The sequence below is a fragment of the Helianthus annuus genome, chromosome 4 (genome assembly GCF_002127325.2).
Source record: "Helianthus annuus cultivar XRQ/B chromosome 4, HanXRQr2.0-SUNRISE, whole genome shotgun sequence".
NCBI lineage: Eukaryota > Viridiplantae > Streptophyta > Magnoliopsida > Asterales > Asteraceae > Helianthus > Helianthus annuus.
Window position 1 is genome coordinate 185,149,049 of NC_035436.2, and position 72,089 is coordinate 185,221,137.

The following is a 72,089-nucleotide window of genomic DNA, read 5'->3' on the forward strand; positions in this document are numbered from 1 at the left end:
AAAGTTGATGAAAAATAAATTCAGAAATTCTTTTGCTCGAAAAGCAAAAAGAAAAAATGATCAATGAAAAAAGCTTTCGAAAATATTCATTTCCAAATTTTAATGTTGGAAATCCATCATTAGGGTGTAAGGGGTGCTCACCTAATAGGTGAGTCCCCTCTCTTACGCCAAACCAATCCTCGTGTGCCATGTCAACTCCCCTCTTAAACTCCCCTAACACCCGAAATTGATGGCGGCACTCCCCTCTTAGGTGAATTGGTTTTTTTTTTTTTAAAAAAAAAGAAAAGCAGCTATTGGACGCCGCCTCTCTCTCTCCTCCCTCTCTCTTCGGTGAGCCGCCACCGGTTTTCTTCCTCTCTCTACATCACCGATTTAACGGCGGTGCTTTTGCCGAGCGGGAAAAGGGGTCCCCGATTGGAAATCGGTGGACACCCCGGACACCCTTAGGAAGCTCTAAAAGTCCAAATGCATTAACATAGTCTTTCGGACCTCCTAAACCACCCACATGACTAGTTTTAAATATTTAAAACTTAGTTTTTGAAAATTACATTTGATCAAAGATAAAAAGACTATTTTATCTTATGAGTAAATGAGCTCTATCACTCAAAATTGGAGCAAATTTTAGATGAACAATTGGAAACCCTTCCAGTTGAACAAATAAATGAACTTGCTCACCTCATTTCATTAGATGACAAAGAATGTGAACAAAAGTTTTCTGAAAACAAAATCCTAAATGAAGGATATTTTTCTAAAAATAAAGAACGGATCTTTGTTTAAAAAATGAAGAACCACGGAACTTTGGTTTAGAGGAAGAGAACTTGAGACTGAAGAAAGTTCTTCTGATATTGAAATGTCTACAAAACATAGAGTAAATAATGCCTCTACTAGCAGTAATAACAGACGTTTCAATAGAAAAAAGAATATGGAATTTTCTATGCCGTATCATAAAGGTATACCTGATTCTAATAGTAATAATAATGGTAGTTCAACTACTATTAATACCATTAAAATTGATTCTATCTTTAACCTCGACAAAAGAAAATAGGTAATTGATAAATGGAACACTGAGATCAGTCTAATTATTCAGACTAATCCAGAAGAGTTCTCTCATGCTAAGGCTTTGTTATTATTAGTTGAACATAAGTCTACAGGAATTGTACTAAACTTCATCAAAGGAACAACTTGGAATGAAGATTTGCATGGTGAGGATCTTTTTGATCAAATAATAAATGCACTATACATGATGTTTTTAGGTCTTGACTTCATGACAGATAAAGACCGAGAAAATCAAAAGTTGCTAGAAAAAGCAAGACAAAATCTTGCCAAAGCACAACTTTGTGATATATGTCTTTTAGACGACTTCACTTGTCTTTATGAAACAAATTTATATAAATTAAGCACAGATGAATTCCATTCTTGGGTTGATGCCTGCTTAATGAAAATTCTCATCGTCGGAGACAAGGCAAAAGAACGATGGAATAAAGAAAAATATCACTTTACAATGCACTCTCTTGGGTTTGCTACAAGAATTGCCAAAGAGGAAAGTGCAGCCTATTGTGATTTTTCTGATAACAAAAACAATTAAAACGTTTTAATAAAAACTGTTGCAAAAAACTCATTGAGTTACCACAATTATCTTTTGGCTGTGAACCAACAAAAGATAGAGGTTATTTCAAAAAGAAATATAAAAATAAATATAAAACAAAAACTAAAAACTAAAAACGTTTTTGAAAAACCAAGAAAAGAGAATTTTCACCGGGAAAATATTTTTCTAAAGAAAAACCTAAGATCTGTCCTCAAGGGAAGAAAAAATGTCGTTGCTGGATATGTTCTGAAGAAGGACATTATGCCAACGAATGTCCCAACAGACAAAAATTTCTAGAAAAATTAAAATTTATCTCGGAAGCTGAAATCGAAGGATATTTTCCTTCTGAAAATTTTTTTGATGGCTATACACAAGTATATACATTAGAAATATTAGACAACTTGTCATCCTCCGATTCTTCAACAAAAGACTCATAATGAATTCTAACCACTCTTTTAATTGGGGGGGGGGATGAGAATCAGAGACAAACTCATTATTTTGAGTTAGCAAATATAACTAATCCAAATTCCATTTATATCAAAGGAAAAATCTTTTTCAAAGGATATAAAACAATTGCTCTACATTGTTATGTAGATACAGGGGCAAGTCTTTGTTTAGCAAGCAAACATGTAATTCCTGATGATCTATGGGAAAACGCTCCCAAAGATATTAAGGCAATTATTGCCAACAAAGAAATAATTAAATTAGATAAGGTATGTAGAAACCTTATAATCTACCTTTCTGGAGAACCATTTACCATTCCTACTATCTATCAACAAGATTCAGGTATGGATTTACTTATTGGAAATAATTTCTGTCAACTATATGGACCTGTCACTCAATGGTTAGACAGAGTATCTTTTCATATTAATCAAGAAATTATTTTGATTAAAAAATTTATAAAGGCTTTTCAAATTGGAAAACCAAATTTTCTTGAATCCATGAAAAAAGATTCAAAGATAAAACAAATTCCTAGAACTAATATAGTCCAAGAGGCTATAAAATCAGAAAGAATATTTTTACTTGAAATACAAAAGTTTCAAAAAATTGAAGAACTACTTGAAAAGGTTTGTTCAGAAAATCCTATTGATCCTGAAAAATCCCAAAAATGGATGAAAGCCACAATAGAACTTATAGATCCTAAAACTGTTATTAGGGCGAAACCTACGAAATACAGTCCACAGGACAGAGAAGAATTTAATAAACAAATTAAGGAATTACTTGATTTAAAATTAATTATTTCAAGTAAATCACCTCACATGTCTCCAGCATTCTTAGTTGAAAATGAAGCTGAGAAAAGAAGAGGAAAAAAGCGTATGGTTGTAAATTACAAGGCAATTAATACAACTACCAAAGGCGACAACCATAATCTTCATTGTATGCAGGAAATATTAACCCTCTTAAGAGGAAAAACCTATTTTTCTAGTTTCGACTGCAAAAATGGTTTTGGCAGGTACTGTTAGATGAAGAATCTCAGTTACTAACCGCATTCACATGTCCAGATGGTCATTATCAATGGAAGGTAGTTCCTTTTGGATTAAAACAAGCACCGAGCATATTTCAAGGACATATGCAAAATGCTTTAAGAGGTTTAGAAAATTACTGTACCGTCTATGTCGACGATCTCAAACTCTGAAGATAAACACTATTTTCATGTTTTATCAGTTTTAAAAAACAATTGAAAAATATGGAATTATTTTATCAAAAAAGAAAGCAAATCTTTCTAAAACAAAGATAAACTTTTTGGGTCTTAAAATAGATCAAGGGACTCGTTGTCCTCAAAAACATATCTTGGAAAATTTACACAAATTCCCAGATACTTTATAAGATAAAAAACATCTTCAAAGATTTTTAGGTATTTTAACCTATGCTGAAAGTTATATTCCTAAACTCGCAGAACTTAGGAAACCTTTATAGGTAAAATTGAAAAAGGATTATGTATGGGAATGGAAACAATCCGATATAGACTATATCAAAAAGATAAAAAAAAAATTTAACTAGTTTTCCAAAACTTTATCTTCCAAAAGAAAATGAATTTTTAATCATAGAAACAGACGCTTCTCATGATTATTGGGGAGGAGTTTTGAAAGCCAGAACAACCGAAAAAGAAGAAACATGTAAGTATACTTCGGGAAGCTTTAAACAAGTCAAAAGAAATTACCACAGTAATGAAAAAGAATTACTCACGGTAAAAAAAACACTATTTCTAAATTTTCCATTTATCTTACTCCTGTAAAATTTCTAGTCAGGACAAATAATAAAAATTTTACTTATTTTCTGAAAACAAAAATTTCTGGAGATAACAAACAAAGCCGTCTTGTCAGATGGCAGATGTGGTTTTCAAGATATTCTTTCGACATTGAGCATCTTGAAGGGGCCAAAAACGTGCTAGCTGATTGCTTTACGCGAGAATTCCAAAATACGTAGGCAATTACGTACTTCAAATGTCTTTTTATGCCTACTTTAAATGTCTTTCCATGCCTATATAAGGACCTACAAATCCTTCAAACTAGAGCATGACCCATTACTTTCACAAAAGCAAGATTTATTCTTTAAAAAAAATATGGAGAATTTAAAGGCTTTACGCCTGAAAGAAAAAATTCTTTTGATAGAATTAAAAGCTATTCAAGATCAAATAGCTCTCTATGACGAAAGTCTATAACCAACTGCTAATTCAGAGCAGGAATCCGCAAGGAAACAATCTGAATCTATTCCCCCTCAAACGACAAAGGGTAAAGAAAAATCAAGTCCGTTTACTCCTGTTGCTTTGGAAAAAAGCAAAAATAGAGTGAATGAAGAACTAAAATCTTCATCTAGCCTAGAAGCAAACGGCTCTGGTAAAAGCATATCAAATCTGTTGATGGCTGACAGTTTACCAAAAACTGAAAAGGTCTCTCTCAGACCAAGTTACTCTCAAGTCACTCAAACACCAAAAAATCTTAAATCAAGATTTTATGTTATCTTTGATGGCGAATACAGAGGAATTTATGAAGACTGGTCTATAGTCAAAAGTCATGTTGACAAAACTGACTATCCCTTCAAAAAATTTGGGTCATTATTACAAGCCCAACAAGAAGCCACCCGATATTCAGCAAACTTCGGGAAAAAAATACCTTTAAAGGTAACCATTTTTTCTGAACCTTTGAAGCCCAAGAAAAAAGAAAGGGTCATTGAATTCAGGAACACTTTCTCAAAACCAACAATAAAATAAGAGAAAGAAGAAAAAGATATTATATCTTTAGACGAATTCAGAACAATTTGGTCAAAGGCTACAGCCCTAAGCCAAAACGATTCCGAGTTCGAACATATTTACACGAAAGATAAGGCTACTAAAAGTCTTATTATCTTTTTTCTAGGTGCAAGCCCAGAACTAGTTTCTCTAGCATTTTCCGTTGGATTAACAAAGTTCATTTACCGTTCTCCTAATTTACTTGAAATAAGTAATATATCTGAAGGAGTGAAGAAAACTATTAAACATTTTTGAAAGAAAATTGCCGCTGCAAGAGATGCAAATATCTTCATCAAGTGTAGTTCTACACTCCGTGACTGGTATCAAGGAAAAACCTTTCCAAGTTACCATCATTTAGAAATTGGTATTGCCAAAACAAGAACAGTCAACCCTTCAAGGGTTATGAAAGTAGATTATGAAGACTGTGAAAAATGGTTAGATATTAGAACAAAAGGATTTATACAAATCCTAAACAACCTACAAAAAATTAAAGCAGGAAGCTTTAATAAAGTAAATTATTGCAGCTCCAACTACATAATTACTAGCTATAGTAGAACTCCGTTACCACTACATGAAAAAGAAGTTCTAGAAATGATGGAGCAATGCATTATTTTCAATAAAATAGAAGCAGGCCCCGCCACTAAAGAACAGCTTTGCCAAAAGTTACAACGCACAATTGAAGAACATCAATGCGAATATTCTACAACATCTTCTTCGGAAGAAAACAAAGCCTCTGCTGAAAAAAGCAACTATTCTTCAGATGAAGACACTCGAACTGGACCCAACACATGGGTTTGTCGATTAAATAAACGTCATCCATGACGATTGATTAAGGGCTATGATGGTCTTTTGTAAAATTCACTTCTACTATATAAAGAAGTTGAATTCTCTAAGTTTAACATCCCTCATCTCTCGTATCCTTTCCTTTCCAACTTTTCATCTGTACTTTAAATGTGTGTAAGCGAGTAAACTCCTTGCTAAAGGAGAGTGTTATGTAAATATCAAGAAGTTCTTCCTTAGGGAAGAACATTTATGAATAAAAATACCAGTTTCCTTTATCAATTATGTTCATCTTTATTCTTTTGCAAAACCTGGAGCCATAAGAGTACCGTTTAGGCATAAGGCCAAAGGGAAGAATTGGTTGGGTTGGTCACTTGGAAAAATCAAATTAAAGATTTACTTAGTCGGATAAGGAAGAAAGGTATATTTTATTCTAACTGTTAAATTACTTCAACATATTTACATTAATCTCTCCTTAAGCATTTTTATAAACATCTGTTTTATAAACATATACAAACAACAATCGATTAACTATTATCGAAATTAAATGATTTACTCAATCAAAAATGGTAGTAACTACAAATGAATGAATTTCGTAAATTCAATATCATGAATTCTATATTAAAAGGATTGATTCCACAATTCAAAACAAACGATTCTAAAATCGTTTGCTTTAGTCAACAGGATACTACACGTCTTGTAAACATTTGGTCTGGTCAACATATGACAATCAAAAAGAATAATGGCTTTAGTAAAAAAAAAATGACACCCATAAACAATACTTGTTTTAGCCAAGGCTCTACGACAAAATTTGTACTCAAATTTAATGATTACAAAGTACTATCAAATGGAAGACATCTTTTGTCTACGACAAATTCTGCAATTAAATTTGATGAATACAAGGAATGAATTCAGTTTACTAGATGAATTCAATTTACAAGAACCATAAATGACTTCCTTGTCATTCTTTGTCATTCAATTGACTAGAATCAATTCAAGTCACCATTTACTAACACATGATCAACATAACTTTTGTCTACGACAAATTTTGTGCACAAATTTAATGATTACAAATAGTAATATATTCAAATTAAATGGCATCTTTGTCATTTAATTTACTAGAACCCATTTGCAAAATGGATTTAGGTCCATTCCGCAAATAACCATTCCGCAAGTGGTATTAGAGCCGGTTGCTCTTTTTTTTTTTAAAAAAATAAGATTGTTCTTATAAAAAGATTCTTAAATTTTAAATTATACTTTTTATTTTGAATCTTACATACTTTTGTTTCAAAAACCGAAACTGTAAAAAACCAAAATTGTAAAAAACCAAAACCAAAGGGTTTTCAAAAACCGAAAACCGATATTTCGATTTTGATTTTGCCAAAAGTGAACCAAACCAAACCGAACACAGGCCTAATGCGGCTACAAACTCGTGTAACAAAAGTATAACCTACGGGAAAGGGTTTATATATTCATCCGCTGGCTTCCTCCATTTCCCTTAAACCCTATAGAAAAAACCGCACTTCGATTTCCTTTGATCATGGGGGTTATAGAAGACTCTGCTATGCCGCACGATAGTCTTCCAAGGTACGGTTATTCTTTTACGATCAATTTGACAATTCTAATCTGATCTATACTTTCATTTTGATTTCAGTACCGCCGGAGTTGACAAGCAATTCCTTGCCGCTCCGGTGAAGTCTGCCGTCGATAAGTTCCAGCTACTTCCTGAATTCCTCAAGGTATCTGCATTTAGGTTTTGATTATTATCCGTTGGTGAAATGATCCGTTTCTGTTAGGTTTTTGAGAGGATTGTGAATCAATTGAGTTTTTCAAATACGTTTCTAGTTAAATTAGGGTTCAATCTATTGCAGAAACTCTCTGTTTTTGTTTATAAACAACATTGCGTTTTGTATAAATTGCGACACCTGACTTAAAAATGTGTATCTTCAGTTGTTTACTAAGTAGTTAATACGGTAAAATATTGGATATCGGTCAAGGAACAATATTTGAGATATCTGTTATCGCGGTGGGATATCAGTGGGATATCGGTAATTTTAATATCATGCTAAATTTATATATATAGCAATTTAACACTAACAATTGTAACAAGTAAGAACTGACTAAGACTTAAAACACTAACATTCAACAGTAAAAACTAACAATTAAGACTTAAAACACTAATATAGCAGCAATAAGAAGAAAAATGAACGGTAGAAATAAGAAGAATGGTACTGATATCGGGAAAATCGGTGATTTATCGGATCAAATATCGGTCCTATATTGGTCAAATATCGGACAATATCGCTGATATTATCGGTACCAATATTCTGACCAATATTTTGTAACGCTATCTCGGCAGGGGACCGATAACCGATTTATCACTGATATATCGTGATATTAACTACATAGGTTGTATATGAGGATAATTTTGAATATCATTCCAGTTGTTGCAGCTCACTTCTAGTAGGTGTCTCTAGAAACGACATGATGAGGATTTTTTAGTGCTTTGAAACTATGTATCAACGCGTAGGTTAATAATTAGGATTGCTATGTTTTCTCACATTTATCCAAGCCTTTGATCTCTATTAATGTTATGATTTTTTGGATGTTGTTACAAATTTATTTGTAAAATATTAGTTTTGCAAATAGTTATGTGCTAATCTTTGGAGTTGCAGGTCAGAGGTTTGGTGAAGCAGCATTTGGACTCTTTTAATTATTTTGTTAGAACTGAAATAAAGAAGATTGTTCATGCAAACAGCCTTGTGACATCTAGACATGATCCTATGGTTTACATCAGGTAAAACTAAATGTCCACTTTTGTAGATTCTGAATGTTTAAATCTCTAATGCTTATGGACTTTGCAAACACATGCCACTTACCAAGTTACCATAGGTGTCAATAGCGAGTGTAGCGATCGCTATAGCGCGCTATGTAGCGTATAGGTCTAGGCTCGCTATTAGGGTTGTAGCAATAGATGGCGATAATAGCGACGGTTTATTTTTTAATATAAATAGCAATTAAATATAGCTATAACATAGCTGGATTTTAGGTTTTTGTTAAATATACATGTAAAGTAGCATATATACCAGGGTATTTTGATATAATATACATATAATTTTGTTTTAAATTTTTTTGTAGTGTGTCACTATTTATAAATTAGCAGCCCGCTATTCATCGCTATTCTCTATGTAGCATAGAGGTATCTTATCACTATATGTCACCATTCACCATTAACAACTATGCAAGTTACCTGCTCGTAAGCTACATTTTTAGTTAATTTGTTAGTAATGTTAATCAATGATATCTTTCCTTAGTTCAGTACTGCACGCACACCACTCTTGATTTGTCTTTGAAGATAAGAATTTTCTTTATCAAGGACTACATGTTAATGTGAACCTTAGTTTTTTCACCAACTTCTTTTACGGTAAGCTGTTAAGTACTTGAATAACAATCTTTTATGTTGAACTTGTTCATGATGACAGATACACGGATGTATGGGTTGGGAGGCCTTCTGAAGTTGTCGATGGAGTGACTGACACACTGACTCCTCAAAAGTGCCGGCTAGGTGACAAAACGTAAGCAAGTTTCCTTTTTCAGTTCATGCATGTGCCAACTTATAGATGTGATAATTGGGTTGACATATTGACTTCTTCCTAAATGGTTAAAAATGTTTCAAGTCACAATGTAAATGGAGTTGACGGTTATGCAACAATACTAGCTTGAATTGAACCTTTTGCTAACTGTTTGTTTTATTTCCCTTCACTATGTGCCACACATTATAGGTATTCTGCTCCAATATTTGTGAATATCGAGTATTGCAATGGTAGCGATTCTCGTATGATGATGAAGGTATGTTTTAAATCTGTGATAATAATTTTAGAAACTTCAGTCTATGAGATATGATGTTAAATATCTTCTATATGATTTCGCAGAAGGAAGTTGTTATCGGAAGGATGCCTATTATGTTAAGGAGCCTTTCTTGTGTCCTTCATGGCAAGGATGAAGACGAATTGGCAAAACTTGGTTTGTATGCTTTATAGAGACTAATTTCCAATTTTCCATTCATATTTCTGTTATCAACTTATCGTAACAGTAATATGTAGACTAATTTCCGTTCATGCTTCTTTTAGGTGAATGCCCACTTGACCCAGGTGGATATTTTGTTGTAAAAGGAAATGAAAAGGTGACCTTCATTTTCATGTTGCTTTTTATTCTTATTTTTTTTTTATTTTATCATTTTAGCAATCTCATATATTATTATATTGCTGTTGCTAATAGTATGTTGTTGGTTTTGGTGATCTGTCCAGGTGATATTAATTCAGGAACAGCTTTCAAAGAACAGGATAATTATAGACTCAGATAAGAAGGGATGGTGAGTATTCTATTATTCTTTTTGTTTTTCCTTGATGTATGCTTGTCTTTTAGTTTATTTTCTTGTTTTGGTTTTATATATTCTGCTTTCTCATTCAGCATCCAGGCATCTGTCATGAGCAGCACAGCTATGACAAAAAGTAAAACGATTATAAAAATGGAGAAAGAGAAAATATATTTGGTTTTGAATGCATTTACTTCCAAGGTATGTGTATTATATTTTTTGTGACCTGTTCCTGCAAAATACTTCTTATGTAATATATTAACATTGTTTATTGTTTATAGGTTCCTATTATGTTGGTGATGAAAGCGATGGGTATGGAAACTGATCAGGAAGTTGTGCAGATGCTTGGTAGAGATCCTCAGTATGCTTCTCTGCTTCTGCCATCTATTGAGGTAAGCTTACAGCCCTAAAGAGTAACGAGTCGACAAAAAGCTAGTAAAAACCTAATTGCCCCACACTGCTAAATTATACTGTTTTTCAAGTTAATTGTACCTTCTCAGTACTGTGATATATTTTCGTGTCAAATACCGGAGTAATCTATGTGCGCATGTAATAAGTCTAAGTCGTCAATTCACGTCTCTTGTGAGAATAGAAGGCAATGGACACTTACTATTTATTACTCCGAATTTCAGGATTGTGCAAGTATTGGAGTATATACGCAACAACAAGCTTTGGATTTTCTTGAAAAGAAGGTAAGACTCATTTGTTAACATGTAGCACTAGCAGAAATGATTAATTTCTCAAGTATTCTATATATATAAATATATATATATATATTATCATTATGTTTAGAGGACTTTATTTCTTATTTTTATCTTATCTTGATTATTTATGTTTTGGATGCAGCGTAAGAAGTCAATGTCGAGGTCTGGTAAGGTATTTTTCATTCTATTTGCTCTTTTGCTGAAGACTTTTAGCTTCTTTCTATTCAAAAGTTAGCATCATAGTAACAGTCAGTCGTTGTGCTTTGTTTAGGATGAGGGAGCTTTGGGTGTTCTTCGGCAAATTTTTATTCCCAATATTCCGGTGAGTTGAATTTGAATCAGTCTTGGATGAATTAATTATATGATATTTAATTTATCTTCACAGCTATATATATCCTCTCTCTAGGTTCAAGAAAACAATTTTTATTTAAAATGCGTATATGTTGTGGTGATGTTGAGACGCATGATGGATGCAATTTTAAATGAAGATGCAATGGATGACAAAGTAAGTCTGAGCCTAAATAACTTTTACCTTACTAATTATCGTTTAAAGATGCTAACCTCGTGTTTATAAGTATACATGCTAGTATGCTACTTGACTGATGGTGAACTTAATGAATTTGCAGGATTATGTAGGCAATAAACGACTGGAGCTTTCAGGGCAATTGTTAGCTCTACTATTTGAGGACTTGTTTAAGTCAATGAATGACACGATAAAGTTGTCTGTTGATAAGATCCTGGCAAAGACCAGTCGTTCTAGCAGGTTTGATATATCACAGGTATGTCAATTGTCAAGCTAATTAATCAGGAACTGCACAATCTTTTGGTGTTTTTATAACTCTTTTATACTCTTTATCAGCATATATTGAAAGATAATATTACTAGTGGCTTGGAGCGTAGCCTCTCTACTGGAAATTGGGATGTTAGTCGATTTAAGATGCACAGGAAAGGCATTACTCAGGTGCGGTATTTTCCTGTTTATAATATGTAGAGTAAAATGGCATTTTCGTCCCTGAGGTTTGGTCAGTTTTGCGACTTTTATCCGGAGGTTTGTTTTTTCGCATTTGGATCCAAAAGGTTCAGAATTTTGCCGTTTTCATCTGGATCGTTCACTCCATCCATTTTAAGTCAGGGGTATTTCCGTCTTTTTTTGTTAACTTAAAGGGCAATTTGGTCTTTTTCTCTTTATGTACGAGCATTTAGCATAATGTACAAGTATTCAAAAAACCGAATTGTTGTTTAAGTTAACAAAAAAGACGAACATACCCCTAACTTCACAAAGAAAATGGATGGAGTTAACGAGCTGGATGAAAATAGCAAAGACTTCAAACCTTTTGGATCCGGATGCGGAAAAACAAACCCTTCGAAGAAAGTCGCAAAACTGACCAAACCTCAGGGACGAAAGTGCCATTTTACTCTAATATATACTATGAAAATTTATTTACATGTTAAAACTAAAAATGCACTTGTTACAGATTGTTACAAGACTGTCTTTCATTGGAGCATTTGGTTCCATGACAAAGATTTCACCGCAATTTGAAAAGTCAAGGAAAGTTAGTGGGCCTAGGGCCTTACAACCTAGCCAAGTAGGCCCAATATCAACCTCAAGCTGCTGTTTTATCTTAGAATCTTCAGTTTGTTCAAATCGTAAACATTTATATTATTGTGTTGAAATTTTTATTTATAGTGGGGCATGCTTTGCCCATGTGACACTCCTGAAGGTGAAGCTTGTGGACTGGTGAAAAATCTGGCTCTGATGACACACGTTACAACTGATGAAGAGGAAGGCCCTATTATTTCTATGGTATTTCTTTGCTTTCATGTTCTGATATATTGATATTTCTTTTTCTATATTGTGAAGATACAGCCTTGATTAGGGCTGCAAACGAAACTGAATGTTCAACGAACGGTTCACAAACCGTTCGGCGTGAAGTTCTTTGTGTTCGTTCGTTTAGTTAAATAAACAAACATGAACAGAAGTCGTGTTCATTTATGTTTGTTTAGGTTCGATAGTTCATTTGGGTTTTAATTTTTTACATTTTATATTAAATACATCAAAATTCCCATTAATAAAATATTTAACAAATATTAGTGTATTGTATTTTAATTAAATCATTTAATAAGTATTAGGTTACTATACTATGGGTGCATCTACACAATACTTGTGATGAAAGACCGATTTTATTCAAAATTTAATACATGCTCCTTTGTGCTGTGTTCATTTGTGCTCATTTATGTTCATGATCGTTCGTTTGTGTTCGTTGCCTAAACTTAACAAACGAACGCGAACACGTTCATTTTCTTAATGAACAACACGGACAAAAAATCCCGTTCGGTAAGTGTTCGTGAACACATAATTTCCTTTAATTTCCTTAAAGCACTAACCTTGATACAACTTGGATATCAATAATATCATGTATTAATACCATGTCTGTAACTCTATATTCTAATTTTTTTTTTTGTCATTAGTGTTACTGTTTGGGAGTAGAGGACTTGTCTCAACTTTCTGGTGAAGAACTTCATTCTCCAAATTCGTTTCTCGTCATATTAAATGGACTTATTTTGGGCAAGCATAGGATGCCACAGGTTCTATTCATAAATTTTGCTAGCTGATATTATTGTTTATTACTTAAGTTATGTCAATGCTTTGAGATTGAAATTTTAAACACTCTTTTGAATGACATTGTAGCTGTTTGCAAATGGAATGAGAAAGCTGCGTAGGGCGGGCAAAGTAGGTGATTTTGTAAGCATATATGTTCATGAGAAACAAGTAAGCTCTTTGGACCTGCAATCATTATTTAGCACGTGTTGCATTGCATGTAAAGATTAGGGTTACATGCTATCATCTTTCCCCAGAAACAAATAGTTAAACGGAAGGTTAATCTTATAAGTTGTCCAACTAATTTGTTTCATGACAAAGATTTGTCATTATTATAGTGAGGTGCGTTTTAAAAGTTAACATCAAAATCTGTCTAGATTCAAAGTGAGCTCAAGTAAAAATATGTTTTGGTCTAATTTTTATTCTCAGGCATCATTACTCACGTGATTTATCCACCTGCATGAGTTGTTACTTGTTACACAAATAATATTCAGTTGCACGAATTTTGTTTCCGGTCTCTATAACTATTGCTAGGCTAATATGATCCATTTTCTTTCATATATCTTAAGGGTGAAACTGGAAACTAAAAGTACCTTGGGGGCTGTCAGTTTGACTATGATTTGTTTACTAATGTATTGATTATTTGTTATTTACATTCTCAAAGGTATTAACAACATTAAAAAACCTATTATTGTTGTTTCTGAAGCTGTCATTCTCATTGTTGGCAGCGTTGCGTTTATATTGCTTCAGATGGTGGTCGTGTTTGCCGGCCACTTGTAATTGCTGACAATGGTGTATCAAGAATTAAGCATCATCACATGAAAGAGTTGAAAGTAAGTTGCTTAAAACACACGTTAACAAATGTAATTTCAATGTATCCACATTCTAAACGCTAATTTAACTCTCTTTTAAAGGATGGAGTTCGCAATTTTGACAGTTTTTTACGAGATGGACTGTTAGAATATCTTGACGTCAATGAAGAGAACAATGCCCTGGTTTGCCAAAATTTTGTTTTAATTGAAAATCAAGACTTGTTTATTGAATTCATAACTTCTTTTCTAACTTAATTGTATGATTGATAGATTGCTCTATATGAAGGAGAGGCTACTAGTGAGACCACTCATATTGAAATAGAACCTTTCACAATCTTAGGTGCTTGTGCTGGACTGATTCCTTTCCCTCACCATAATCAATCCCCAAGAAATACTTATCAGGTTTTTATTTCTTATTTATTATGAATTTTTTAGACCTTTAAAATTCTGATTGCACTAACTTTGATGATCGTGCTTTTCTTTTTTTGCTCTTTAGTGTGCTATGGGAAAGCAAGCAATGGGTAATATTGCATATAACCAAGTATGGCTTTTTCTACGTCTTTTCCCATGCAATTGGTCCATTAATCATCAAATTTTATTTATTACTTGGTTTGTTTACGTAAGTGTTTCTTGAAATGAAGCTATGCCGGATGGATACGTTGATATATCTTTTGGTTTATCCTCAACGGCCATTATTAACAACAAGAACAATTGAGCTGGTCAGTATTATTCTTGCTCACCACACTATTATAGAATTCATTTCTTTTTTACGTGAGTGAAATTAAAAAATAAATTTTAATTAAGTAATAATTTTTTTAGGTTGGTTATGATAAGCTTGGAGCTGGTCAAAATGCAACTGTTGCAGTTATGAGTTACAGTGGTTACGATATTGAGGATGCCATAGTCATGAATAAATCATCACTGGATCGTGGCTTTGGTCGCTGTATCGTAATGAAAAAGTAATTATCAGACAAGGTTTTTCATTTATCTGTTAGGTTTCAGATGTTAAATATATTAGGTTATTGAAGTTGCTTTTTATACGCATGTCTATAAACAGGATGTCAGCTTCGTATCAGAAGTATGACCATGTATGTGACCAGATTGTTTCGCCTCGCAAATCCCACCATGATCCAGAGAAGATTCAGGTTTTTGCATAGTTTAACTATGAGTAAAATGCCATTTTCGTCCCTGAGGTTTGGCCAGTTTTGTGACTTTCGTCCAAAGGTTTGTTATTCCGCATCTGGATCCAAAAGGTTTGAAATCTTGCCATTTTCATCCGGCAACGGTATTTTCGTCTTTTTTGTTAACTGAAAGGGTAATTCGGTCTTTTTCATTTTATGTACGAGCATTTAACATAATGTACAAGTATTCAAAAAAGATGAAAATACCTTTAAGTTAACAAAAAAGACTAAATAACCCTGTCTTAACGGAGTAAAATGGATGGAGTTAACGAGCTAGATGAAAACCGCAAGATTTCAAAACTTTTGGATCCATATGTGAAATAACAAACCTTTGGACGAAAGTCGTAAAACTGGCCAAACCTCGGGGACAAAAATGACATTTTACTCTTTAACTATTCATAAGCATGGTTTGATTTTGGTCATTTGGTGATCATGTGCTCGTTGATTTTTCGGTAGATTTTGGATAATGATGGACTTGCTTCTCCTGGTGAAATAATAAGACATCAAGATATTTATCTCCAGAAAGAGGTCCCTGTGGATCCGAAGGCCAAGTCACATCCATCACAAACGTGAGTTGGCTATAATGTAATTAACTTATTTGTTCTGTTTTGTTCATTATAACTCATTCTGTTATTAATCGTTACGTCCAGTCAATATAGAACAAGTAAACAAACTTACAAAGGTGCAGAAGGGGAGCCTGCTGTTGTGGATAGAGTGGCTTTATGCTCTGATAAGAAACAAAATTTAACTGTGAAATTCATGATTCGCCAGACTCGTAGGCCCGAGGTAAAAGTTTATGATTTTATAATATATTATACCATATATATATATCTTTTTATTAGATTTATAGTTTTTTGTTTCGTTTAGGTTGGTGACAAATTTAGTAGCAGACATGGTCAGAAAGGTGTTTGTGGGACCATTGTCCAACAAGAAGATTTTCCTTTCTCTGAGCGTGGTATATGCCCTGATTTGATTATGAATCCTCATGGATTTCCAAGGTAGGAAAGTTGTTATGTTGATTTTATTAGACTATAGCATTATGGGCCCAAAGGCTTAGTTAGGTTATTATTATGGGCCATCCACTTAAGCATGATGTTTAGTTGCAAAATGCAATTATGGCAAGGATGAGAAAAAAATTGGGACTAAAATATGTGCTTAATAAAATGAGAAAAAATTCAAAAAAAAAAAAAAAATTCCTCCACTTTTTACGTTAAGCCAATTTGTATGTTAAGACGCATTTGTACCGGAACCTAACTCATATAGTCTAATTGATTTAGTTTTTAATTTCTTTCTGTTATGTCAGTTTTTGTTGTTTATTGGATTTGCAGTCGAATGACTGTTGGGAAGATGATAGAGCTTCTTGGAAGTAAGGCTGGTGTTTCATGTGGCAAGTTTCATTATGGCAGTGCATTTGGGGAACCGAGTGGTCATGCAGACAAAGTTGAAGACATAAGGTATAAATGTATAATAGTTCTTCGATATGTATAATTTTATCTCAAAGTTAATATAATTGCTCATATAAGATGGCATTTAATATCTTAAAACAGTGAAACCCTTGTGAAGCATGGCTTTTGCTACAACGGGAAGGATATCCTATATTCAGGTTTTTATCTTCTTTTTGCACATTATCTTTTATCTTGCTTAAATTTAAAAATATCTTATATATCATCATCGTATTTCAGGTATCACTGGTACGCCACTACAAGCATATATATTCATGGGGCCGATATATTACCAGAAACTAAAGCACATGGTAATTGATTAAATCATTTATTACTCTTTTCTCCATTGTATTGGGATCACATAGAAAGATCAAATGTCACAAATTTATATTTATATTGTTTTATAATCATTGGCATCATATATTATAGCTTTGTTATCACCACTTACAAATGACTAATCGAGCTTTTTATACGAATATAAGGTCCTTGATAAGATGCACGCTAGAGGAATGGGCCCTCGCCAACTCATAACTAGACAGCCCACAGAAGGGAGAAGCAGAAATGGAGGTGAGAATTTTGCTGCTACAATATGTTTGACATTACATTTGTTTTTTTTTTTATTTTAAATAACAATTGTGGTTATTATCTAGGTCTGCGAGTGGGTGAAATGGAACGGGATTGTTTAATTGCTTACGGAACAAGTAATCTGATTTATGAGCGTTTAATGATCTCTAGCGATCCTTTTACAGTTCAGGTACATTGCATATCATAATATATAAATTTTCATTTAGAATTTAGAAGATATATAGAACTATAATGATTTTTTGGCCTGCTGATGTCATAATCGTCATGCTATATTCTTGTTAGGTTTGTAGAAAGTGTGGTTTACTAGGATACATAAATTATCAAACGAAAACTAGGACCTGCTCTACATGCAAGAACGGAGATAATATATCAGCCATGAAACTACCATATGCATGCAAGCTTTTATTCCAGGTAAATTCAAAAATCCCTCAACAGAATTCTTTTGATTGTTTCACATTTAGTGGTTCGGTTGTATTGTAATAATTAACTAGGATTGCGATCCGCCGCAATGCGGCGGAGATTCTTTAGTTATAACTAAGTGGATCTAGGACCCGCATGTTATGTTAAACTTGTCAAACGTGGAAAAATAGACGATGTAAAAACGTTCACCCACACACGCACGTTGCGTCGTGTTAACTCACAAAATTTAGAATGAAACGTAAAAATGTTAAACCAAAGACACAGCTGCGATGTGTTAAGTCACAAAATTTAGAACCAAACATAAAGCGAAAAATTTGCGAAAAATGAAAACTATAAATGACCAAAGTTGAAAGTAAAAAAGTTATAAGGATAGATTGCAAAAGATAAAAAGTTTTGGGTTAAAAGTAAAAAACAAATAGTTTTGGGTTAAAAGTAATTTATGAAATATTTTGGGTGAAAAGTAAAAAAAATACTTTTTTGGAAAACCCCCAAAGCCAACGTTACGACAACAATATGCATAACCATTTTTTCTTTGAAAACCCCCAAAGCACACCCCGCGTTGCGGCAGGACATAAAACGGTGTCAAATAGTATTAATGTCACACAACCGTCATCGACCACCAACACTGACTCGACCTAGGATATGCGTGTTGCGACGAACCTGTCAAACATGAAAAATAGAGGTAAAAATGTTGAACCACACATGCACGTTGTGTCGTATTAACTCGAAAAATTTAGAACTATACGTAAAACAAAATTTTGCGAAAAATGAAAAGCATAAGTGAAAAAAGTTGCGAAGCTAAATTGCAAATAATGAAAAGTTTTGGGTTAAAACTAAAAAACAAATTATGTAGGGTTAAAATTGAAAAAGGTAATAACTTTGAGGTTAAAAGTAAAAAAATCAAGTTTTTTTTAAAAAAACTCACAAGGCACAAGTTACAACTAATAATGCACAAAAAACTTGTAAACTTATATATGGAATAATGCTAATAACCGTTTGTTTTCTTGTTGCAGGAACTGCAGTCAATGAATATAGTTCCACGTTTGCAGTTGGCTGATTCTTGATAATCTTTATGGTCGTCACGAGGTAAACCAATAATAAGTGGCTATTTATTATATAAACTTATTGTTAGGTTATTTCTAGAGGTAGAAAACTAGAAATCTTGACCGATTTACTTAAATTAGGTTGAAATTAGGGCTTTATATTGAATCTCCCACTGGTCAAATGGTTAAAAGTTGAAAAATTAGTAATAAATTGCTCTAGTAAAAAGTAACATTTGTTTATAATCTTAATCCATGCATTATTTTTAGTGAAGAATTTGAAAAAAAAGGGTTGTTGGGTCACCCTACCTGACCCATTTAGGCCGGTTACACCACCCACATATTTTAACTCTTTCGTTGGGATGACAGGTGTGAGATGTTAACCGTTCCATCACTTTGTTTGTTAGCCGTGAAGAGAGGATGGCGGCATGCTTTACAACCAGAATGACCAGATTATGTTCACTACCTTGTAATTTAGTTTTTGTTTCCCTCAGGCCAAGTTTTATGGTTTAACACCCATCACCACATCAGCTCTATAGGGCGTGAAATGCCCCCATGGGCGTGAGTGGGGGAGTGAAGGGCTCTGAGTGTGGTCACGAACGTTGGTCTGGTATGTGTGGATATGTCTGGATTTAGTGCAATTGTCAGTCAAAACGCCGCCTCGTGGCCAAGGGCAACTAGCTTCATTTTACACATTTTCGTTTTACAAAATTACTTCTTATTACACATTTTCTTCCATATATATTTTACATCACATTTTCATTTTACAAAATTCCAAATCAAATTTTGATTCCAATTCCATTATGATCCATCCATGGGATAACGCTGCCATAATATTCTAAAAGTCGGATTTATCACAATTGAACTAGCTTTAACTTCTATTAAACTAGTAAATTTCCCCGCGTGATGCGGCGGGTGCAAATGTAAAGTAACTCGAGTTTTAAGCATGGAAACGTATTATATATGGCCCGACTTATTTGTAAAAGAAATTTACATCGAACACCAACCTGAACTTATACCGAGATATACATAAGGATAAGTAAAACATTATGTTTTTTTTAATTAAAAATGATACCGCGCGTTGTGGTGGTGCTGAAACATAAAGTAAGTCGAATTTATAAGGTCTAATGAAAACATATTATATTTGACCCGACTTGTAAAAAAATTATGCCAAAATGTAGATCTACTGAAAATGTACAAAAAAAACATATTATATCTAAGCCTACCTATTTTCAAAGAAACGTAATCAACTTAAATTTATACCGACGCGTATATAAATATATAAGCAAGGTGATTATAAAGTCTTTAGAAAGTTGAAGGGTTATAAGTGTCAGTACTAAATATTAAAGAGTAAAGGATAAAATAAACAAAAATTTACTTACGGACAAAAAAAAAAAAAAAAACCTAACCAATAGCCAGCTGCCATGCAATAGCATGACACTGGTTATTATTCGTAGTTATATAGAATAACTATTTTTTTAAGGTGACTTAAACCCTCTATTGTGTTGAAAATGGCGGGTGTTTTGCATAAGTACTTTACGCAATTGCAAGTTGAACTTAAATGATCTTCGGTCCAAGTTAAAATGAGCTTTAGCCCAAACTTCCTATAGTGAGCTTAATTAGTTGGCTTGTGAGGCTATGTTAATAACAATTTACACATAATATAATATGTAACTGTATAATAATTTTTTTTAATAACAATTATAATTTTGTTACTATTATTTAGAATCACAGTTATTCACGTATATAATTAGTTATGGGTATTTATAAAATAATTAAATAAAACAAATATATAATTACGTACTAAACTAGTAAAAGCTACCCCATTCAGCCTATGAAAAACTAATGATTTGTGCTTGTCTTTTGACGTGTATTGTACACATTCATATATGTAAAGTTTAAGAAACTACAATGCAAAATGTAGCATAGAGGGATTTGGATTTTTTGATACGTTATATGGTTGGTTATTGGCTTATTGCCACATTTCTTAACTTGTGAAAAAAGGTATTTTGAGTAGTTTTAACCGTAAGACAACCAAGCTTAAACAACTAGTTAAATTAAAGTTTTCTAATTTGAGGTTGCCTTGAACATAAAAAGACCTTTTTTTTTATGATTAATTTGTTGGAAACGAAATGTTTCTTTTATCAAGTTGTAAGGCGCCTAGTAATCCAACAACCACTTATTGTAAAAATACTACAGGGAAATACCATAAAAAACCAACATACTTTCTGTTTTTTCTCATAAAAGTCCTTCCACTTTTTTTTGCACATTAAAAACCAACATACATTCTTTTTTGTTTTATAAAAGTCCCAAACAATTTTTTAAAAATCCGCCCAAATGTTAAATTTGAACAAAATTGTGAATTATTATTTTTAACTTATTAATATCATATTAGAAAAAAATTGAGATGAATTAATGTTTTAAATTGGATATATGGTAAACCAAAGTATGTATAATGTTTGTCTTTTCTTTTACATTTTAAATTCAATAATATATTATTCGGAAAACAATATAATAAAATTCATGAGTGTGGATGACATAACTCAAAATACAATAAAATAACAAACATATAAAATGGTATGTATAAATTCAAAATCGGTAAAAGTATAACATAATTTGTCAAATAATGTTTTCTTGATTTCATCCGATTATAATCAAGAGATTTTTTTTTTGTTAAATTTTAACATTTTAAGGGGCGTGTATGATAGAAGAGTAGAAAGTATGTTGTTTTTGTGTATAAAAAATGGTTAGGTGAATTTTACGAGACAAAAAAAAAGTATATTGGTTTTTTATATGTAAAAAAAGTGGATTTGAACTTTTATGAAACAAAAAAAAAGTATGTTTGTTTTTTAATTGCAAAAAAAAAAAAAAAATAGAACTTTATAAAAAAAAGAAGTATGTTAGTTTTTTATGGCATTTACCCAAATACTATAGAAGACTAGTATGAATTTCTCTTGTATTCTCATCCTCTCATATTAAGCACACTTAGAAGTTAAGAATAATATGAAACATGGCACATTCAATTGTTTATGTGATAAATTTCATTCTTGATGTTAGTTTAGAATTATTTAGGTTTCTCGTTTTACCAAACACGAATCACACAATATTCATATTGAAGAGGTGGACTTATGTAGAAGCGTACATGTTCACGGGAACCCACTAATTTTATAAAATTTTAATAGACGATATATTTATTAAAAAAATAACTGAACACATAAATATGTATCAAGTGAACTCATACGCCTCCCATCCAAGACGAATCAGCACCACCCGTATTCGCCCTTCAACTGGATGCCGCAGAAAATAATGAGGTGAGTGAGAGTCAAACCTGGGTCACAAATAACACCAAGTCTTTCTCCAACCACTCCACCACTACCTCATTGACAATATTCCTTAGTGATTGTTATTCGTTATTTGTTCATTACTAATTTTCATTGATTCCTGTTAATTACTAATATATTCTGAAATTTTAAATCTTACCATGCTTTTTAAGCTTCACACATATTGTTTTTGACGTTACTGCATCCGTATAATATTCATATTTACACATATGCTAAGTCAACAAGATTTAACTTCACACAATAACAACATAATGGAGGTCAACTAATTACACAAAAATAATAGTTCTTAGGATAAATGATGTTGAGGAAACATAACCATCGAAACTAAACATATAAGGACTTTTGAACATCTAAGTTGAGAACAAACATACATGGATAGGAAATTTGTCAAAGATTGGTAAATAACTTACATGAGAAACTTTTGTAAAGAACAAAACAATCAAACTTATCTTTAGATATATTCTTATACCATAATTAAGCATCCAAGCTACTTCACATCTTCAATGATTTCCCCTACCTTAATATCTTTTTTTTAACGGCAAGGAATGATGTGCCAACCACCGTGACACCAGACGCTGTGGTCAAGGTCGACTACTCGACTGGTTATTTTGTAAGTTGGGAGCGTTGCCGGCCAACGGCTAATAGTTAGGATTGTTAAAATCCATTATTCCTATTTTTTAGTTATAAGGTTAGTATTATCTTTTTTAAAATAAAAATAATATATATATGTAGTTCATGAAGTTACATATATGTATATCATACGAGGTCTATATATGTAGTTTACAAGCTACATATATGTATCTCGCGAACTACATGTAGTGTTTTTTCTTTGGTTTTAGCAAAGATCAATAACATATAAAAATAATGAAAAGAATTTTTTTTAAAAATCTTGTCTACAAATGTTTTGCTCGAAGTTTTCCAGTATCTTATAAGTTTTCTTATAATCCCTTCTATATATGTGTGTGTATCTATATTTGTGTATACGATAGTGTTGACATTTTCAATACATTTACAAACGAGTGGGTTGATTTCAGTTGTGTGGTTTTTCTCAAGGGCCAAACATGTAAAAAGAAAAATAAAGTAAACATATCAATTGTGTCTCACCCAAATTTATTGTATAAAACCTCTTGATACATTTTATCAAACGAAAATAAGATTGTTATCAAAATAATATAATGCTTGTGCAGTAATTGTTTTGAAATGTTTGTACGGTAATTATTCTACAAATTAACAATTTTGCACAAAAAGCTTTACCAGAAACTAGAATTACTCATTTTGAATAGCAAATTGTACGATTTCTGCTGCTGCTAAAATCCGATTGTGTACTAGTCTCAGGTGAACGCTAACCCTAATTACCAAGTTGGACCGCCAGTGGCTGGATCACTTGGTCCCGTTCCATCTCCAATGGTTCCATCTCCTGTGCAAAATGTGGGACCTACGCCACAGGTAAGGGGATTCATGCCTATGCTTGTGAGTAATACGGGAGTAGCCCAAAGAACTAGTTCGGGTCAAATGCCGTCAACCAGTCCTACACCGCCAGCTGCATCTCCCGCTGCTCCACCAACCGTACACACCGCTGATGTATCCAATGTACTTGGTATATATGTTCATTTGTGTTCGTCTTTGTTCATGAACCTTGTTTGTGTTCGTCTGTATTTATTTGTGTTCATGAACGTTTGTTTGTGTTCTCGCTTGTATACACTATACATTTGTGTTCATGAACGTTCGTTTGTGTTCATGAACGTTCGTTTGTGTTCATGAACGATTGATTGTGTTCATCAACATTCGTTAGTGTTCGGTACCAAAAATTAACGAACGGACACAAACGCATACGGACACTTTCATTTCCTTCATGAACAAACACGAGCAGATAATCTTGTTCGGTAAGTGTTCATGAACACATTATTTCCTTAACCAACGAACACGAACAAGGCCTTGTTTGTGTTCGTTTGCAGCCCTAGCTGTAACATGCGTGTGTGGTTCAACGTTTTTACGTCTATTTTATCCTGATTAACGGCCCCGCCGCAACGCACTGGTCCTAAGACGACTTATTTATTCTTTTCCATATTTTACGCTTCGGTCTAATTTTTGGACGTTAACACACTGCAACGAGCATGCATTGTTCAACGTTTTTACATCTACTTTTCGTTCCGGTTAAGCAGTCTCACTTTAACGAGACATAAATACTAGTTATGTTTCATGTTAATATTTGCTATTTAGTAGTTGAAAAAACATAGAGAAAAAGTGCTAGCGGGCCAACCAACCCCTTTTGTCTCGAACTAAAATGCATCTTGCCACTTGTACAATTACCAAAATGAAAAAAAATCAAGTGAAGCTTGTATGAATTGATGCAGGTTGATCTTACGACAAGTGACTGGGACGAATGCAGCTTCTGGTTAGCAACACTGAAACGAATGATTAAGATTAAACAAACATCAAGATGAATTCTGAGACATGCCTTTTGTTTGTACACAAGTGCATTCCGAGACGCAGTTGGATTGCAAAACAAAAAAACAAGTATAGAAGACAGATGGTTAGGAGGATTTAATGTTTGCTTTTTTACATGGGGAAATGAATATGAATATGTAGATGTATTTACTACAGTAAAAGTGATGATGTCATATGCTTCAAACGTAATATCGAGTCTAATTTGAACTTTTTGTAAAACTAGTAGGTCTTATAAAAGAATTTATAAAACTAGTATTATATTTGTCTCGTATTACATTGTGTGTACGCTGTCCTTAACTGCAGAATTGAGTTTACTTGAATTTGTAGTCCCTTACCACGAATTTCTCCCTTAAATTTACTTTTTTTTTTTAAATTTTTATTGAGCATTCTATTTTGGTTTCTCTGATGGTTTATTCATGAGGTTTGGTCCAGATTGCCCTCGGACTCCCTCTCTTCCAGTTTTTGCCCTCTGAAATCCTGATGTGGGTATTTCATTGCCACATGCCCCAGTCAACTGTTAGTTTGACTATTAATTTTAAGGGTAAGGATGTAATTTCACTTACGAATCTTATTGACCACACATTAATTATCTTTCTTATCTTTTCTCTTTTACTCTTTGACATCGTTAACTAACACACACAAAGTCATCTTCTTCTTCGTCACTGTGTTCACACACATCATCGGATTCAATGGAGTTCAATGTGAAAATGGAAAACGGAAAACGAATCGATCATAGGTACGATTACGAAATCTCTATTTCACTTTCGTTGTACTGAAATCATGCCGTTCACACACAATCTAAGCTTTGTTTCATGGTGGTGGCAGGTGGTGGTGTGGATTGGCGGTGGGTGATCTTAGAAGAAGAAGAAGAAGAAGAAGGAGGAGGAGTTAAGGATTCCAGGGACGTAAAGTGTTGAAAAGATTATACATCAGAACGAAAGGTGTTAAGAGGGAACGAAACCTATTAGTTAAAGCAAACCTCATGGACAAAATTGTAGTCAACTCTTTTTTGTATTTCCATGTAAATTACTTTTATCTCTTCAACAAGCCAAACATTTATAGTAGTCCTTGTCTCATGTTGTTGGTCAAACCCATATATAGATTTGATGAAGATCCTACAATTTTTTTTTTTTTTTAAATAGTTTCACTTTTAGAGCATAAGAAAAGGTAGACAAAATATATTTTAGTGTTGGTACACGATGTTAATAGGTTTTTAAGGTTAGTGTATACACCCATTGTTGGTCCGCATAGACATATATGCTTTGTACCTTTACATTGACCATTTGTTGGTAAGTTGGTAGCAATGCATGCGAGATCTGACATGCTTCAGAAATACTCAGAAGATTTGAAAAAAAGAGAGATTTGATGTTCCAAAAGAAGATCTCAAGGATGGTGGATCATCAATGTTTGGTTTTACCAAACTTAAGTAACTTGTTGTTATTGATGGCAAGTTACTACCTATGAAGACTAACGTTACGGTTTTGCTGTTGAGTTATAGAGTTGACACCGATGACAAGTTACCACTAAAGATCATTATCATTGATAGCGTATACGTAACTTGTCACTAGTGACAAATTACTGCCTATAAAAGAGAATTGATGCTGACAAGAGCAACTTATTACCACTAGCTTATGGCAACTTGTTGATGTAAGTTAATGCTAATGGTAACTTTAACTTACCATTAATATGAAGAAACTTAATGTTGTGGTTGACCAAGTTTCTACCAAAACAATTTATTGTGAAGGTTGACCAAGATAGCTGCTGAAGCAACTTACCATTGAGGGCAACCAAGTTGCTGTTGAAGCAACTTACCACCGAGGGCGACCAAGTGAGGACGCCAAGTTGCTACTTAAGCATCTCACCACTGAAGACATGGTTACTGCTTAATTGCTGATGATGGTGTTCTAACGTGTCAAAGGACAAAACATCATTCCTACATACTATATATATAAGACAAGCTTCACATACCCAATTTGCAACTTTTCTTAACTTTTGTAATTATTCTTGTCTTATCATAACTTTGGTGTGTGTAACTATGTTACTTAGGAGAGCAAAATTAACACAGATTGTTCATAGCGAGAGTAATTCGTAATTTAGGATTACGATTACTCTATATTAATAGCGGTGTTTGATTCTGAAAACTTGCTTATTGTGATCAAACCAATGAATTAGTAAACCCTAGCTTTGATTAACAACCATTCCACTGCAATTTAACAGTTAGTAATATTAGCTTAGTTGATTCTATTATCAAGTTAATAGAATAGATTTATGAAAAGGATTAAAGTAATCCTACAAATCAATCTAGGGTTTTAAATGGTGTAAAAACTTTATAAAATCAAATATTTATGATATGAGATTTTTATAAAGTAGTCCTGAATAGTAAATTAAATATATAAACGTTCTCCTCAATGAGTATCTCTTATTGTAAATTAAATCTTAATTTGATTAGGCTAAAACAACTAGTGTGTCAAATAAATCAATTCACCAAGTTCAACTATTCTGCAAAGCTGTTTTCCTCTTAAACATTTTCAAAGTTGGTCGAACTTTGAACAAAATCATAGCGTCATAGGAAATACAATGGCAATATTAGGCTTGCTTAATATATATTTTTATCTTCTATTTTTATAAACATCACTAAACTATACATCACAGGTGAAGAAATCATAATGAGACAAGCTAAGACAACATGAATGATGTCGCTAACAAAGGGCATGTCTTTGTTGGATTTAAACTTGTTTGGTGTAAAACATATTTGGTACATGAATATTAAAAAAATATTTTAATGTCCCCTCCAAAATTGCTCAAGCTAAGGCCATGAGGTATGGAGCTTGGGTTGGGGCGTGGGTTGGTTGAAAACGCCCAAGCCACCACCCCGGGGGCTTGGGTTGGGCGTGGGTTTTGGGCGTGGCCCCCATTGGCGTGGGATTGAAGCCGGGCGTGGGGCGGGCTAGTAACTGACATGGCAGGCTCTCAATGGCCAAACCAAACTCATGCCCCCAACCCAAACCCCACCATACCCCATGGGCGTGGGTTTGAGTGGTGGGGGGGCTCCCATTCCACGTGTCAACCAATGCCCCAACTCAAGCCCCAACCCAAGCCCCACCATACCCCATGGTCTAAGAGTGGTAGGGGGGCTCAGGCGGAGTGTGAAGGACATGATACTGTAGGACTGGCGGCACTAAGGGTAGTGTGTATGAGCACCCCTCCCACCCTAACACGTTAGGTTAGAGGGTATGGTGATGGTCCTCCCTTGGAGGATGATCCGTCACGTAGGCGCCACATCATAGTCCTCCCAAGGATGGTTCATCCCACAAAACTAGAGGGTATGGAGGATGGTCCTAGATGATCCTACCCCACCACTTTTATATTTTTTATTTTTTTAATCTTCTACTTTTTTTTAACATTTAACAAATAAACTAACAAAATATTTTCATTAATATTAAAAACACATTACATAAACTTAAAAAATAAAAAAAAGATAGACTTAAAAAAACATAAACTTAATAAAAAAAAACATAAACTTAATAAAAAAAAACATAGACTTAAATAATTTGATGCTTCTTCATGATGCCGGTTTGTAGTTTTTTCAACATCGAACGTTTCGGCTCGGGATAGTCATCGACATCCATCGTTATTATTTCTCATTCCTTGAGCCGAATCTTTTCATTCGAAATTCGGATTTTTTCATTGGACAATCGGACCTTTGCGCGTAACTTTTCTTCCGCCACACGAGTCTTTTCTTCGATGGCTCAGTCCTTCGCCTTCGCCTTTTGGGCCGAGACGTCCGTGTACGTTTTAAAGTGTTCCATAAACTCTTCCATCTTTGGGTCCACCTTTTCCTTTTCTTTCCCCTTCGCCCGCTCCTTCTTTGATTTGTCCCAGCCCGGTGGACGCTCCGCTTCATGTACGGCGTATTCCTCTTCGTCAAACTCGGCGTCATCGTTTAAGTTTATGTGACACCTCGCGTCCGATCCACCGGCGCTAAAACTACCCGATTCCGATGTCCTTTGCCGCTTCGCCATCTCCACCTCGTTGGGAATCGGCGCCCATTTTTGGTGCGTTTTCAAAACTTCCCACGCGCGAACGTGTGCAAAGTTGGTATTACTATTGTTCGCCTTATACTTCTCCGGCGCCTGTTTAAACACATCCTCGTCGCTCATGCCGCTACGACGCCCACTTGTATATATTTTATTATATTCATCGCAAAACTTATTGACGAACCCGTTCATTTTTCGCCACTTTGATGACACCGAGTCGATATCTCGATACAGGCCTTGGTCCATTAGCTCAAGGAACTTCGCCAAAACCTTGGTCCAAAACCCGTCACCCGTTTGATTATTACCTATAAAATATGTTAAAAAATATGTTACAAAAAATAAAAAACTAATTCAAAAAAATATAAACTTAAAAAAAAAGTTAGTTTTACGAACCTTTTGTCGGGTGTGTAGACGTGCCTATGTAAGCCTTAGCTAAGGCTTCCTCTTCGATTGGCGTCCACAGTTTCGCCTTTGGTTTTGACGGTTGCTCACCCACCACTTGCTTGCCTTTTATTCGTTTGGCTTTTTCTTTTTGCGGTTGGGTTTCGGGAACAACTTCCACATCGTCGTCGGGTTCGGATTGTTGAACGGGTTGCGTCGGGATCGGTTGGGGTTGAACGGGTGGCGTCGGGTTCGGTTGGAAATTAAAAGCACCCCACATCATCATTTGTTGAAGGGCTTGATTTTGAGATAATTGAGCGAATTGGTTCGGTGAGTGTTGGAATGAGGCAAAGGCATTTGACGAATATTGAGAGAATTGGTTCGGTTCGAGTGTCGGATAATATCCCGGAACCGAGAAAAGGCATTTTCCTATATATATATATATATATATTCCTGTACATTAATCCAGAAGTGTGAGAAGTGTATTATAACACTATATAACACCATATAAACATCGTATAACACCATATAACATTATGTAACACTATATAACAATATATAACACTATACATCTATCATAGACATGCTATCAGACAAAATATAGTGTTATATTTGTTATATAGTATTATATGGTATTATATGGTGTTACATAGTGTTACCGGTGTTTATATGGTGTTATATAGTGTTATATATAGTGTTATAATACACTTCTCACACTTCTGGATTAATGTACAGGATCCTCTCTCTCTCTCTCTATATATATATATATATATATATATATATATATATAGGGGACCGCTAAAATGAAAACCACCTCCAGTTGTAAGAACCATGAGAACTTTTTGATCCGGGGCGAGCTGGACCAATTTTTTTTTCATAAACGTAGATGCGTGTATTATAAACATATTTGTAAAAAAATTCAAAAAAAAAAAAATGTCTTGTGGGTAGTTTTGAGCACCACAAGTTTGTGTTTACGGGTACCGTAAATTTTATTTAAAATTTACGGTTAAAATTTACGGGTACCCGTAAACACAAACTTGTGGTGCTCAAAACTACCCACACGACATTTTTTACAAATGTGTTTATAATACACGCATCTACGTTTATGAAAATTTTTTTTGGTCCAACTCGCCCCGTACGGTGTAGTTCTCATGGTTCTTACAACTGGAGGTGATTTTCATTTTAGTGGTCCCCTATATATATATATATATATATATATATATTTGTTTGTTTGTTTGGCTAAGCTTATTTAACTAAAAAAGTATTTTTTGTGAAAAGGACTTATGATTTTTTGAAAAGTAGTTTTTAAAAAAGTGTTTGGATTAGCTTATATGGTGGGAAAAGTGAATAAGGCAATAGGTTTTGAAAAGTCAAGATATTCTAACTTTTTAAAATGACTTTTTCAACTTAGCCAATGTCACACCCTGCTCGTAGCGGAAGCGCGAGGTGTGATCTGTTGGTTCTCATTGCATAACGATATAAGTAAACATACTAAATGAATAAAACATACTCCATTGCCATTACCATAATTGTTCAAAAGATGCACAACATACATTAAGTTTATAATTTACAAACCATTCAAAGAAAATAAGTTGTTACTATTTGATACATCCAAAACGAAAGTTTTAAACATTAAGGCTTTGTCCACTATGCCACCGCAAAGCGGCAGTATAATAGATAAACCCTTCAAAAGATGGCATGGAGTCTTGATACTTGTTTCTTGAATTAGAATCCCTGACAAGGTCCACTAATTCCCTGAAATATATGTTTAAGTAGAAAAATCAACAAAGGCTGAGCGAGTTCATGCAGTTTAGTTGTGTATGATACACCCGAAAAATGTAGAATGTATTTGTATTTGAATCAAATATAGTATGAAAAGCGTGATCGTGATCATTAATGTTTTGCAAGGACATTAATATGTGTGACGAAATAGGAAGCAAACCAACCCTAGACGATTTTAATTGTATCGACACCATGTCGTGGGGCAAACGCACTCCTAGGTAAATGAATGACCATGAGTGGGGCTCGCCAAAACCCATTAGATCTAACCCTTTGTTCCTTGGTCCAAACTGGATTAATGGTGCTTTAGTTATGGCCCTAATTTCGCACATGATCTAAGGTGTTTCATTCCTTGACTTATCATACTTATTGTACATGTATTTTCCCCGATAGTTGTAAAGCTTGAAAAACATTTAAAATGAAAAGGGGACATGAACTCACAGTATCGCGTCAGTGAGTAGAAGTAAATATGATTTCACGTGCGGTAGTCCTGAACAGTGTTGCGACCTACAATTGTTGTTATATTTGTTAGACACTTCGGTCTTTGTAAATAACTTGAGTACAAGTCTTGTGTCTTAAATATGTGTAAGACTTGTATGTCTTTATTGTTCGTTGAACTTTGTATTAGATGCATTTATTGTTTAACCATTATATATATATTTTTCCAAATATATATATATATATATAAGTAATCGTGTATCTTGTATGTCATATAGTCGGATCTGGTCCTCTTGATTTTGTGTCTAGTATGTATCAATCGTATACTTATATTTCTTTATAATTTATGTCATTGGACTTAGCCAAAAAATTATGATATTGGGCCCAAATAGTGTTGGGCTTAAATAGTGTTGGGCTTTGGCCCATATGTTTGGTATTGGGCTTTGCCCATGAGTTATTGATATTGGGCTTAGCCCATGTATTTAGTTTAAGCCCATTATTAATATAAATTCTTTAAAAAGTATAAGCCCATTTATATAAAAATTATAGCCCATTTGAAAAATATAAGTCTTTCATTTTTATAAAAACATTTTTATAAAAATTTACTAATTATACTTTTTAGGTAATAAAAAGTATAATAGTTTTTATAAGTTTTCAAAATGTCCGAATTTTTTTTAATGGTAACGTAATTTTTGTGTCCGTGTCGAAAGATCGTCTAGATGTCGTATTAAGTCCTCGGATTGGTAATATGTCCATAAGTTCGTCCGTCGTCCGCTTTGACCATAATTTATGTCCGATTGTTCGTATTGTCCGTAACATGTCTTTAAGGCATATTTATATGTAGTTTTGTAAGACTTTAATTATAAAGTCTCTTGAGTTTATTATTACCATTTTAATCAAGTTCCTATCTTTGATATATATATAACTAATACACCAATTATTACATATCACATAACTTGTTAAAATGAACAAATATATATTTTCTCAAAAATATATATTTATCTAATCTTTTCTTTTTATAAAAACCTTTCTTTAAATCTTTGTAAATCTTGTAAAGATTTAACCAAAAATGATAGTTTTTATAACATAATGTTTTTAAGAAAATTTGCCATATAACCTTTGTTTTAATCACTTTGCCTTGTTTAATAAACATATCTTTTTCTTTTCAAATCAGCATCAACAATTTACTCATAACTTTTATAAACAATACACATAAGATTTATAACATAACCTTGTCAAGATGATCTCAAAATCATGTAGGGTTTTGAACTTGATCATAACATATGTTAACTAGTTCAAAAACCAAGTTTACTTCTAGTTTTAACAACTTTTATAAAAATCTCATGTTGTATGTTACTTTTTATAATCTTGAAAAAGTCTTGTTTTTAAATAAAAACCTTAAATAATTTAATTACACCATAATTTTTGATCATCCATTACCTTTTAAGTTTAAAAAAAAACTTTAACATATTCATGTATACTTGTTAGATCATATTGTTAGAACATCATCTAACAAGTTATACATGTCTTAATTATCTCAACAAGATCAAATATGCAAATAACAAATCTTAATCACAACATAAACAAACATATACATATCATGATTTGTATTTTTGCTTCTTTGTATCTTCATATTATTAGGTATGATTATTTTGTTATTTTACTAGTTATAATAATAATCATAACATAAATAAGTAAGAAAAATAAATTTAGAAGCTCACTTCTAGCTCTAGGCTAGGGATGATCTAGATGATGTTAAGAAACAAAGAAGATGAAGATCTTGATGCATGAAGGTTCTTGAATGGATGAAAAAGGTTGCTTTAGCTTGTAAGTGCTTTAGATCTTCTTAGGTTCCATGAAACTCCATATTGATCATCAAAGAAAGTGATTAAATAAGATGGTTTTTTTTTGAAGGTGTTCTTGATGATATGGATGAAGATATGAAGATGTTGAGAGAGTTTGTGTGTGTTTGAAAAGGTGTAATGAAGTGATAATGTGCTAGAATCTTAGAAGGATAAGTGTTATAATCTTACACCTCATAATCCACTTGAGATTTGGAGAAGTATCCAAGAAATAAACTAATAAATAAAATAAAAAAAGAAGAACAATGGGTGTAGGACCCATTGTTGGCGGTCACACATTGGGGGGGGGGGGGTCTTTTGTGGTAAAAAAATGTGATGGTAATTTATTTAAGGTTAAAAAGGTAAAAAGGTTTAAATGTTTAGGTTTTTGTATATTACCAAGTTTCAAGATGTTTCAAGACTTAGAATGATCACAAATAGGATGAAAATGACCAAAAATAAGGTTCACTAGTTCACTACATATGCCAAATTGTAGTTCGGATAGTCTTTTGTCGCTCGTTCCGCAAGAAGATAGTCGAAAGGTTCGCTTATGAAAGTTGTAGGGAAACATTCGGTTATATATTTATATGATGTTCCCTATGCATTTTCATATGGAATTTGAGTTTAAACAACCCATTTTGCACTTTGTAGTAAAAATACTAATGCTGAATTTTTGCGGAAAAACATTGAAATGGTCACTTTTGGTGCTTTTTGGCAGTTTTCGGGCAGTTTTTGTGCTATCGGACATTGGTAATATATTAGACCAAACCCTTGCATTTCCAATTAGGGTTTATTGTATAATTGATGTTGGACTTTCGTCTGAGTCCTAAAAATATCGTTACACTAGTTTCCGCGGAACCTGAGTTGTTGTCAGCACGCTAGTTTACTAGGCACTACTCTAGTTGTTTCGATGCACTGTTTACACTGTTTCAAATGTAACCACTAAAAATGAATCATGTGCATCATAAATGAATATTCCTTAAGTATTCTAAGATGTATATCATGAAATCATGCATTTCGGATATTCTAATCACGTATATGTGTAGTGTAATTCATTGCTTTAAATGTACGTAAATTACCAAAAAGTGGCAGTTGTCACAGCCAAAAAGTTACTTTGAAAAATCCTTTTCCTTTATCCAAACATTATTTTGACTTATTGGCTTTTTGAAAAAAAAAACAATAAGTCAATAAGTTGTTTTAAAAAGCTTAGCCAAACATGCCCTAATAATGGTCGTATTGATGGTATATACGACTCGTACATGACAAATAACAATTCCAAGGCCAGTCAAATAACAACCCGTATTCGCCTCTAAAAATCAAATCAGCTTTCTGTCTTTATAAACGGCGAAGTGACACTAAGGGGCTTTTTGTTTTTTTTCAAGAAGAGCTTTCTCACCTCTTATGTCTGCGCTACGCAGACCTTTGGGTCTGAAGATTATTTTTTTTCTCGAAAACCTTTCATTAGAAAAGGTCTGCGCGTCCTCTCTTGGGACAGATGTGGACTCATGTTTTCAAACCTTTTCTCTTTCTTTCTTTTTGCCCAACGACAAACACAATCACCCCTAAAAAAACCCTAGCTCCTCCCCTGCCACGCCCTGTCGTCGCTGCCCTCTTCTCATTCTTTCTTTTTGCCGCCGAAACCCTGCCGCCGTTGCCCTCCTCCTCCCCTGCCACGCCGCCGCCGCTTATTCAGGTATGTATGTTTATTATGTCTCATCAAAGCATCCAATTATTTTCTCAATCAATTCATTTTATACAAAATCTGCTGTTAATCCGCACTTTTCCGATGATATATTCAATGAATTTTATTTTTTTCATTTTATGTTGTAATTAGGTACAATAAGTTAACCCTTCTTTGCATTTTGCATATTGTTAAATTATTTATGTTTTGAGGGAAATCTGAAAGAAATGGGTATTAATTGGTTTCTTGATTAGGGTTTTAGTGTATGTATATGTGGCCAATTATTCTATTATTTTTTTTTCAAAGTTGTCTATTTTGTTGTGATTTGTTCTATATTTTTGCAGCTTGTTCTATTTGTGGTGTGATCTTCATAAAAATCTGATCTTGTTCAGTGCCAAGATGCTTTATTATATGATCAACATGATGCATCATCTTGTGGTTTTGTGTTTGTTTATTGAACTTAGTTGTTTGTAACAAATAGGGCTATGCTTGGAAATCTTTAAGATACTGATTCAGCGCTAAAACATCAAGTCGTTTTCACATATAAGATTGCTGGTATGAACACTTAGGAAGTTGGGGTTGATTTTAACACTAGATGGAATTTCAACAATTTGTCATGCATTTTGGATACCGATTTAGTGCAGAAAGTATCCGTTTGTAATGTAAGGAGTGTATTAAATTGATGGGGATACTCACAACCTTCCACAATGATCTTATGATTCCCCATTTAGGTAAAATGGTTTCTAGTAGAGTTAAGGATCTAGATTCTGTTGTAAGAAATGTGTGTATTCACCTGGGAGCAATTTGTAATATTGGTGAGATATCTTTTTGAAGCACTTGATGAGCAAAATAAACATGTTCAGTTTGGTTCAACATTGTGTTTATCTCGGGTGATTGATCATACGCGGAACCCACCTTTACCTATACTACAAAAATGCTGAAGATTCCACATTTTATTGCAAAACCAGCCATGACCGAGTTAAATTGTTGGGTTAATCTTGCAATTACTATAAAATTATGCGTTAGAATCTGTTCTACAAGAGGTTAAAGAAGAAATTAGTACTGAAGAAAACATGTATTTTTGAAAGATACAGGATTGTAGAAGCCTTGTTCAACTGTTACATATTCAAGTTCTCAAATCGTGCATCGGCGAAGTGGATGTTGTGTGCAAACTGATGGATGGGTTTAGGAATGTGATTTATATGTGTTTAATGTCTAATCTTATGCATATTTGATTGTTTATATGTGTGGAATTGGATAACTATGAGAAAATGATGTTTTGTAGGTTAACCACAAAGATTGGATGTGTTTTGGGGGATGTTAATGGATTGCAAATAAAGATATTGGAAGATGGCATGATAGAGGGCTGAATTACGAAGACGTGGGCGAAAAAGGCGTAGAAAACAGAGTTGAAATGAGAGAGTTATGAAGAAAACGGTTTTGGGAATAATCTGTCAGATGTAGGCTACGGATCAGACATAGCCTACGGATCAGGCATTACGGGAATTCGCATATGACCCATAAAAACTAGGTTTTTAGGAATCTTTTACACACAATTCGCAGGAGGCAAGGCTAAGGACGAATCTTGGTGACTATGAGCAAGTTTTTACACCATTCCACACCTTCCAATTATTCCTCAATCATCAATCATGCCTTCCAACATCGAATCTGAAGATCAATTCACAACCATGAGTGGCTAATTTCATTGTGATTTCCTCTGGGGCTGGGGTTTTGTAAGTAGATGAACTAATTCAATTTCTTTTTATGTTTGGGATTAGCAATCTAAGCATTCGATGCTTTTTGCTATTTGATTCGTTAAACTGATTGTAACTGGTTGAATTTTATTCAATATCCATTCGTTTATCTTTCAATTCCTGAGATTTCTAGCAATTAGGATATATTAGAAAACGAATAGGGTTTGATATCACTAAATTGATATGTTCATGATAACCTTGCATTGCTAGTGCAATCCGAGTAAATTGTCTTTTCATATCATAGTTAGTTAATCCAATTACATAGGTCATGTCTATATGATTTCTCAAACTGAATTGAATTAGTGAAACTGCTGAAAACCTGAATACCAGAGGAGTCAATTTTCCTCCAACTATTTACAACTCGTAGTTAATTTAGTTTTCAAACAACCGATTTTATATTTCTGCAATTAGTTTCTTCATACTTAATCAACAACACTTTCCACCATACTCTTCTGGTTCGATACCCTACTTACTCTAGCTACCTAGTTTAAGTAGGTTTTTGCATGACCCTTTCAACAGTTATCACAAACAACAAAATATAAGAGAAGCTTCTTGAAATAGAAACCAGACACTCAAATCTCTTGGTTCTGTTGCAGGCAATGTTTTAAAAACCGGTTTTTAAATCAAACCAGATTAGGCGAAACAATGGTTCAACCGGTTGAACCAGGTTATACCGAGCGGTTCAACTGGGTTGACTAGCTAACTCTATAATTTCATAAATTACAACATCAACTCAAAAGTGAATCTAAAAATGCATGATTACATATTAAAAGATGATCCAAAAGTAAATCCATAATAAAAAATAATCCAAAAGATAGTCGAAAATAATTCAGCTTTCCAACAAGCTCTTTTAAATGAATGTATGCGACATGTTTAAGCCATTTGAGTGTTGAATACATCAAATTCACGATCGCATAAAAGATGAAATTCACTCTTATCGCCATACTCATCAACTAGAGGATAACTATTTTCGTTTCATACAATATTAAATAAGAAGTTTTAGGTACGAATAATCATAATATATAAAAATTACGTAAGATAAGTAGCATATATAATAAAAATAAATAATAACCCAAACTAAAATAACCCTGGACCGGTACCGGTATTACGTTTCAAACCGGTATACCGGATTTTACCGCCGATACAAACCTTATGCCGTTTCACTTATTTACCGGGGTGTTTCGTACCGGATTTACATCTAGAAATGGTAATACCGATATAACCGGCTGGTATTTACCGGTTTTTAAAACATTGGTTGCAGGTAATTTATACACAGAAAGGCGATTGCTAGTTTGCCCAACCTGCCCATTTTCACCCGCATATCTTGCCAACACCAGTTTTATAAGCGTGATATTCTTTCAGCTTAGCAAGCAGTGTCTGTATATGACATTTGGCTTTGCATGGTTTGGATGTTTATTAGTTTTTAATAATAAGTCTAGTATCATAACAGTGAGGTACAAATGTTTTTGGATGTTTATTAGTCTTTAATAATAGGTCTAGTATCATGTTTTGGAAGTTAAATAAAATCAATTTATTTATATTTCAGTTTATTTCAGCTGTTTGCAGAAGTTAAAAAACAAAGAGTCTTCTTCTTGCAAGCTGCAAAGGTTTGGTCTACCTCTTCAGCTACAGATGTCTGTAGATATGGCCCGCAGACTGCAGACGTTTTACCTCTGAAAAAACAAACAACACCTAGTACAGTATTTATTACCTTGTTTTGTTTATAAAATACTTACCACGCAGGAGAGATCTGTTGTCCCTGATTCTTACCATGAGAGAGTAAAAGATGATCACGCGGAGGAGGTCGTGTCCGACTTTTGTTCTTATCATAAGGAACCGTTGTTGCTAGACCTAGGTAAACATTTATTTACCTACTTGAATTAGGAGTTAGACTTTGTTAAGTCTGAGTTTACAGTGTCACACCCCGACCCGCAGCGGAATGGTACGAGGCATGATGATTGCCCAAAGTTTATGGCACTATTAAAATTTCATAATTAAACATGTCATGATTAAATGTCACACTTTTCATATAAGTGCAAATATTCAAATAAATACATCAAACTTGTCTTTTTAATTACTAAGGCAAAGCACCTACGTGATCCTGATCCAGTCCAGTCTTCAATCCTCTACACCTATATCATGTGTAAAACAGTATTTTTGGGTTAGCTACAAGAGCTGGTGAGTAAACCTTGGTTAAGTAAAATAGGTTTACCATTTTAAATTTAAGAAATAAAAGTAATATGTTTAACCATTTTAATTTCAAATATTAAATTCAATATTAAGCATGCAATAAATCATGTGAAGTAATGTAACAAGTAATATGAACATAGAATGGTGACTGATTTATGACTAATACCAAGACCGACACAAAAACTAAAACCAACTCCTTGGTCCCACACCCATAGCGGGTGTGACTGTGGCGATACCAACATCCCATAGTTAGGAGGTAAGGTCAGTCCAAGACTAGTGGGGCGATACCTACATCTCCAAGTCATGAGGAAAGGTTAGCCGTGGATCCACTGAATGAATGCCTATTGACTATAATGATCAACACAACAATCAACCTTAAAAAACAACCTCATGGTTTCGAGTTAGTGGTTTCATGCAGGTTTGCTTGGTGCCCAAACATATTTTGTCGCTGACAACTCTTTACGGACCGTAGGAGGTTTCCCTTTGCGGTCCGTAGAGGCCTTAGGCGCACCTGGTTTCTCCGCTCCTTTACGGACCGTATAGACCAAGGTCTACAGTCCGTATACGACGATAAAGATCCATTTTTTATAAGTTTCCACCTTTAGTCCCTCCACATTCATACTTTCAAATGTTTACAAAAATAGTCCCTCTCATCCAACATTTGGCACATTTGAAAGTATGGACACGTGTCAGTACATTACTGGACACAAATTTGCGAGGTGTTACAAAAGTAAAAAAGTGTTGGGGTTAAATTGTAAAAGATGAAAAAACTTTGGGTTAAATGAAAAATAATCAAGGGGTTAAATTGCAAAAGGTGAAAACTTTTGAATTAGAAGTGAAAAATCAAATTAATCAAAGGGGTTAAATTAATAAAGATCGAAACTTTAGACTTAAATTTTCAAGGATTGAAACTTTAAGGTTAGAAATGAAAATTTCATTTTTTTTTGAAAAACTCCCAAAGCCAATAATACAACTACTTTATGCATAAACATGTTGGTTATTTATAGTTTTGTAATTTGTAATAACTATTTGATTATAATAAGTTTTTTTAGAGTAAACTCTACCATGTGAGGTGATGTTACATCTTGTCATATATTATTTCTCAATTAATTAGTTCTGATACACTGCTTTTATGAGTAGAGCTCTTATATCACAAAGTGTTATTTAGGAAAGTATAAGACCAAGAGATGCACCTAAGGGGGTGGTGATCACTCATCACTTACAACATCCAATCAAGTTTCGTCATATCATCAATCATTATTCCATCACTCACAACCTTTTCAAACGGCCATCACATCACGCGTGAGGTTTATCACACAAATTAAGTTTAACGCGTGGAAATTGAGGGGTGGGGGTGGTGTGTTCGTTGTTATCACACATGAAGAAATCCATCACGGAGGAATTCTCCTCCCACCCCGCCTGCCCTAAGGATAACTTTACAGGGCTATAATGGCCATCATTTCCATCCCTCGACAGAATGTGCAACAAGTTCTCGAGGAAGCCCACATTTGAATTTCTTTTTTAAAAGTTGAAAAACATTTTAATTCACCTTATTTATGTCATATTCACCATCTGCATGGTTCGATTGTTCAAATGTATGTTTAGTCGGTAACATTACATTACATGTTTAATCTACTTAACAATTCCTAATACTCGACCACCAGAGAAGTTTTTAACTAGTTTTACAGGTTGATTGCACAAGACTTATATAAGTGGTCTTTGTGTTAGGCAGTGCCTGCTCAAAGAGAATTATTTTGCCACCAATATAATAGGGCCCCCAATTTTAAAGAAAACATAATAATTATATATGGTATTTTTGGTAACTAAGGTATTTAATTGCTAATGCAATTTCTTAGGGCTGCAAACGAACTGAATGAACACAAAAAGACCTTGTTCGTATTTGTTTGTTAAGAAATGTATGTGCTCATAAAGTGTCCATGAACACTTACCGAACGAGATTTTATGTTCGTGTTTGTTTGTTAAGGAAATGAACCTGTTCTTATTCGTTTGTGTTTGTTTGTTATTTTTATGCAACGAACAAAAACGAACGTTTATGAACACAAAAGGGAACAAACGAACACAAACAAACGTTCATGAACATAATATATAATGTGCTGACACTTATTAAATATTTTATTTGTCGGAATTTTGAAGTATTTAAATAAAATATAAATACCAAAAACACTGATAAACGAACACATTACCGAACGTTCAATAACATAAATGAACGAACGCGCCCTCTGTTCCTATTCGTTTATTTAACTAAACGAACAAAATTTCTTGTTTGTATTCGTTTGTTTAATAGACGAACGGACACAAACATATTTCTCACCGAACGGTTCATTAACTGTTCGTCGAACGTTTAGTTCATTTGCGGCCCTACAATTCTAATTTACATTTGAATTTAATCTTACGGGATTTATTATTTGATTCTTACCATTTGTTAGCAATTGATGCACCTTGTTTGTAATTCTTATTTATTGCATTTATGATGCCGATAGGTATTTTTCTGTAATTTTTTTAGTTTTCCTAAGGATCCCTACTTTAGCATTTGTTTTAGGCCTTGGTGTTAGATTGTATTTGTTTTCATCATTATATGCCAGTGGTATCTTTAGAGTTCATAAGGTTTAGATACCATGAGGTCCTGAGTTTGATTCCTACAAAGGGGTTTTTTCTCGATTTATTGGGTTTCATTCTGAATCAGTATATAGACATTATTGTCTGCCTAGTGGAGATAGATATGATCGGGTGAGCCTGCTAATGCCATGATAATACTCCAGTGTTCCGTCAGTTATCCAAATTTGGAGTTCAATTTTTTTTTTCATAGTTACACAATGATTGGGCTAGTCTAAGTGCAATAGCCTGAGTAGGCAAGTTTTTTATTGGGCCGATTGTCATCCCATTTGTCTAGGGCCCAAGATTAGTGGTGTGTAGGTTAGCTTTTATTTGAGGAGTTAAACTTAGTAAAAAGTTAAAAAGGTAAACATAACATCTCCTCCACCACTCGATAGATGGGTTTTAGACAGAAAATCTAATCTAATCTAAATATTAATAAAAGACTCCATGTAATGCCACATGTCACTCTTATCTTCAATCTTATAAATTTTATTTATATTTACTTTAAAATATTTGTTTAATAATTAATGTATTGTTATCACTTATTATAAATTATATATAATATCAATAAATAATTGAATACTTAATTAATATAACTAGAATCCATAACCATGTATGATTTTATATATATTCTTTACTAGAATTACCACCCGCCGCATTGCGGCGGGGATTAGTTAGTTATATATCATCTTAGATGAAAGCAATTGTTTCTCATATGACCACGAGTCTGTGTGTAAAACCATGAAAAAAAATAACTAAGTCGATCTCTGACTCGTGCGTTGCGACAGACCTATTAAACGTGGAAAAATAGGCACGTTGCGACATACCTGTCAAACGGGAAAAAAATAGATGAAAAAACGTTGAACCTCACACGCACGTTGCGGCGTGTTAACTCGGAAAATTTAGAGTGAAATGCTAAACGTAGAACTGTGAAAGATGAAAAGTATAAGGGACCAAAGTTGAAAGTAAAAAAACGTGTTAAGGTTAAATTGCAAAAGATGAAAAGCTTTGGGTTGAAAGTTAAAAAAAAATTAAAAGGTTAAATTGCAAAAGATGAAAAATTTTGAATTAGAAGTGAAAAATCAAACAAATCATAGGGGTTATAATACCAATTTCAATTGCCAAATATTAAAACTTTAGAGTTAAAAAGGAAATCAATTTCAAATTATGAAAAAAAAGAGATAAATAGATTTAGTTATATTGATAGGTATTATTATTATTATTATTATTATTATTTTTATTATTATTATTATTAAATAGAAGAGATAAATAAAAAAAAGATGAGAAATTACGAGAGAACGACAAGTGTCCAAAAAGGATTTTTGTTTATTAGTACAGGAAGATATTTTTATTGCAGCTATTGCAATGCAGAAATACAAATATTTGATAATTCTCTCCTTCAACATCATATTTTTTTATTTATTTAATATATATTTCTTTTAATATTAATAACCAATATATAGATATCACTTATATTTATTTATTATAGAGTAAATTACGTTTTTAGCCTCTGTGGTTAGATCACTTTTACTATATTAGTCCAAAATAAGAATTTTTAAAATATCTGTCCCCATTATAACTAACCATTTTGGCACCTAAGTCTAACCACAGGGGCCAAAAACGTAATTTACTCTTATTTATATTCTTATCTTTATCTAAGATTAATTAATAACTTCACCGCATGACATTTTCTCCTTCAATTTTTAATAATATTATAATATCTAAATCTAATATCTAATAAATTATTAATATCTCTTGAACTAATATGAAAAGAATTAATTCACAAATATTAAACTAATCAAAGATAATAAATAAATTGAAACAATATCGTGTATTACGCAGATAATAAATAAGTATTTAACCATTAATTAGAGTTTACTCTATTAATATATAATAATTTATTCAAGTTTTACAAAAACAATTTTTATAACTTTTTTTTTTTGTAATTTATGGTGTTGTACCTCATGCATAAGTTTTTTTTTTCTTTTTTTTATTTTTTAACCCAAAACTTTTCTTCTTTTACAATTTAGACCATTTGTTTTTTTTACTTTTAATCCAAAGCTTTCCATCTTTTATAATTTAACCCCAACTCTTTTTTATTTTCAGTTTTGGTACACCATACTTTTCATCTTTCCTAAGTTTTTCGTTTCGTTCTAAATATTGTGAGTTAACGCACCGCAATGTGCGTGTGGGTTTCAACATTTTTTTGTATATTTTTTTTCCGTTTGACTAGCCCGTCGCAACACATCTATTTTTCTCCGTTTGACAAGTTCGTCGCAACGCGCGGGTCCTGGATTGACTTAGTTATTTTTTTCTGTGTTTTACGAACGGTTTAATTTCTCTACAACGAGCGTGCGTGATTCAAAGATTTTACGTCTGTTTCCGCGTTATTTTTTTCGTTTTTATTTATTTTGTTTTTACGAGTTTTTCTGGTGTTGGTGGCCACTGATAGTGGTATAGCATTGGTACTACTTGACATAGTTTTACGACAACCGCTGTAACGCAGGGGCTTAATACTTGTAAACAATAAAATAATATAAGGGTAATTTCTTTGGGCTTTTAAATCTTTTTAAATCTACCTTTCTTTTTTAACTTTCAATGCTCTCTGTGAGAGAGATAATCAAGAGGGTCAAACTTTTCCGTTTAAGGAGTCTGGAATACGGTACAGGATCAAACTTATTATTTGGGCTAAGTACTAGTTTCAGGTTTCATATTTTGAGGGATATCTGACGGGTGGTCCGTAGGACAACCCTTAAGTGCCTTAAAAAGATTAAAATCCCATGCTTTACACGTTTAACTGTTTGAACTTGGTAACTACTAGTTGTTTGGACGTGCAGGTGCAAATAGAGCTTAAAAGGGAAGTGATTTGGAGCATCAATGAAAAAATCATTTTTTGGAATTGAAGAATTAAGAGGATAGCATGATAGAGGGCGAAATTACGAGAACGTAGGCGAAAACGGTGAAGAAAACGGAGTTGAAACGAAAAAGTTATGCTGAAAACAAGTTTTCATGCTGAAGCCTGTCGTAAGCTACGGCAAGGGCCGTAGCTTATGGCGCCGACTGGCACTTTTTGTCACCGTATGACAGTTTAAAGCCACCGTAAGCCATTCCAAGCCACCGTAAGCTACGGTGGCCACCGTAGCTTACGACGCTGACCTACGTAAATGTGTAACTTCCACCTTTTAATGCGGATTTATGATGCCCTTTCAAGTCCAATCATTCCCATTCGGTTACATACACTTTGGAGACGAATTTTGGGTGTTCTTGAGAGCTTGAAACAATTTCTAAACATCTTGTTAGTGTTTTTAATTCCTATGAACATTGATATGTATGTGATTATGATTGTCCAAGTCATGAGTGGCTAAACTTATGGTGATCATCTTTAGTTGAAGGTTATGTAAGACTTTGTGCTTGAATTCCTTATTTCTAGAATAACAAACTTTGTCTTTATGATTTATTTGTTATGGTGTGTGCTTAATTGTTTGTAAATTGTTGATTCTTATGTTAATCTAGTTTGAAACCATACGTTCTTGGTGTCGTTGGCAATCGAGATATCATGGGTAGAATTAGGATTGGGTAAGGGTTAATTGGTCATCGGGTAACAACCTCACGTTCTAGGAATCTGAGTACTTAGTTCCCTTTCATCACTGCAATTGATCACACATGAACTATGTCTATGTAGTTCTTTCTAGTGGAATGTTAGCATAAATGTTAAAGCAAACTGGAAACTAAAGATGATTACTTGTCTCTAATTTGCTTACAACCAAAACTTCTCTTTTGCAATTTATTTAGTTAAATTTAGTTCTTAAACCAATTCACTCAAATCAACTCTTGAAATTTATTTTTCTTTCAATTTAGTTTACTTTAGTGAAGTTAGACATACATCGAGATAGCACATATTCCACAAACTCCCTGTGTTCGATACCCACTTACCGCTATCTATTTAGTTGTTATTGGGATTAAATTTGATTGTGACCACGACATCACGTCAATATCCTTGTATATCTTTAGGGATATCCTATATTTTTAAATCTATCTTTAGGGATGCTCTATATTTCAATATATAGGGCATGTTTGGCTAAGCTTTTCAAAACAACTTATTGGTTTATTGACTTATCAAAATGCCAATAAGTTGTTTTTGTGTTTGGCTAAGCCAAAAGTCCTTTTAAAAATGGCTTTTTGCAAAGAAGAAAAAAGAGGTTTCAAGAAGTCACAATATTGTGACTTTTTGGCCAGTTTTTAACTTTTCAAACTACAAATTACCAATATACCCCTTCTTTACCCTCTTATATCTAAAAGAATGTCCGTTTTAGTCATTTTACATCAATAAGCTAGTCCAAACACTTTTTTTTAAAAACTAATTTTCAAAAAGTTCTTTTCCCAAAAGTCATTTTTAACTATAATAAGCTTAGCCAAACATGCACATAAAACAGAAAAAAATACACTGTGACTACGGGGTTGAGGCTTAGTTCCGCCCCTGATATCTCAGTCACTCATCAGCTTCGTCGGACCGCCCCCTCACCGACGGCCGGAGAATCTTTTTAACTCTACCTTTCTTTGAATTTTTTTTAGAAGTGGTGTATTTTGAAAAGATTTTTAGGATAATGGGGAAGTCAAACAAAAAAAAAGGTTTTTGGTGTATCCGCTGTTGCTAAAAGCGGATTAGGAAGGGAAGTAAATTGTGTTGCAGCCTTGCTCAGGTAGGTGTCAGATGTTTTTCTAATCCTGTATTTAGAATAGAGGATTAGGAGGAAACACTTAACCATGGTTCCAGCCTCACCCGAGACCAAACATAACCCACTTAAAAACCTAAACCCAGTTACAAAACTCAACCTAGTTAAGTTTTTAAGTTATACTTCCAGCTAACAACCTTGGATTCCTCCTCTATTATTAAAGAGATTCTGGCACATCACATGCAACCTGAGTAGTCTGCCTTCTTCTGGCCATGAACATGCACCATTCACATCCATTGCAGAACATCACATGCATATGTTGAATGGTTTTAATTGAGTGCTTTAACTTTACAGCTTTTGCAGGTTGTTTGATGGTTGCTAGATGATGTTGGTGGGTTTGATGTTGAACATGGTTATGGAGGGTTGAATATGATATAGGGGGTTCTCATGTTGAACATGGTTATGGAGGGTTTAAGTGGAGGAGGGGTTCTGATGTTGAACATGGTCATGGAGGGTTTAAGTGGAGGATGAAGATGACGATGTTTTAATTTATAAAAAAACTAGGTTAGCTACCCGTGTGAAACACGGGATAAAAAAATGCAATTTTGATCGGTAATAATAAATTTATAAAAAATAACAAAGAATCAGCGATCTTGGGGTGTCTTCTATGTTGTTTCATCAATCAATAGGAGATCGGACATTAAAAAGGTATTCATGGGAAGATTGTGGCGTCTTCAATCTTATCGGGTATTCAATCTTGTGGCGTCTCCATGGGGATTGTGTTTAGGGTTTTCAACACCAAAAATTTTTTTGGTACCAACTTTTTCCATACCGGTACTTTCGGTTCAATACAGTACTGATAAAAAACCAATTTTTACCTTTAAATACTGGTACCATACCGAACATTTTCGGTACCGATACCCAGTTTTGGCAATTTTCAGTACCACACACATACATATGATAATCAGATTGTTTGGAAATCCATTGTTGAAATGATGATTGACAAAACCAGACCGCAACACAACAACTACAACAACAAAAAATACATATAAAGATAAGTACATTAAATATATTTAAAGAAATGGAACAAATCTAATATTATGGAAATCGAACAATCAACATTGGTACCATAATAAATTAGTTGAAGGTAATTATGATAGAATAAATTAGTAACTTAAATGGACCGATCAACTTTCAAATTAATGATTTGAAGGCGACTTTCAAGCAACTGAAATACCAAAAAGCCTTTAAAACCGATATCGAGATCCATCACAAGTCTCTTCTAACCAGTTGTTAAGTTGTAAAATTTCTCATTCACTCAAATTGTAAAACCTAATGATCAAAGATATCAAGGGAGTTAGGAGTAAATCATACATAACAAAATAAGCAACTAAAAAATAAAGATGTGAATAGCAATTGTTATATCAAAAACACAAATGTTAGCGATTAAATTGTTAAAACACAATAGTCAATCAATATCAAAGTTCATAATCTTCAATAGCAAAGCAACGAAAACGACGTAAAATGCGTCGCACATACATTGATGGACATAATCATCAATACCAAACCTAACATTCATTGGATTCAAGCTAAGTTAGCAAAGAAAAACGTAAAAAATAGATCAAAACTTACCAAAAGTTGTTGAATAATCTGCCAAAATATTTTTTTGAATTGAGATTGGAATAGAATATTAGTCATTCAAGAAGAAACTCCATTAGAGTTTGGGAGGAAGAAAAGGATAAGCATCGGAGAAAGTAGGTAGATAATTTAGGAGATTTGGTTATTAAGCATTTAAATGGGTCGGGTACATTAAATGTGTGGATCAATCTAAATGGGTCTGAATATGAGCGGGAAAATGAAATGGGAATGACTCTCAGAACATGACACCTGTCCCACAATGAGTTTTATTTATTATATATAAAAGATATATATATGGCCTAAGCCGTTATTCAGAATAGCCGATTAGGAAAAAACCCAATATCTCCTAATCCTCTATTACAAATAGCGGATCACCTTATAAAAAATTAAAACCCATTTAATAATATTTTGTTAAATAATATTATATTGTTGAAACCCTAACTCTAATTAATTTTTTTAATGTTTCAAACCCTAACTAATTATGATTAGAATATTATCATTAACAATAATAAAATAAAATGATAAATAATAATAAGATGAAAAACGTGAAACATGAAACAAGATACAACGAAAATCACTACTAATATTAAAAACATGAAATAATAGAGGAGGAATCCAAGGTTGTTAGGTAGAAGTATAACTTTGGTTTGAAAAAAAGTTAACTGGGTTAAGTTTTGTAACTGGGTTTAGGTTTTTAACCGGGTTATGTTTAGTCTCGGGGGAGTTTGGAACCATGGTTAATGGTTTCCTCCTAATCCTCTATTGAGAATAGAGGATTAGTAAAAACCTCCTGAGAAAGCTGACACCTCCTGAGCATGGCTGCAGAACGGGCTACTTTTCCTTCCTAATCCGCTATTAGCAACAGGCCAACAGCGGATACACCAAAAACCTTTCTTTTTGTTTGACTTCCCCATTATCCTAAAAATCTATTCAAAATACACCATTTCTAAAAAAAATTCACCTTTCTTTTTTAACTTTCAATGCTCTGTGAGAGATAATCAAGAGGGTCAAACTGTAAAAAGGTTTCCGTTTAAGGACTCCGGTGGCCGGGATGGTCAAGGGACCCACTATAAATTCTCCGATGTACTCATAATTTGATACTTATAACTTGAAAATAATTAATATATCAAGAATATTAAAAAAAAAAAAACAGACATCAAAGACGTTTGTGAACCATTTAGACCCCAGTTAATCACAAAATCATTAATTTAGACAAAGATGAGGATGAAGACACTGAAGATGAAGACGCTGAAGATGAAGATGACGACGACGATAATAAGTAGGTGGTGGCTAGCTAAGCTAGGTGTTTCTGTTTGGTTCCGGTAGCTTAGGTTGGTTAAGAAGAAGCAGTGTGTTCCAAATAAAGGGGAGATATGGGATGCCATTCTCACCCACCTACGTTTAATTAGGTGGTTTCTTCTTACTTTCAGTTTGGGTTTGCTTGCTTGCTTGCTTGCTGTGTGGTTTGCTTGGAACACACACTGCTTCTTCTTAACCAACCTAAGCTACCGGAACCAAACAGAAAAACCTAGCTGGCTAGCTACCACCTACTTATTATCATCTTCGTCGTCGTCATCTTCATCGTCGTCATCTTCAGTGTCTTCGTCCTCAGCGTCATCTTCTTCATCCTCATCTTTGCCTTCAGAGCTAGCATCGTCATCAACATCCTTATCTTCGTCGTCGTCATGCTTGTTCTCCTCGCTCGTGTCTCGGGTGTTGTTGCGTAGTCATGTTCTTTGGCGTCGGGATCATCATCATCTTCATGCCCTTCGTATTCATCATTATTCTCCTCATCAGTTAAATAGTTTTCAGATTCATCATGGTTTTTGTTACTGTTGGTGTATAATGGATATATTTGTGAAAGAGAATATTGGTCTGGTGTGAAGTTTCTAATAAAAAAAAAAGACTTATATATAGGGAGAGTGAGGGACTAAAAAGAAATAAGTTAATTGTTCGTTGCCTCCTTGTGATTTGAGCCATTTTTTAATTTACCTCCCTGTTAAAATTATAATATAAATTGATTCAGTTCTATATTTTTTCAGTATTATTTACTAGGATTTTGACCCGCCGCGCGTTGCGGCGGCATCGAAAGTTAAAGTAACTCATATTTATGCTATATATTTGACCCGACTCTTTACTTAAAAAAATTACATCGCCATCGAATGAAAACGTAGTATATTTGACCCGACTTGCTTTCAAATACAGTTTACGAACGTACACAAAATAAGTTGAACATAGATAAAAAAAAGTATAATAATTTGTCCACGTTGTGGTGTAAAGTCGTAAAAGTCATTTCAACCAAAGGAGGTGTCAACTTATTAAGTAGAAAAGGTTAAGAAGGTCAAAGTTGTCAATTACTGAAAATTAGAAGTGAATGTGTAACTTACTTAAAGATAAGGGTTAATAGTGTTTCATGTCAAAAAATTAAAGATGTAAAGTGAAAAAACTTGAAAGTGTAAGGGCATTTTAAAGATAAGGGTTAATAGTGTTTCATATCAAAAAATTAAAGATGTAAAGTGAAAAAGCTTGAAAGTGTAAGGGCCTTTTTTGTTGGTTCAAAACTTTGAAGAAAAGAAATATGTAAATATGTAATGCAACATTGTGACTACGGATAATTTGTTAAGCAAGCCCAAACAGTTTTATGGGCCTAGCCTAAACTTTTCAAGTTTAATCCAAGACATTGCAACTTTTTGACAAATAGTATTCAGCCTATCAAACTTGTGGTTAAAAGAGAAAGGTCTCCACCGACCTTTCTCTTTAATAGTATATAAATTTACTAATTCATGTTTGTTATATTGTGTGGGAGGATATAATACTGGGCTAAGTGGACAAAAGGGCTAGGATGCTAGGCTTGTTCAAGTGGAAGATGGGCTTATGTAGAAGTTCTGCAATTGAAGTTTAGATTATAAAAAAGAATATGTTGCTCATTTGTAGTTAGTTCAGTTAATAATTGTTTAGTATTTTATCTCTAAAATTTCTAGGGTTTGATCTCACACGTTATTCGTGAGATCCCGATCCTGGAGTTGAGTGATAATCATCGTTTTGATGATTGTCCAGTCTTGTAAGATCTAGTTTGTTGTCATCTAGATTCGGTAGATTTTAGTATTTCTTTCAAACTTCGTTGTGTTTGAAAGATTTTGAAGAGTCTTGTTCTTGTTAAAGTTGTATTTCTGTATAAATTTCAATTTGTAACATGGTGTCAGAGTCGTGTTCGCTTCCGCATATATCAGTGATCGGAGAATTAGGGTTTCCAAGAAATTTAGGGATCTGGTGATTTGTGGTCTGTTAGTTGAAACTTGTAAAAAATATATAAGGGTTCCAACTTCTTGGAAGGTGTATTGAAGATTACTGGCAAGATCTCTGGTTATAGGGGCTGGTGCTGCACAAATTTGGGGGAGAAAAGTACTCCACAAGAAGCTGCTATTAACCGAAGAAAACCCTTGCTGTTTACGTTTTTTTTTTTGCAAATCGGTACTATCTTTCTTTTTGTTTACGTTTATTGTTCTTGCTTTGCATTAGGCATCTTGACCGGGTTAGGTGGACCGATATTGCAGATTTGGGATACGGGAAGGGTTCATCCTGTTGCATAGTCTGTGGCATATTTTTTTGCTTTAATTCCTGCTACGTGTTGTTGATTGATTCTTGCCTATTATTTTTCCTGTTCTCGTTAAGTGTGTATAAATGGGTGATACTGGTGATCCTAGTGAAACTTTAGTTAGCAAACTTGATGCTAGCGACCCTCTGTACTTGCATACTAGTGATTCTAGTAGTCTAACCATTGTTAGTATTAAACTAAAAGGGACCGAAAACTATACAATCTGGTCTAATGCAATGCAACTTGCATTAATGGCTAAAAATAAACCAGGGTTTGTTGATAAAACTTGTGTTAAGAAAGAAGTTAAGCAAGTCTTAGCTAATTAATGGGAAAGGTGTAACTCTGTAGTTTTGACTTGGATTCTAAATTCAATTTCTGAGGATTTATATGTTGGGCAAGTATATTCTAAGTTAGCCTCTGAAGTGTGGGGGGATTTAAAGGAAACATATGATAAAATTGATGGGTCTGTCATATTTGGACTATACCAAAAAATTAATTCTGTATCTCAAAGTGGTTCTAGCGTGTCTGAGTATTATAACAAACTTAATGCAATGTGGAAACAATTTGATGCTATGGTACAACTTCCCTCTTGTACTTGTAATGCATCAACAAAATTCAATGATTTTAATCATTTGATTAAACTGATGCAATATCTAATGGGATTGGACGAGATTTATCAACATGTGAGAACTAGTCTTTTAACTAAAGATCCTTTACCCACTGTTAAAACTGCATTTTCTATAATCTCTATGGAAGAGTCTCACAGGGGATCAAATATTGTGTCTAAAACACCTAATGTTGGTTTTATAACTAAAGGTAATCAAATGATGAATGATAATAAAAGAAGGTTTAACAAAAGTCAAAATTCTAATGTCAGGTCTACACATTGCAATAAGTTGGGACATGCTGTTGAAAAATGTTTTGAGTTATAGGATATCCTCCTACTTTTAGACCTAGGCCTAGTCAAAATAATGTTCAATGAAATAGGTCTAATTTATCTAATAATTCTGATGCGTCTGTCCAACAATTTGGTTCTTCTTTAAACTCTTTAACTGCTGATCAATTTAATAAGTTGCTAGGATTGTTGAATGATAGAAGAAGTGAGGATGCTCCTAAGTCTAATGTAGGAGGTAATGCATTCTCTTTTTGTGGTTGGTATAACAATGTGTAGTGCTTTAACTCTAACTTGTTATATGGGTTTGAAAGTGGGTGGATAATTAACTCAGGAGCTAATCAACACATGGTTATGTTAGATAAAAATATGTTTAATACAATGGATGTTAGTGAGTTCAATATAAAACGTAAAACACCCTAATGGCACAGATGCTAAAGTCACAAAGATTGGGTGTCTTAAAATAACAAAGAATGTTATATTAAAAGACGTGTTTGTGGTTCCTGAGTATTGTGTGAATTAGATTTCTGTATACAAGCTTACAAAAGATAAATTATTAAGAGGGTGTTTGGGATTACGTTTTGAAGAGATTATTTGATTATTGCGTTTGTAATACATAAATAATTTAAAAAAAGTGTTTGGATGAAAAAGTGCTTATCTGCCTCCAAAACGCAGTTTTGGAGAAGCATGTACCTACATGCTTTTTCAAAACGCAGTTTTGAAAACGCGAAATCTATTTTGAAAACATAACACCAAACACCCCCTAAGAGTAGTATTTGATGAAACGCAATGTTATATTCAGGATTTGTTGTCGAGGAGAACCTTGGTGACTCGTAAACATACCGATGGGTTATATTTTTATGGTAATTTGTATAATTTAGTTGTGTGTTGTCTAAACAAAACTGAAAATGTAAAGCTGTGGCACGTTAGGTTTGGTCATCCATCTCATCAAGTTTTAAAAGTATTGAAATTAGATACTAGTCATTTGGAAAATGAACCCTGTGAGGTTTGTCATAAGGCTAAACAACACAGAGTTCCTTTTCCTTTGAGTGAACATAAGTCTAAACATTTCGGAGACTTAGTTCACTTAGATATATGGGTCCATAAAAAGTGACAAGTATAGAAGGGTATAAGTATTTTCTAACAATTGTAGATGACTGTACTAGAGCTAACTGTGTTTATTTAATGAAGTCTAAAAAAGTGAAGTTTTTGAAAATGTTGTTAGTTTTGTAAATCTGATTGAAACACAGTTTAAAACTAAAGTTAAAATGTTTCGTAGTGACAATGGAACTGGGTTTGCTAACTCAAATATGATAAAATTCATGAATTATCTAGGTATTATACATCAAACGTCATGTTCTTACTCACCACAACAAAATGGTGGTAGAACGAAAACATAGGCACTTACTAAATATTGCTAGAGCTTTACTTTTTCAAGCTAATGTACCTTTAAGTTTTTGGTCTGAATGTGTGTTAACTGTTTCATATTTGATTAACAGGACACCTTCCTCTATTCTAGATGGTAAATCTCCCTATGTGCTTTTATTTGGTTTTGAACCTTCTTTAGGTCACTTAAGAGTCTTTGGGTGTTTATGTTTTTGCACAGTGTTAATAAACAACGATAAACTTGAGGAACGAGCAGAAAATGTGTTTTCATGGGTTATTCTAATGTGAAAAAAGGTTATAAAGTATGGAGCCTTGATGAAAAGAGATTTCTGTTTTCTAGAGATGTGAGTTTTTATGAATCATTTTTTCATATAAACAAAATGCTTTTGACAAAACTGCTGAGTTTCAAGGTTTTAATGATGTTAACATTTTAATTTTTTTTGACATGTATCATTCGTTAAGTGACCAAACACCCAATGATGAAAAAAGGGGTAAGAGATAGTTCTAGTGCCAGTGATAGTCAAAAACCAGGTACATCACATAGGACTGTAGAGACTGTTGATGCACAACAGTCTACAACTAGTTTAGACAGGGCAGAGCAACAACATCATACAGTTTTTGGTGATCAACATGTGAGGGTTGATAGTCCTGGTACTGGACATGATGAAACTGTCCTATCTGTGGGTGTCTCTTCTAATGAACAAAGTGTTGGAAAGTCCTCTAGGATCACTAGTGTACCAAAGAAATTTGGGGACTACGTAGTAGAAGGAAAGGTCAAGTATGGTTATGAAAAAAAATAGTAAACTATATAAATTTACATGTTGATAGTTTGTGCTTTGCTGCTAATGTGAATAAAATAGTTGGGCCTAGATCTTATAATGAAGCTGTGAATGATACTAACTGGATTAATTCCATGAATGAAGAATTTGAGGCATTGTATAGAAACAATACTTGGGAAATTGTTGAATTACCAAGAGATAGAAAACCCATAGGATGTAAATGGATTTATAAAGTTAAGTACAAAGCAAATGGTGATATTGAAAGATATAAGGCCAGGTTACTGGCTAAGGGGTTTAATCAAAGAGAAGGTTTGGACTTTGATGCAACATTTTCGCCTGTCGCAAAAATGATAACGGTTAGATGTGTCATTAGTTTAGCTGTTCAAATCAACTGGATATTATACCAGTTGGATGTGAACAATGCCTTCCTGTATGGTGATCTACAGGAAGATGTCTATATGATAATGCCTGAAGGGTTAAATAAAAATAATTCTGGTCTTGTGTGTAAATTGAATAAGTCTTTATACGGATTAAAACAAACCCCCAGGATGTGGAACAAAAAACTAGTAGATGTGGTGAGTAAGATTGGTCTTTGTCAATCCAAATGTGATCACTCATTATTTGTGAAGCATGTTGGTACAAGTTTAGTTGTCCTGCTTGCTTATGTAAATGATATAATTCTAACTGGTAATGATGAGACTGAGATATCAAACATTAAAGATTTTCTTAAGTCTGAGTTTTTAACAAAGGATCTAGAAAAGTTAAAGTATTTCCTAGGTATTGAGGTTATTTATAATGACAAAGGTGTTTGCTTAACTCAATGAAAGTATTGCATGGATCTGCTAAATGAGTATGGGTTAAGTGGATGCAAACCAGTGAGTTGTCCTATGGAACAACATCTTATTGTGTCAAAAGTGTGTGTTGATAATGAGGTCGTATTGTCTAATATTATTGAATGCCAGAAGTTGATAGGTAAGTTAATTTACCTGTCTCACACTTGAGCAGATATTGCATATAGTGTTCACTATTTAAGTCAGTACATGCATAGACCTTTAAGGGGTAATATGAAGCTGGCGTTAAAGGTATTAAGATACCTAAAGAAAGCTCCTGGTTTAGGAGTTCAGTTGAAGCAGAGTGATCAGTTTCAACTATGTGCATATGTTGATTCTGATTGGGCAAAGAGTCATGGAGGTAGAAGGTTTGTTACATGATACTGTGTGTTTTTGGGAGAAACTCCTATATCCTGGAAAAGTAAAAAACAATCCGTTGTTGCTTGATCATCTGCAGAAGCAGACTACAGGTCCATGTGTGATGGTGCTTGTGAAATACTGTGGTTAATAAATGTGTTAAGGGAATTGCAAGTAAACTTTCAATTGCCGGTAGTCTTACAGTATGACAATACTGCAGCTATGTCAATTGCTGCAAATCCGGCATTTCATGATAAGACCAAACACTTTGAGGTGGATTTATTCTTTCTAAGGGAAAAAATTGCAGTTGGAGTGATAAAAAATGTTGGTGTGGAATCAACTGACCAGATTGCATACATATTCACAAAAGGGCTACTTCCAAGCCAACATGAAAAATTACGTAAGAGGTTAGGTCTTGTTAATCCGTTTCAAATATAAAACTGAGGGGTGATGTTGAAATTATAATATAAATTGATTCAGTTTTTTATTTTCAGTATTTATTTACTAATCCATGTTTGTTATATTGTGCGGGAGGATATGATACTGGGCTTGTTAATGGGCTAAGTGGACAAAAAGGCTAGGATGCTGGGCTTGTTCAAGTGGACTAGAAGATGGGCTTATGTAGAAGTTCTACAGTTGAAGTTCAGATTATATAAAAGAATATGTCGCTTATTTGTAGTTAGTTCAGTCAGTAATTGTTCAGTATTCTCTCTCTAAAATTTCTAGGGTTTGATCTCACACGTTATTCGTGAGATCTTGGAGTTGAGTGATAATCATCGTTTTGATGATTGTCCAGTCATGTAAGATCTAGTTTGTTGTCATCTAGATTCGGTAGATTTTAGTATTTCTTTCAAAGTTCGTTGTGTTTGAAAGATTTTGAAGAGTCTTGTTCTTGTTAAAGTTGTATTTCCGTATAAATTTCAATTTGTAACACTCCCACATAGAAACAATTTTTGTGTTGCACACACGTACCGACCATTTTTTGCAGTTTGCCTCCCCATCGTTATATAACTGAATAGTCTGTTACCTGAGTTAAACGGAGCAAGGGCACTATGCTCATCAATTCACCATCATTTTATAACCACAAAACCCCGTCCTCCCTCAATAAACCCACCTTCACTCAGTCTCCCCAAGCCACTTCTTCCTCTTCGGGTATGTTTGGCAAAACTAGTTGGTAGCTGGAAGCTGGTGGCTGGAAGTTAGTAGCTGATAGCTGGAAGCTGGTAGCTGTAGCTTTTTAGATATTAAGGTGTTTGGCAGATTAACTGGAGCTTTTAATAAAATGTATAAAATGACCAAAATGGGCATAAATAAAAAAAAACATAATACCACTCATAATCACACACACACACACACACACACACACATATATATATATATATATATAAGGTATTTCTCAAATGAGTAAAACATGATCATTTTCAATTAAATAGAACATAGTTATTGACAAACAGTCATAACATAATACAATATTATTAAATCATTAATGTCGTGCATTCCATATCAAAGTAACAATTTCGTTGCGAACATGTCTAGCAGTCTAGCTAAAATTAAATGGATAAATAGCTTAACATACAGTCATGTCACTAAAACATCAAGGTAAAAAACAAAAAATCAATCCAAAAGCAATAAAGTTCAAACAAATAGAAACAATAATGTCTTCGTAACATGTCCTCAAAGAAAACTTTAGTTGGTGAGCCTTTGCTTTCGTTGCAGCCACGCTAACCTACCATGATCATGTGGCATATTTATAAACATTTCTCTTTTCACGGGATCTTCAAATAAATCCATTGCAAATAACCACAACTCCTCATCTTCTCTCATTAATCCTGCATCTAGCATCCGGCTAAGCAAACCCATAGCAGCTTCAATACTAAACTTAGTACTTTGACTGAGTTTGGAAGAATCTGATTCTAATATTTCTAAAGCACGTTGTTGATTCAGGCTACTTTGAGTTAAATGTTCTTTAAGTATTGAAGCTCCCAATGATTCTCTCCCTTTACGTTTCACCTTAACTGGTTTAGGCTTAGTGTTTACTTTAGTAGACTTTTCAAAATTTTTTGCAACCTCACTTGGGCTTAATGTTGATGCATCATGTTGACTTACTTCATTCAAAAAGTCACCAAAGAAATTGTTACCTCCCTCAACATTGTCATCCTCAAGGTTCTCAACATGCACCTCACTGAATGTAGTTGGATCCATAGAGGGTGCCACACAATTTTCCCCACTAGCAACTACATCTCCAAATAATTGATCCCACTCTTCTTGTAGTTGTATAGATGGTTGGTTATTTTGAATTGCTAGAACTTTCGGGTTTTCCTACACAACATAATGGTGAATCTTTAGTTATCATTATGACTGAAATATTATACGGTATTTAAATTTTTGAATGAGTTATATTATGTCACCTGAATTTTTCTTTTCCACCATTCATCAGAACAATTTAAGTTGCTTGATACTTTCATTCCAACCTAGACCAGTCTCTCCATTCTTAAGTGACTTCCAAAGGTTGTACTCTTTTCTCATACTGTCATACTTGTTCTTCATAGCTTTGTCACTGGCGAAATTATGATTTATAACTTTTTCAAACTCTGGCTGAAGAGTGACCCATTTGAATGGGGAAGTTCGACCATGCTTCATGATATATTTGTTTAGAAATCGACATAATTCTAAAACCATTTCTTTTGACCAAATTTCTCTTCTCCCCTTCTCTTTTTTAGAATCCATCTAGCAACCATGCATACATACATATGTTAACAAACCTATGATTCTGATATCAGTTACAACAATGCTACATCAAGATCAAATACATCTATGTAGATGCTGTTGAGATATTAAAAGTTTAACCGAAAGTAAACATAATAGAATTATGCAAGGATCAAATACTATTAAGTTATACATTTAGGAAACTGATGAGTAGGTAGGCATATACCTTCAACATGATACATTCAAAATACCGATATTGATATTTCACCAAGAACAAAATTTTGCATCATATAATCCTTACCAGGTTACCACAATTTCTGTATACTGGAAATATAACTTTAAGTACATGAAAAACTTTAAGCAATCATGAAATTCCATACAAATGTAAATGTTTTATTTTTCTTTTCTTTTGCACAGATATCTGTTGCAACACCCACTTTTCACGTAATATAACATCGTCAATTAATGTAAGCGAACCAATTAACGTGACACCTAGGGGTGCAATCGAGCCGAGCCGAGCCCGAGCTCGACCAGGCTCGAGCTCGAGCTCGGCTCGAAGGTAATTCTTCAAGCTCGAGCTCGGCTCGTTTACTAAATGAGCTTGTTTTTAGGCTCGGGCTCTAGCTCGTTTAAGCTCGGCTCGTTCAAGCTTCTTTTCACAATGGTAACTAATACTTACCTATTGCACAAAAAACACTTAACTGTTTCACCATTGGCTCAACCAGTTCATCACATTCTGGAGCTGTAGGGTGAAGTTTACTTAAAAAATATCATTCTTGGGCTGTAGGGTGAAGTTTGCTTAAAAAATCAAATCATCAGTTATTAAAAAATGCATAAAGCACATCTAGGTATGAACACAAAATTCTTTCAGTGAAAAGGTATTATCCCAGAACCTATATCAACAATTAATTTTCTATCCTTCTTGTGAAGATTGGTCGAATAAAATCTTAAAGATCAGATATGTTATTATTATTCAACTTTAAAAAGTATTATTATTTTTATTGTAGTTGTGGACATGGAAGAAAAAAAGGATGAAGAAGAAAGCACACTAAACGAGGGGAAGCTGACAGTAGAAAACAAATTTCATCAATACGAGTCAAAGACATCATGATTTGATTATTTTATCATCCACAGAAGAAGACAAACTTCATTAATTCACTCAAACAATCGACTAGCATAACTTGATTACATGAATATCCTAACATGGTTTTATATAGCTAACAGTAAAAACGAACATGTATACCTTTGCTTCGATAGACCTTTCTTTAGTATGGGATGATGAGGATCGTAGGTTATTTAAGTAATTTAAACCCTAAAAGCTTGTAGGTTTCTTAAACGCTACTATAACCAGCGTTTCAAAAAGAGCTTTTCAACTAATCTAAAAGCCTTAAGCCTGTTTCAACCAAACAAGACTTTTATTGGGCCTGGAGCTTTTTCTTAAAAGCTTGAAGCTTGAAGCTCCTAAAAGCTTCTAAAAGCTTGTTGCCGAACATACCCTTCACCACATCTACGGCTCCTCTTCCAATCATCTTCGATCAAATTCTCGCCACCGCTGTCATCCTCTTGAAACTTAAACACAAATATATACTGCGGACATGAATATACATCGGTAGGTTGAGTTTTTAAGTTTTTACTGTATACATTCATACATATTGGTGCATATTGGTATACTTTCATACATATACTTACTATAGGTTCATAGATGGACACTTGACACTTGATTTGCTTTAACTTTAAAAGTCAATTTATGTTTTATTAACTTATGTTTTGAGATAGGTTGTTACAGTTGACTTGAATAGTCAAAGGTTGTTAAGGTATAAAAACCATATGATTGAACATCTTATCTAAATTTGATTATCTTTCTATCGTTTGACTTTAAAAGTCAACTTATGTTTTTGATGGGAAATTAAGAAGGTTGTTACAGTTGACTTTAATAGTCAAACTGATATTTTGGTGGGAAATTGATACTGAAAAGGTGGTTGGGGCAAAGGTTGTTAGTTTTTAAAACCACATGGGGTTATACTGGAAAGGGAAAAGAGTAGGATGGTCTTTTCACAAGTTTTTAACCTCAAACTAACAAAATTATAACATTAGGGAGGCACACTAAAAGAAATGGTCACTAGGTGTGTGCAACACAAAACGTCTTTCTACCCGAGAGGCAAATTGAAAAGTGGCCCAAACCATAGGATGGCAAACTGTAATTAACTCAAAAATAAACACATGGAGATTACATATAAAGGCCTAATGAATAAGATAATTACAAAGAGATACAAAAATAAATAAGGTATCATCTGTCATATAATATCCCCCTCATGCGAGACGATGGTGGATAAATATGAAGCATATGTCGAAAGTGAGTAAACTGAAGACATGGTAGACGTTTGGTGAATATATCTGCCACTTGAAGATTGGTCTGAATAAATTTTGTGTGAAGTTTGCGAAAAGAGATAAGTTCTCTAATGAAGTGTAGTCAAGATCTATATGTTTGGCCTTTTTTATTAGAAACTAGATTTTGGGTGAGAAACATAGCATTGCGGTTGTCACACAATATGGTTGGTGTTTCTAGCAGTAAAGCATGCAATTCTTGTAATAAATGAGTTATCCATACAATCTCTACAACAATGTTTGCCATAGCCCGATATTCTAACTCGCAATTGGAACAAGCAATAACAGGTTGTTTCTTTGTACTTTATGAAATAAGATTACCTCTCAAGAAGATATAGTAGCCATAAGTTGAGCGACGAGTTTCCAAACATCTGGCCTAGTCTTCATCTGAGTAACCTAGTAGAGAAATGTGGGGGGGGGGACCATTGTAGTGAAGCCAAAAGCGAGAGTGCCTTTGATGTAACGAAGTATGCGTTGGACCTCCTGGTAATGTGCAATTGAAGGATCATGTAAGAATTGACTATCTTAATTGACAACATAGGATATATCTAAACAACTAATTGTAAGATACTAAAGTGCACCAACTATTGAACGATAATGAGTGACGTTCGAAAATAATTCACTTGTGGAAACAACCGAAACATTTATGCTTAAAGGTGGGGGTGCCGGTTTGGCATCCAACTGTCACACCCCAACCGATGGCGGAAACATCGGGATGAGACGAACAAATTGCTTAAAACAACATAACACTAAATGTGACAATATGAATTAGATCATTTTATTAAAACTAAAGAATAATACATTGTTTCAAATAGTAAACATAGATTCAAACATTGTTTAATTGCTAAAATGGGTATCTAAAGCCATCCTAGCTTATTTCTTGAGTCTTGTACTAATCAACCTGCAACATGTATTAAAATACAATCAACAAAACGTTGGCGAGTATACAAGTTTAATACATAGCATAAAGTAGAATAAAAGTTTAAATACTCATATCCAACACGAATAACATGATCCAAGTTACTACTTTGCCTTTCCCAATAGAGTAGCGGGAGGTTAACACGTTCAACTTGTTCAATATGATCAACTTGTTCAATACGTTCAACTTGTTCAATACGTTCAACTTGTTCAATACGTTCAACTTGTTCAATACGTTCAACTTGTTCAATACGTTCAACTTGTTCAATACGTTCAACTTGTTCAATACGTTCAACTTGTTCAATACGTTCAACTTGTTCAATACGTTCAACTTGCATAGCATATGAGATTAACAAGCAGCAAAATGTTTCGTGTTTAAATGTGGATAGAGTGTGAATATAACAAGTTTCAAGTGTTGTGTAATTTGAATATGGAATACATGTTGCACCCAAAGTGTTTAAAACGAAAATGGGATCGAGTATACTCACATTGATTGCGTTGCGTTTCTTGTAAGGACGCACGAGTAAGGATTTGAAACAATCCAAGAGATCAAACCAAGCGATTATCCTAATTATGAAATACGTGTACGAACTCGTTAAATAATATTCCGAATATTCATAGTTTACACATAGATCATTTAACGTTATTAAAATTTTAAGCTAGTCTTTATTTACTTATGTTTGTATTATAAATAAGAAGATAAATTAATTATAAGTCATTACTCATTTGGTTTCTATTAAAGGTATTGAATGTAATAGAAATAGAAAAAAAATGCTTTAAAAGCAAACAGTCACTACTAGAAAAATTAAAATTTCTGACACCATTTTCCGTAGGAAATGCGTCACAACTCGCGATTTTCTACGAATTTGTGACGAAATGCGTATGTAGGAAAACCACTCGTAGGAAACTGGTTTCTTACGCATTTTCTACGCATTTTCCTACCAATTTCTGACCGAAAAGGGCTGTCACAAATTGCTACACATTTTCTACGCATTTTCCTACCCATTTAACGGAAGTTAATTTTTAATTTTTGCTACACAATTGTCACGAAATTTTATTTTCTACGAATTTGTGACGAAATGCATATGTAGTTAAACCACTCGTAGGAAACTGGTTTCTTTACGCATTTTCTACGCATTTTCCTACCAATTTCTGACAGAAAAGGGCTGTCATAAATTGCTATACATTTTTCTACGCATTTTCCTACCCATTTAACGGAACTTAATTTTTTATTTTTGCTACACAATTGTCACGAAATTTAATGTTTTTTCTAGTTTTATTATATTTACAAAACATCAGAGAGATCAGATACAAAAGCAAATAAAACTAAAACTATAAAATTTCAATAACATTAATCATAAATTTATACAAATTTACAAACAAAAAATGTATAAAATCTTCTAACATAAAGAAAATAAAATTACATATTCCTTTAACAAATTCAATAACATTAACCCACACCCATCTCATTTTTCAGCTCTGGAGAATCGAAACCAACATCGAACACCTTCCGAGCAACTCAGCAACTCAACAATCATCTCTTGTGACAAAACAAGTATTCTGAAGCCTTTAGAACGTGCTTTTTGATGCATATTTATAAGATCTGTGAGAATATATCATAAGATTTATTAGGATGCATCATGAAATTTGAAGGTTGTGACAGATCAAAAATGTTATTTAATTTCTATGAAAATACTATAAGCCTTTTAAGGTACAAAAACCTCTTATATAACTTCCAGATTCGTATGAACTTCCAGATTCGTATGAACTTCCAGATTCGTATGAACTTCCAGATTCGTATGAACTTGTTGTTCCAGATCAAAAAACTTCCAGATTCGTATGAACTTTTGTTCCAGATCTGTTGTTCCAGATTCGTATATAACTTCCAGATCTGTTGATGAACTTGTTGTTCCAGATTCGTATATAACTTCCAAGGCAGAAGGAGACGCAGTGTGGGGCGTGGTTGTCGGAGAGCGGCCGGCGCATGTCGCCGGAGATAGGCTAGGCTGATCGAGAGAGAAGGGGGCAAGGGGGTTTGTGGTGTGGTGCTGTTCAAAGTGAAAGGAATTTAGGGTTTAAACTAAAGCTTTTGATTCTAGAGTATTTTTAACCGTTAGATTGATTATTAGGTGAACAATGGACCATTGGATGGTGATCCATGTGAAGTTGAAGTAAAGCTTTTGATTGGCTCAAAAACTTATTGAAATCCTTGTGAAAAAAACCAAACACGACAGTGTATTTAGATTTTTTAAAAACTTAAATATCACAAGTTAATTATAATAGAAAAATCACATTATATCATATATTAATTAATAGAATAAAAACCTAAAACAATAATTAAGAGACTTGTTATTCCCACGAGTGGATGGTTTCAATAAAATCATAAAAACCAGGGCCGGCCATGAGAATTTGTGTACCCTGTTTGTATGAGTGTACCCTATTAGAAAAATATTTTACGTATACACATCGGGTTTTTTCATACTGTTTGTATGAGTGTACCCTATTAGAAAAATATTTTACGTATACACATCGGGTTTTTTCATAAAAAATGTGCCCCTCGAAATATCGAGCCCTGGCTGGTGGTCCTCCCCGCCCACCCCCAGGGCCGGCCATGATAAAAACATAAATCCGACACAATTAGTGCATCCCCGTGCAAATGACTCCAGTCCAACTTAGGCCGTTGGAGATGGTGGGGCTTGGGTTGGTGCATTGGCCATTGAAAGTCTGCCATGTCACCTTTCTTCTTTGCCCCACGCCCGGCTTCAAAGCAAAGCCCCAAGGGCCACGCCCAAAACCCAAGCCCTAACCCAAGCCCCTGGGGTGGTGACTTGGGCGTTTTCAGCCAACCCACGCCCCAACCCAAGCCCCATACCCCATGGTCTTATGCACCAGGGTTCGATTCCCACTTGAGGCGGTTTATTCCCCTCTGTGGCGGCCCTCAATCCGTCAAGCTCTATTCGATGTGGCGAGGCACCTGTGGGGTTTTTCCTTTGGACGCCAGTCACTCTCTGACGCCAGCTGAAGTTTAACGTTAATGAAACTATTATCGAAAAGAAAGCCATTAACTTTTGAGTGTTTACTAATGTTTATATATATTTATTTTTTATTTGATTTTGTACTTTATGATGTTCCGGACTCGACCATACAGAAAATAATTTGAATCCTTTTTCTTTCAAAATAAAACCATTCATAAAAAGATTAAGGATTTTTATAAGGATGAAATTTGAAAACTTTTAAACTTATTATTAATATGGTGGCACATAAATTATTATTAATATGGTGGATAGTAATGATTGAAAGGGCATTAAGAGATGTATGGTAATAATAAAATATGGTAATAATAAAACTAGTTAAATATTTAAATATGGTAATAAATTTTCTATCACAAATGCGTAGCAAGTTGCTACACATTTTCTACACAATAAATTTTCCATCACAAATGCGTAACAAGTTGCTACACATTTCCTACGCAATAATTAATAATAATGCTGATTAAACATTAAAATATAATCTAAGTATAATAATAAATAATTTGTCATAAATGCGTAGCAAGTTGCTACGCATTTCTGACGCAACAATTAATATTTAAATGAATTTAATATATAAATCTAATTCCAACAAATAAATAATGGTTACGTCGGAAATGCGTAGCAAGTTGCTACGCATTTCCGACATAATACTTAGAATTAGTATATTTGTCACTATTGTGTCACAAATTGCCCAAAAAAATCAAGGTCTTTTTTCCGTAGGAAATGCGCAGTAAATGTTTCAGAATTTGCGACGCATTTTTTTGCGTAGGAAATTTCCGTAGCAAAATGACCACTTTTCTAGTAGTGAGTAACTTATCGTTACATTTAAAAGTATTAATTAATAATAGAGTAAATTTCAAAGTTCGTCCTTTATGTATGTCTAATATATCAAAGTATGTCCTTTGTCTTTAATAACCTCAGAAAACATACTTAATGTTTGCAAACCCTTACACATTATGTCCTTTAGCCCTAACTCAGTTATTTTTTATGGTTAAATCTAATCAAATGGAACCCATATGAGGGTATTTTGGTCATTATACTGTTTATTTATATTAACCAATTTACTCTCTCACAATTACATTTCAGTCTCTGTAAACACAATTACAGTGTCTCTATCCTCTCCAGCCAAAAGATCTTTGTTCACCACTACCGTACCACCTACCTCCGGCGACCAAGCCACCACTCACCTGTCACTGCCTCCAAACTCCACACCCCACCTGTCACCACTAATCAAACCAACCACCATCTGCCACCACCACCACTTGACCACCACCAACCTACCCACAAACCCCATCTTTCACAAACACCCACAACCACCACCGTACCAAGCACGAGAGGTTCTAGATCTGGATTTGTGGAACGACGACGGTGGATTTAAATCTAGGGTTTCGAAGACGGCGGCTGGTGTTACCGGAGAAGAAACCGGTGCTGGTGGTCTCTTGGAGAACAACACGATCTGTCCAAGTAATTCGCTTTTGCTCCTGCTCCGACACCGACGTCTGACGTCACCACCGTCTTCCTCTCCACCGGCGTCGCCTCCGTATCCGCATTCATATGGTGTGGGAGCTGGCGGTGGTGGGGTTGTGCAGCGGGGGTGGAGGTGTTTACTTGTTATTGGGTATCTCTCTACACTTGTGTTTCTCTCTCTACAAACAGGTTTTGAATCAGATCTTTCAAGTTGAAGAAGATGGTATAGAAATGAAGAATATATTGTTGTTTTGTTTGATGTTGTTGTATTTTGATGTTGTTGTAAGGTATTAAGACTGAAATTGAAAGAAATGATTTGTTCTTCAAAATATGGATTTGTCTTTTGAAGTTTCGAATTGTTTATTTTTTCTTTGTGTTTTGATGTTTTGAAGATCTGAGTTTTGAAGATATGGGTTATTGATGATAATGTGTTTTGAAGTTTTGAAGATCTGGGTTATTAATGAAAATGTGCAGATTATGAAGATTAGAGTCAAAGAGAGAAGATCTGAATTTTTTTATAATTTTTTAGTGTTTAGGGTAAAATGACTAATATACCCTCATGTGCTTCTCACATGACCTGATTTAACTGGGAAAACAAACAAGGTTTAGGGTAAAGGATATAACCTGATTGGTTTTTCAAACATTAAGGATGTTTTCTGAGGTTATTAAAGACAAAGGACATACTTTGATATATTAGACATACATAAAGGACGAACTTTGAAATTTACTCTTAATAATAAAAGGGAACTAAACGTTTAAAAATATATTAACGAATCAAAGATTTAAAACTTATTAATTATATACATATATGAAGTATAGAAATTTTGTTTCTTTTTAGGAAATGAAAACAACATTTGAATTAACTAATAAGCCCAAAAGGTGTTTATAAAAAATACATCATTGAATTACAAAAAGAAAATGTTCAGCCAACGAGTAGGGTCAAACCCGCGACATCTTGGTTGTCCTTACACGCATTCACCCACTAGACCATAATAACTAATGTGTTTTGTTTTAATTTTATTTAAAATTGATTTCAGAACATCATCTCCTACATATTTACTAAACAAAAGAATGACTGTTATATATATATATATATATATATATATATATATATATATATATGTATTATGAATATCACAGAAGATTTAAACAAAAGAATGGAACAATATATATCAACAGAAGATCTAAACGAAACCAACTAGAAGGAATAAAGGGTTGTACCCGACGTGAACCCCGGTTCTCGCGACGGTCTCCGGCCTGTCTCCGACGTCGCCTCCGATCTCCGGTGAGCTCGGTTCGCTTCGGCAGAAACCTTGTTCGCTCCGGCAAGTGCAACGTGTTGCGAGTTATCGGCGAAGAGATAAGAACAGGGAGGGTGTTACGGTGTGTCGTGGTGGTGTCGAGGGTGTCATTTACATAGTGTTTCGCAAGACTCGCGAATTATGGAAACGGTTTGATTGATTGTTTTGTAAGAATGGAAACGCGGTATCTTGTCTAATCCCGAACAATCAGCGAGAATGAAGTTTGGAAAGAAGACAGCAAAATGTTTGTTGTGTTTGGGCGGCAACTTGGTTTGGATTTGAAGGGAATTCTTTGTTTAGTAAAAAAAAGTAAGGTAGTGTTTGGTATGCAGGAATGAGAGGTGGAATGGAATGGATGATTACGAGGGAATGAAGAAAAGCGTGTTTGGTTGATCAATGAAATGGAATCACCCATTCCAAAATGCATTCCATTCCCTCAAAATCATTCCTTCCAACCCCCATGTTTTTTTTCCATTCCATCCCCTCTTGCACCATTCATCAACAACACCACAACCCACCACCTTCGCCACAACCCATCACCACTACCACCCACCTACGGTTGAGATAAGTGAGAACAAAAAGTGCCAGCAACAGTGAAACGTAGCATATGGTAGGAGGGCGTAGCATACGGTGTGCGATACATGAATTCAACAGCAAATACGGACCATAAGTTACGGTCCGCAAAGGTAGGTTACGACATCGGTTTATGTAGCGCGTGAATTTGATTTGTTCAAGGGTTTTAAAGGGTTTTCACACCCTAACATATACACGCAGACTTTGTGGACGAAAATTGGAGATAATAGGCCACACTTGAAGCATCTCTTCACCTTAGTTCATCATTCCTTGCATCATATCAATTAATTGAATATGGTTTCAACTGTTATTCGAGCTTTTGATGATCAAGCGACCAAGATGAGCGGCTAAGTTCTTAGTGGTTTCCTCCGGGTGGAGGATTCTTGTAAGTTAACTGATTTTATGTGTTTGAAATTGTAATTGACATTGGTAATCTAAGTTTTCGATGCTTTTTACCTTTAGATTTAATTGATTAGTTGTAATGGATTGGTTTTATTTAAACTTTGGTTCTGATTCATTCAATTCCCGAGAGTTCTAGTAATCAGGATATATTTGATAGGGATTAGGGTTGATAAATTCAGTTGATTGCTTACATGGTAACCTTCCGTTGTTTTACAATCGAAGTAAGTAGTCTTTAGGTAATCACAACTTGTTTATCAATATAAACAATTATGTCTATGTGATTGTCATACTTAAACACATAATTGATGTTGCTTCGAATCTGAAATCCGGAGGAACCATTGTTTTCTCCATTTGTTCACAACCTTGTTTGGTAATTATTAGTTTAATCAAACTCTCAATCAACCAAGATTTTACAATTTTGCAATTAGTTTTTAGTACTTGATTCATAACACTTTCCACCAGACTACTTTGGATTCGATACCGTGCTTACCTAGCTACCTAGGTTAATTAGGTTTTTCCATGACCTTTACGACAGTCATGGAAAAACCAAATTAGGTTTTTCCATGACCTTTACCTACTAATGCTCAAATCGACTGTAGAAATGGACTAGTCACTATGAGTCACGGGAATCGTAAGTTATGTTTTAATGTGTTTTCAAGACTAATTACTTACAGTATTATTGTTGATTTGAGTCATACGGTTGTTACTAATGAATCTCTGTCAATGTGAACATGGGCATATTACATGAGGGATGTGTTGAGCTTTACTGGTCAAAGAGTGAGAGGAATGGAAGTCAAGTGAGAAAGGTGGACGTGAGAAGGAGAATGGATGAAGGAAAACCACCTGATGGTGGGATTCGATGGGGGCAATGAAGCTGAATTTGACCCCAACTAGCGTTTAGCTGCGAACCTCCCACATAACTGGATGGAGTTATATGTAGAAAAGTGGGGAGGCAAGCAGGCATCTGAACCACCCTGAGCATGTCAGGTACGGTCTGGCTGAAGACCTATAAACTTAGCGCTCTCGGGAGGCAGCACGAGGACGTAGAGTATGGTATTGTTTGTTTTGTTTTGGCATGTGTTTGTGTTTTGGCAGGTTACTATGTTTCAATCCTCACATGATCCTTATCCTTAATTCATCATTCCTTGCATCATATCAATTAGATTGAATATGGTTTCAACTGTTATTCGAGCTTTTGATGATCAAGCGACCAAGATGAGCGGCTAAGTTCTTAGTGGTTTCATCCGGGTGGAGGATTCTTGTAAGTTAACTGATTTTATGTGTTTGAAATTGTAATTGACATTGGTAATCTAATCATTCGGTGCTTTTTACCTTTGGATTTGATTGATTAGTTGTAACTGATTGATTTTATTTAAACTTTGGTTCTGATTCATTCAATTCCCGAGAGTTCTAGTAATTGGGATATATTTTATAGGGATTAGGATTGATAAATTCAATTGATTGCTTATATGGTAACCTTCTGTTGTTTTATAATCGAAGTAAGTAGTCTTTAGGTAATCACAACTTGTTAATCGAATTAAACAATCATGTCTATGTGATTGTTATACCTTGCTTTGAATCTGAAATCCGGAGGAACCATTGTTTTCTCCATTTGTTTACAACCTTGTTTAGTAATTATTAGTTTAATCAAACTCTCAATCTACCAAGATTTACACTTTTGCAATTAGTTTTAGTACTTGATTCATAACACTTTCCACCAGACTCCTCTTGATTCGATACCCTTCTTACCCTAGCTACCTAGGTTAATTAGGTTATTGCATGAGCCTTACGACAGTCATCAATGATACACATATCTTTTCTAAATATGAAAAAGGACGGTCATCACGACTACAAATAAAACCATTTGAGGAAGGAATGCACTTAGACAATGGAACCAAGCCCTGGGAGCTTATTTGAGCCTATAAATGGCCTTATTTAATTTACACACATGGTTTGGGAATTTCGGGTTAATAAAGCCCGAGGTTTGCTCCATAAAAACACATTTAGTTAGATGTCCATAGAGAAAGGCATTGTTAACATTTAATCGAAGGAGTTTACACTTGTTGATAACGGCTAAGGAAAGGATGGTACGAACCGTAGCTGCTTTAATAACAGGACTGAACGTGTGAGAGTAATCGAGGCCCAGAATCTGTCTATAACCTTGAGCCACATGACGAGTTTTGTGGCATTCAATGGTTCCATCCCAATGGTATAAACATAAAGGACGGAAAATATAGTTTATCCTAAATTTTGAAATAATTAGACCCAAACAATTTAGTGGCACAAATGACACAACATGTATAACATTGTTATTGACAAGACATGGTACGTATAATACGTCTAATAAATGATATGACACAATAAACATGGTTATTTCTAACACAAAATTAAACATGTTAGGTTTTGAATTAAAAAATTTCTAGTCATAACCAGGTAGACAAGTTTTTGATACAATTAAAAACATTTAAGTGGTCTAACCGCTCTAATCCATTTATGACACAAGTAACATGTTTAACTAATCGTGTTAAACGAGTCATACGAAATGTTTAAGACTCATTTATTAAGACTATGGAGATTTATAACTTTATAAATAACCAAATATGCTATCTCACTTAACCCGCTAACATAGCTCATTAACTATTTTATGGATTGTAAAAGTTGGTTTTTTTTTTATCATTTTAAACAATTGTGTCTTGTTGTTTTATTACCGTGTTAAACGAGTGTCAACAACCGTATTAAAATGTGATATGTCATTCATATTAACTAGTTATATTTAATCATGTTACGTGTCGTGTCATATGTTATCCGCTTCCATAGTCCCTTCTTATAGTTCCTATGTAGCCTCTTGAAGAACGCAGAATAGGGTTTCATTCCCTCCATATTCGAGTCGGGTATTGAGATGGGTTTGTTGGTAATATTTTGTGAAGAGGTATTTATATTGTTTTTGTGTTTAGGGTGTAACAACTCTCATTAAAATTTAAATAATTAGGATGGTAATTAGCTATTAAGAAAACCCTAATTGAGACACCCAAGTAATTCTGCACTAACCCTAGAATTTCCAGAACAATCAGAATCAGGATCAGGGGCCCTAAAACTCAGGGGGGGCAAAACCCTAGTAACGATTATCCTCATAACTCTGTGTAAAATTCGAAATTAACAAAACCGTCGACACAGCAAGCCTACATGCACGAAGGGCTACTCTATGAAAATAGGGTGGTCACTCGCGTAGCGCGACGCCTAAGGGGGTACCCCCTCGCGCTACGCGACGGTGTCAAAATTTCAGTATAAATAGCAGGGGTTGGGACTTGAATTTTGGCACTTGAACGACGAGAATCGGAGTTACGTAGGTCGAGTTATAAGCAAAACAGTCCAACACACACACACAATTATCGAATCGCTGCCGCAGAACAGGGTAATTATTCAATCGCTATTACGATTCAGTTTCCAGGATCAATATACCCAAAGAATGTCTAAGTGCCGCCCACATTGGGCTATGCTTTGTCGTTGTCGATAATTCGATAATGAGTTGAAGCATTGTACTTTGTCGTTGTCGATAATTCGATAATGAGTTGAAGTACTATACTTTGTCGTTTGTCATTTTGATAAATGAGTTGAAGTATCGCACTTGGTCATTCATTGTGAATATTTGATCTCGGGAAATTATCGTAACTGCTGTATTGATCACTAACTCTGTTTTGTGTGCATTATTGTGAAATTAGGTTAACAGGGATAAAATCATATTCTGTCAGTACTAAATCTACAATGTGAGTCATTCTCTTTTTATTAACTGTTTTACAATACTCCAAATCATTTTTCAAAGTTATAATTACAGTGATTAAGTTTATGTAATCACCAAATTACAGCCGGTATGTGGGGTATTGTGCACAGTATTATTATTGT

At 34.0% G+C, this 72,089-nt stretch overlaps 3 protein-coding genes and 2 long non-coding RNA genes across 5 annotated transcripts; 2 read left to right on the forward strand and 3 right to left on the reverse strand.

The window, feature by feature from the left end:
• The first annotated feature begins 6,989 nt into the window (after nucleotides 1-6,989).
• On the forward strand, nucleotides 6,990-19,524 carry LOC110937499 (DNA-directed RNA polymerase III subunit 2). The gene is made up of 38 exons (XM_022179928.2): nucleotides 6,990-7,181; nucleotides 7,249-7,333; nucleotides 8,270-8,391; nucleotides 9,077-9,169; nucleotides 9,377-9,443; nucleotides 9,527-9,617; nucleotides 9,725-9,777; nucleotides 9,902-9,966; nucleotides 10,065-10,170; nucleotides 10,251-10,361; nucleotides 10,602-10,661; nucleotides 10,816-10,845; nucleotides 10,945-10,995; nucleotides 11,080-11,178; nucleotides 11,300-11,452; nucleotides 11,533-11,634; nucleotides 12,149-12,259; nucleotides 12,361-12,477; nucleotides 13,143-13,259; nucleotides 13,363-13,443; nucleotides 14,001-14,105; nucleotides 14,187-14,267; nucleotides 14,355-14,486; nucleotides 14,581-14,625; nucleotides 14,726-14,803; nucleotides 14,904-15,043; nucleotides 15,142-15,229; nucleotides 15,722-15,834; nucleotides 15,916-16,051; nucleotides 16,133-16,263; nucleotides 16,594-16,719; nucleotides 16,813-16,868; nucleotides 16,948-17,018; nucleotides 17,190-17,274; nucleotides 17,358-17,461; nucleotides 17,575-17,703; nucleotides 18,726-18,798; nucleotides 19,122-19,524. Exons 1-37 carry the CDS (start codon nucleotides 7,135-7,137, stop codon nucleotides 18,774-18,776), a joined length of 3,432 nt encoding a protein of 1,143 aa, XP_022035620.1. The 5' UTR covers nucleotides 6,990-7,134; the 3' UTR covers nucleotides 18,777-18,798; nucleotides 19,122-19,524.
• An 8,766-nt stretch (nucleotides 19,525-28,290) lies between these two features.
• On the reverse strand, nucleotides 28,291-29,245 carry LOC110934018. Its single transcript, XM_022177214.1, has 2 exons — nucleotides 28,972-29,245; nucleotides 28,291-28,883 (listed from the first exon to the last, which is right to left on the reverse strand). Exons 1-2 carry the CDS (start codon nucleotides 29,243-29,245, stop codon nucleotides 28,291-28,293), a joined length of 867 nt encoding a protein of 288 aa, XP_022032906.1.
• Nucleotides 29,246-30,571: 1,326 nt separating this feature from the next.
• LOC118491163 lies at nucleotides 30,572-33,150 on the reverse strand. The gene is made up of 3 exons (XR_004890663.1): nucleotides 32,898-33,150; nucleotides 31,180-31,245; nucleotides 30,572-30,714 (listed from the first exon to the last, which is right to left on the reverse strand). It is a non-coding gene; the product is annotated as an uncharacterized LOC118491163 (long non-coding RNA).
• A 1,420-nt stretch (nucleotides 33,151-34,570) lies between these two features.
• Nucleotides 34,571-36,569, forward strand: LOC118491164. Its single transcript, XR_004890664.1, has 2 exons — nucleotides 34,571-34,710; nucleotides 35,984-36,569. It is a non-coding gene; the product is annotated as an uncharacterized LOC118491164 (long non-coding RNA).
• A 20,518-nt stretch (nucleotides 36,570-57,087) lies between these two features.
• On the reverse strand, nucleotides 57,088-57,873 carry LOC118491602. The gene is made up of 2 exons (XM_035989498.1): nucleotides 57,817-57,873; nucleotides 57,088-57,727 (listed from the first exon to the last, which is right to left on the reverse strand). Exons 1-2 carry the CDS (start codon nucleotides 57,871-57,873, stop codon nucleotides 57,095-57,097), a joined length of 690 nt encoding a protein of 229 aa, XP_035845391.1. The 3' UTR covers nucleotides 57,088-57,094.
• Nucleotides 57,874-72,089: the final 14,216 nt, after the last annotated feature.

What these genes read in the sequence shown, in the direction of transcription:
- LOC110937499 (XM_022179928.2), top strand. Translation starts at nt 7,135, where the DNA reads ATGGGGGTTATAGAAGACTCTGCTATGCCGCACGATAGTCTTCCAAG. An exon ending in AGACGAATTGGCAAAACTTG is followed by an intron (nt 9,618 to 9,724) that starts GTTTGTATGCTT and finishes TGCTTCTTTTAG; the next exon opens with GTGAATGCCCACTTGACCCA. An exon ending in GACTCAGATAAGAAGGGATG is followed by an intron (nt 9,967 to 10,064) that starts GTGAGTATTCTA and finishes TTTCTCATTCAG; the next exon opens with CATCCAGGCATCTGTCATGA.
- LOC110934018 (XM_022177214.1), bottom strand. Translation starts at nt 29,245, where the DNA reads ATGATGATGTGGGGTGCTTTTAATTTCCAACCGAACCCGACGCCACCC. An exon ending in GTCTACACACCCGACAAAAG is followed by an intron (nt 28,884 to 28,971) that starts GTTCGTAAAACT and finishes CATATTTTATAG; the next exon opens with GTAATAATCAAACGGGTGAC.
- LOC118491602 (XM_035989498.1), bottom strand. Translation starts at nt 57,873, where the DNA reads ATGAAAGTATCAAGCAACTTAAATTGTTCTGATGAATGGTGGAAAAGA. An exon ending in GGTGGAAAAGAAAAATTCAG is followed by an intron (nt 57,728 to 57,816) that starts GTGACATAATAT and finishes TATGTTGTGTAG; the next exon opens with GAAAACCCGAAAGTTCTAGC.